The 60,948-nt window shown below is 36.6% G+C and overlaps 2 protein-coding genes across 5 annotated transcripts in view; one reads left to right on the top strand and one right to left on the bottom strand.

Moving 5' to 3' along the window:
- Positions 1–742: 742 nt before the first annotated feature.
- Positions 743–38,055, top strand: HCFC2 (host cell factor C2). The gene is made up of 15 exons (XM_090272591.1): positions 743–918; positions 2,359–2,507; positions 3,683–3,843; positions 12,108–12,316; positions 13,103–13,187; positions 15,640–15,746; positions 15,854–16,042; positions 21,325–21,492; positions 22,017–22,069; positions 27,957–28,116; positions 32,347–32,550; positions 33,175–33,248; positions 35,392–35,532; positions 36,932–37,117; positions 37,713–38,055. The coding sequence occupies exons 1-15, from the start codon at positions 756–758 to the stop codon at positions 38,025–38,027; spliced, it is 2,364 nt and encodes a 787-aa protein (XP_090128717.1). The 5' UTR covers positions 743–755; the 3' UTR covers positions 38,028–38,055.
- A 14,711-nt stretch (positions 38,056–52,766) lies between these two features.
- Positions 52,767–60,948, bottom strand: part of NFYB (nuclear transcription factor Y subunit beta) — a 14,609-nt gene continuing 6,427 nt past the window's right edge. For all 4 annotated transcript variants that reach the window (XM_090272589.1, XM_090272590.1, XM_090272587.1 and 1 more), the window contains 6 exons: positions 58,896–58,989; positions 57,351–57,481; positions 55,360–55,557; positions 54,258–54,339; positions 53,444–53,523; positions 52,767–52,868 (listed from right to left, as the gene is read on the bottom strand). In XM_090272589.1, the coding sequence (XP_090128715.1) occupies positions 52,836–52,868; positions 53,444–53,523; positions 54,258–54,339; positions 55,360–55,557; positions 57,351–57,481; positions 58,896–58,989 (618 nt within the window). In that variant the 3' untranslated portion in view covers positions 52,767–52,835. The remainder of the gene's footprint in view (positions 52,869–53,443; positions 53,524–54,257; positions 54,340–55,359; positions 55,558–57,350; positions 57,482–58,895; positions 58,990–60,948) is intronic.

Here is a 60,948-nt window from a genome sequence, read left to right as displayed (position 1 = left end):
CGCCTATCTATAACCTCTCCCTAGCTTACAGAAAACTGTTAAAACAAACAAAAAAACGTTCGCGGGTCGCCGTTTCTATATTTCTTGGCATGGCATCCCGCAAACCTGATGGGCCTGATTTGCCTTTGCAGGCTCAGCTCCGATCTTCCCTTGGGTGTTCTTAATCACAGCCAGCGCAGGGCTCCGGGCCGCCGGATCGTGGACCAGCCTCCCTCCCTCCAGCGTTCGCCGGCATCCTCCAAGCCTAGGTGCGCACGTCACCGCCTTCGAGAAGACACACTTTCCTCTCTCCTCCTCGCTTCCCGGAATTTCGAACTTTCACGCGAGCTTTTCTCCCGCGGTGTTGTAATTGTTTAAAGGTTCTGACTTGCCCGCACATCAAAGATGCTCAAAGTGGCCGTAAAGGAAAATGCTGTACCTTCTCTCGCAAATACAAAACGGGGGACTCTGAGTAAGGAGGGGAGACTTGGTCGTTAAGAAATATGCTTTCACCCAAGACCCGTTACCGAGGGTACCCGGGCCAGCCACGTCGCCCGGTTTTTGGGACAGGGATACCCTGCCAGGACCGCTCAGTTCCCCGCAGGTCTGCAGCCGTGTCCCGACCGACCGCGGTCACATGACAGCACCCCCCCCCCCCCCCCCGGTCCCCCCGCCAACCCCCGCTCACAGCTGGAGGCGGGTCCCCGCCTTCCCCCGGGAGCTTAGGCGCCGAGCGGGCGCGCTGCATTGTGGGCAGAGGGGCGGGGGTTGGGAAGATGGCGGCTCCCAGCCTCCTCAACTGGAGGAGGGTTACTTCTTTCACGGGGCCGGTCCCGCGTGCCCGGCACGGACACAGGGCCGTGGCCATCCGGGAGCTGATGATCATCTTTGGTGGGGGCAACGAGGGCATCGCAGACGAGCTGCACGTCTACAACACCGGTAGGCGCGGTGGCCGCTCTTCGGCCCCGCCTGTGGGAGCCGCGGAGGGGGGAGGGGAGACGAGGCGGCGGCCCCGGCCCTGACAGCTGTCACCGTGGGGTCAATGCCGCCTCCCGCGGGCGGCGAGGGGCGCGGCTCGACCAAGCGGCCCTGGTCCGGCAGTGTCCGGGGCGGCAGCTCTGTTTCCCCGGTGCCCGCGGGGCGGAACCGGACCCCGAGCGAGGCGCGCCGGCCCTCTAGCGAGCGGTCCCGAACCAACCCCCACCCCCGCCGGCCGCCGCCCGCCCCAACCCTGGCGGACGTCGGCGCGCGAGGGAGACTCTTTCCAACCGCCAGGGCCTCTTCCCGAGGTCTTGCCCACCCCGGGGCTCCGAGATCCCTCTCCTGTCAAAAAACCCAAACCAACTCCAAATCAGAGCTCCTCCGGACCTTCGCCGTCTGCCTCTTTTTCCTTCCTTAGGAGGAAGGGAGTCTAAGAGTTGGGGTGCCGAGGAAACACGAGAGGCCTCTGGTACTTGCACCCCAAATACAGGTCTCTGGCAGGTGGCAGTTTAGATTTTTTTACCCTCTTGGTAACCCTCCTAACTGTCGGGGAAGTGGTTGGCGGGTGAGACCTGCGCCCGTCCGTGCGTAGTTGGGTGTGTGCGCCGCAGCTCGGCCGCGCTGCGCTCGGAGAGAGGGCTGTCCGCCCGAGCGCCTCCGCACCGCACAGGTGCCCCTGGCCGGGCAGGCCCTGCCTCCGAGCGCCTCCGTGGTCGGCACGGGGGTTGTAACTGCGCCCGCCGTCGTCAGAAAGTTGTGTCCTTGGTGTAAGGTAAGGCTACTAGCTGAATTCTGGGTCTGTACCGTGAAAAGCTTTCTTGGACCCAACCACTCAGTCATAGCGGGCAAAGGTTAATAAAAGAGCGGAGTAGGGAAAATTTTATTTTTACACCCTCTCCTCGTCCTGGCACCCCAGCATATAAAGTTTAAAAGTTATTTCACAGTTGAGCATAGAGTCAAACCCTAGCTTCGGAATAAGTGAGACCTGGTTTGAGTTTTGCTCCGCCAGTTGCCCAGGATCAGTGCGAAGTGTCAGATTTTTCACTCGCGAAATGGAGATGATGATGTCAGTTAGAGGTTTTGTAAGCGCTAAATGAGATAGATCAGGGCCTTTCAACGGCAGCAGTATGGACATTTGAACCAGAGAATTCTTTGTTGAAGGGGGCTGCACCGCACTTAATGGTAAGTTTGACAGGATCCCGAGCCTCTACGCACTGGTAGGCAGGAGCACCAGCCCCCTCCCTCCAATTACAACAACTAAAAACGTTTAGTTTGCCCCCGGAGAGCAAAATCATCCCCAGTTAAGAACCACTGATATAGATGCTACATATAAAGTATGTACTCATAATTTGTGACAACTGTTTATTAAAATTGCTTTTAATTTCTTTCGGCAACCAGTCACAAATCAGTGGTTCCTACCAGCTGTTAGAGGAGACATCCCTCCAGGCTGTGCTGCCCATGGATTTGTCTGTGATGGTACCAGAATATTAGTATTTGGGGGCATGGTCGAATATGGAAGATACAGCAATGAGTTGTATGAGTTGCAAGTAAGTATATTTCAGATTCATTATTTCAGTCTGAAGCTGTAATAATGATAGTGCTCAAAATTCTTCGAAAGATTGCAAAATATTTCATTAACATATTTAAACTACAATAGTGTGAGCTTCACCTGTTATGGTTTAGAAGAAATTGTTTCCACTTCTCTAAAAAACTGGTTATTAATGTAAGGCTTTTCCTAATACACAGTGAAACACTTGTAACATTAAGGGATCTGTTACTTAGCGGCATGCTACATGTTATATGTTTAGGCTTTTGTACTTCAGTGCAGTTCTTCAGCTTCAGCCTGCAACAGAGGCACCTGGAGGGCTTGTGAAAAGACATAGCTGGGCCCTGCCTCCAGAGTTTCTAAATCAATATTGCCTGTCGTAGGGCCTCACTATTTGCATTCCTACGAAGTTCCCACGTGCTGCTGCTGGTCCCCAGACAATACTTTGAAAACTTCTGCCTTAGTTATAGAAATTGTTACCCTAACACTAATACTCTTTTTTTTTTTTTTTTTTCTGGCAATACATACAAAAGAGGAATAGCAGTTTTACATATCCTTTCTGAACTTGACTCTCTACGAAACCAGACTTGGAGCCCTTTGTGACAGCCCTAACTGACTTTTAGTCTTGAACTGTGGATATGTTCTCAGGGCCATGATCATGAGGGCACCTGGTAATTCACAGATGTAGATGGATTATACCTATTACAAGCAACTCATTTTAAAAACAGTTTTAGATAAAGAAAGCATCTATAGCCAGAGAATAAGTTTTGGAGTTCAGTTTGTTAAATGATCTTTATTCTTATTTCAAGGTTAAAATATATACCATTACTGAATTACCTAAGTAAGACTACATAAATTACATTTAATCTTAAAACTATATATAATCTGTACTTTTTTGTTTGGAAAATATTTTAAGACTGTTAATGTTTATTATTATTATTATAAGCTTAGTTTACCATTGTGGAAAGCTGTGAATATGGAAGACTAGACTGAATTTCTATTGGAACATTTTTTTAATCCCAGAAGTTATCTGCTTAATTGCTGTTTGTCCCAAAAGTACCTTTTTGGAACCTTCTGATTAGATTCAGATTTCAACGTATTAGTTTTGTGTTACATTATTTGCAATATAAGAATGCTCTCCTGATTGTGTCTGAGTGTATTTATGCTCTTTTTTAGGCAAGTCGTTGGTTATGGAAAAAAGTGAAGCCCCATCCCCCTTCTTCTGGTTTACCTCCTTGTCCTCGGCTTGGACATAGCTTTTCTTTGTTTGGTAACAAATGCTATTTGTTTGGTGGCCTAGCAAATGAAAGTGAAGATTCAAACAACAATGTTCCCAGGTATGTTGACCCCTTTTCAGACCAAATGCTTATTTTATATTTAGAGTAAGGACATTTAATTTCTTTCATTTTTCTTTACTAAAATGGGTGAAGCAAGGCCTTTTTTCTTTTAAACTTAACAGAGAACAGATTTGTGTGCACTTGTGTTTTCCTTCATCCCTGGAGTAAATGTTTTCAAAATTATGCCTTTTCTAATAAAAAATATTTATTAAATTGATATTAACATAACTGCTTATAGCAAAATATTTTTATCTTTTGAGCCTACTAATGTATTTTAATTGTCATAAGTGAGCCTGAAAAGTAGCAAATGGTTATTTTAAAATTCTGTGTCTCTGGGAATTTGGTGACAAAAATCTGACTATAAAATGAAGGCCCTGCCCTGACCAGTGTGGCTCAGTTGGTTGAGCATTGTCCTACAAAGTGAAAGGTCACAGATTTGGTACCAGTTCAGGCACATGACTGGGTTGTGGGTTCGGTACCCTGATGAGGTGTGTATGGGAGGCAACCGGTTGACGTTTTTCTCTCATATTGATGTTTCTATCTCTCTCATTCTCCCTCCTTTCCCCTATCTCTAAAAATAAGTAAATAAAATCTTTAAAAAAAAAAAAAAAAAAAGAAGAAGGCCCTCTGCCCTGGCTAGTGTGGCCCAGTGGATACCAGCCTGCAAACCAAAAGGTTGCTGATGATTCCCAGCCAGGGCACATGCCTGGTTTGTAGGCCGGGTCCCCAGTTGGGGGTGTGAGAGAGGCATCCACACATTGATGTTTCTCTCTATCTCTTTCTCTCTCCCTTCCCCTCTTTCTAAAAATAAATAAATTAAATATTTAAAAAAATTAGAAAGTATATAAAATTTTTTCTCACAGCATCACTCTCCCCCACATAAGTGAACACATAATTCAGTTTGATGTGGGACCCTTTTCATGTAACACATTGAGTCAGCTTTTCTTAGGTTATTATATATAACTGGCAAGCTTCTCAAGTTTCTGCTACTTGAGGGTGCAAATAGATCCATGCAATGCTTTTTAAAGCCTTTGATTAAAGCTAGTTCATTCATTTCTGTTGACATTCTATTGGTCTAAGCAAGCCATGAAGCCAACCCCTCAGTAATGATCCAGGGATGTGTGTTCTGCTTACTGGGAGAGAAGAGTTGGGAACATTAATCTGATCTTACATAGGCATGTATTTTCTTTTATAGAAGTAGGATCTTCTTTTTTTTTTTTGCTTTATGACTCAGGCATTTACTTGTTTGTTTTTGTTATTCTTTTCCTTTAAGAATACATATTGGAGCTCTTTTCATGGCAGTAGATATATATATTTTTTTAAGGCTGAAAAAATAGTCTGAATTACACTAATTATTTAACCATTCCTCTAGTGATGGACATTTAAATATTTTCATTTGTTTTGCTATTACAGTCTTGGCACATGTATAAATATTTTTGTAAGATTAATAATTGTAAGTGGAATTTGGGGGGATATCAAAGGGTATTTACACATAAGTTTGTTAGGTACTCCTGAATCAACTTCCAAAGACATGGCACCAATTATACTCCTAATAACAGTGTATGAGAGTGCCTACACCCTTGGCAGTCCTGATTTGTATCACTTCTTAGTTTTTGCCAAGCTAATAGAAGAATACATTTCATAGATCTCTTTTGATGTTTTTATTGATAACACTAGCAATGAGCTTGATTACCTGCTTATTGGACATTTGCAATTCCCATTTTGAAATTGTCTATCCATATCATTTATTTTTCTTTTTAAAAAAATTGAAGTATTGCACTGGCCAGATGGCTCAGTTGATTGGGGTGTCATCCTATACACCAAAAGGTTACGGGTTCGATTCCTGATCAGGGCACATACCTAGTTGTGGGTTCAATTCCTAGTCAGTGCATGTACTGGAGGCAACTGATGGATGTTTCTCTCTCACACATCGATGTTTCTCTTTCTCTCTCTCCTTTCCTCTCTCTAAAATCAATAAACATATCCTCTGGTAAGTATTAAATAAATTGAAATATAAATTACACGCCATAAAATTCAACCTTTTTATATGTACAATTCAATGATTTCTAGTAAATTTAGAGTGTTGTGTAACCATAACTACAATCTAGTTTTAGAATATTTCCATCACTTAGAAAAGAAATTTCTTATTCATTTGCGGTCAGTCCCCATTCCTATCCTGATCCCCAGGCAACCATTAATCTACTTTTCATGTCCACAGATTAGCCTTTTCTGGATATTTCATATAAGTGTGATTTTCTGCATTTATCTTCTTTCACTTAAAGTGTAATGTTTTTGAGGTTCAATCATGTTGTAGCATGTATCAAATAGTTCTTCCTTTTTATTGCTGAATAATTATTCCATTGCCTGGGTATACTACATTTGTTTATCCATTCATCAGTTAATGGACATTTGGATTGTTTCCAGTTTTTGGCTTTTATGAATGATGTTTCTATAAACATTTGCATATAAATCTTTGCATTCACATGTATTCATTTCTGTTGATTAGAAACCTAGCAGTAGAATTGCTGGGTCATACGGTAAATTTATGTGTAACTTTTTAAGAACTACCAGTGTTTTCCAAAGTGACTGTACCATTTTACATTCAGTATATGAAGGTCCTGTTTTCTTAACATCCTTGCTAACACTTGTTATTTTCTGTCTTTTTTTTTTTTTAAGAGAGTGGGAAGGGGGGAGAGAGAGACAGACAGAGACATTGATTTTTGGTCCCACTTAGGTTTGCATTCATTGGTTGATTTTTGTATGTGCCCTGACCAGGAATCGAATCCACACCCTTGGCATATCAGGATGACATTCTAACCAACTGAGTTACCCAGCCAGGGCTGTCTGTCTTTTTTATTGTAGCCGTTGAGGTGGTATCTCGTTGTGATTTTAATTTGCATTTTCCTAATGACCAATGATGTTGAGCATCCTTTCATGAGCTTTTTAGCCATTTGTATATCTTTGGTGAAATTTCTATTCAAATCTTTGCTGATATTTTTAAAAATTATTTTTTAATCCTCACTCAAAGGTATGTTTATTGATTTCAAAGTGAGAGGGAGGGGGTCAGGAGAGAGAGAGAGACAGACAGACAGACAGACAGACACTAATGTGAGAGAGAAACATCAGTTGGTTGTCTTTCTTATGCTCCCTGACTGGGGCTTGAACCTGCAACCTTGGTATGGGTCCTGACCAGGTGCCAAATCGGCAACATTTTTGGTGTAAGGAACAATGACCCTCTAAGCAACCAATCCACCAGCAGGGCTCTTTATTGACTTTTTAATTAATTTGTTTGTATTACTGTTATTGAATTGTAAGAGCTCTTTATATTCCTGGATGCAAGTTTTATTTTTAAAATAAAAAATGTGACTGGCAAATATTTTCTTACAGTCTGTAGCTTGTCTTTTCATTTTCTTAATAGTATCTTTTGAAGCACAAATTTTTTAGTTTGGTAAGTTCAACTTACCAATTTTTTCTTTTATGGATTATGCTTTTAATGTCATATTTAACAGCTCTCCCTATTTCTAGGTTATGAAGATTTGTTTCTCTATTTTCTTCTAAAAGTTTTATAGTGTTAGCTCTTACATGTATATCTATGATTTATTTTGAGTTAATTTTTATGCCTGGCATAAAATAAATGTCTAAATTAATCTTTTTACAAATTTTTGACACCATTTGTGGAAAAGACTTCTTTTTTTATTGTATTGCCTTGGCATCTTGATTGAAAATCTATTGACCCTAAGTGTAAGTGTTTATTTCTAGACTATCAGTTCTGTCCCATTGATCTATATGTCTAGGCTTATGCAGAACCACACTGTCATTTTCTTTTAAAGTATATTTTATTGATCATGCTATTACAGTTGTCCCAATTTATCTCCCTATGCATCTGTCCGCCCAGTAACCCCTTCCCTCCAGCAATTCCACCCCCTTAGCTCACGTCCATGGCTCATGCATATAAATTCTTTGGCTACCCCATTTCCTATACTGTTCTTAACATACCCCTGTCTATTTTGTATCTGCCAATTTGCACTTCTTAATCCCTGCACCTTTTCCCTTATTCTTCCCCTTCACCCTCCCACCAGATCACCCTCCAAATGATCTCCATATCTGTGATTCTGTTCCTCTTCTGCTTGTTTGCTTAGTTTGTATTTTTAGATCCAATTGTTAACAGTTATGAATTTATTGCCATTTTAATGTTCATAGTTTTGATTTTCTTTTTCTTATTTAATTCCCTTTAATATTTCATGTAATAATGGCTTGGTGATGAAGAACTCCTTTAGCTTCACCTTGTTTGGGAAGCACTTCATCTTCCCTTCCATTCTAAATGAGAGCTTTGCTGGATAGAGTAACCTAGGTTGTAGGTCCTTGCTTTTCATCACATTGAATACTTGTTGCCAGTCCCTTCTAGCCTGCAAAGTTTCTTTTGAGAAATCAGCTGACATTCTTTTGGGAACTCCTTTGTAGGTAACTCTCTGCTTTTCTCTTGCTGCTTTTAAGACTGTCTCTATCTTTAACCTTTGGCATTTAAATTATGATATATCTTGGTGTGGTCCTTTTTGGGTCCATCTTGTTTGGGACTCTATTCTTCCTGGACTAGTATCTGTAGCTTCTTCACCAAATTAAGAAAGCTTTCTTTTATTATTTTTTCAAATAAGTTTTCAATTTCCTGCTCTTCCTCTTCTCCTTCTGGCACCCCTATCATTTGGATGTTCGTACATTTGAAGAAATCCCAGAGGCTCCTTAGCCTATCCTCATTTTTTTTGGATTCTTTTTTCTTCTTGCTGTTTTGATGTAATGTTTTCTTTTTTCCCTTATGTTCCAAAGCATTGATTTGGTTCTCAGCTTCATCCCCTCCACTGTTGGTTCCCTATAGATTTTTCTTTATTTCACTTAGTGTAACCTTCATTTCTGCCTGGGCCTTCTTTGTGCTGTTGAAGTACCCAGTGAGTTCCTTAAACATCCTAATAACCAGTGTTTTGAACTCTGTATCTGATAGGTCGCTTATCTCCTTTTCTTTTAGTTCTTTTTCTGGGGTTCTGTTCTCTTCTTTCATTTGGGCCATATTTCCCTGTCTCCTCATTTTGGCAGCCTACCTGTGTTTGTTTCTGTGTATTCAGTAGAGCTACTTTGACTCCCTGTTTTAGTATCATGGATTGTTGTAGACAAGCACACTAATAAGTTGGATGGGGAGGAGACTTAGGTAATCACCAGGGTGGTCCAACCCATGTCATCCTACTCTGTGGCTCTGTGTTGGGGAGGGGTCCGAGAGGAGACAATGCTGCTGCTTGTCCTCTTGAGTTTTGCCTGGCAGGAAGTTATCTCCTGGCACTCACCCTGTTGCCAGGTCACCAGTTTCTCCCTGTATGCCACTGGTGCCCTTCCAGATATTGTTCTGATGCTGAATCCCAGAGGAGGTGCACCTGCAGAAGTCCTAAGTCCATCACTGGCCCTATAAAAGGAGTATCCTAAGAATCCCACAGTTTCTTCTGCTGCCCCAACCATCATTGGTTTTCACAGCCAGAAGTTATGAAGACTTATTTTCCTGGAGCTGGAACCCTGAGCTTGGTGGCCTGGCCTGGGGCTGGGATCCCTCTCTCCCAAGGTATCCCTCGTGATTTTATCCACCACAGATGGATGTGGGACCACCCCTTCTACATCTCTGCACCTCTCTACCTCTCAGTGCCTCTCCAGGAGTCTCTCCCCCTCTTACCAGTCTGGATGCATATGGCCTCTTTAAATCCTTGGTTGTTGGACTTCCATACAGCTCAGTTTTCAGAAAATTCTGGGTGATATTTGTTTTGTAGTCTAGTTGTGATATTTGCTGTAGTTGTATGAGGGGGTGAGGCATATTTACCTTCACCTCCATTATGCCTGGAAATCCTCACTGTCTTCATTGTAGTTTTGTAGTAAGTTTCGAAATCAGAAGATGTAAGTTCTCAACTTTTATTCTTTCTCAAGAGTGTGTTGGCTATTTTGGGTGCCTTGCATTTCTATGTAAATTTTAGGATCAGCTTGCCAATTTCTGCAAAAAGTTCTGCTGGGGTTTTGATGGGGATTGTATTAAATATATAGATTGCTAGCTTGTTAATATTGAGTTTTCCATTCCATGAACATGGAATGTCTGTCTATTTAGATCGTCTTTAATTTTTCTCAGCAATATTTTGAGATTTTCAGTGTACAAGTCTTGCTCTTATTTTGTTAAATTTATTTCTAATTTTTTATTCTTTTTGATGACATTGTGAATAGGTTTGGTTTCGTAATTTCATTTTTGGATTGCTCATTACTATTATATAGAAATACATTTAGATTCTGTATATTGGTCTGTCTTGTCACTTCACTGAATTCATTGTTTTTAATCGTATTGTTTTGACTATTTTAAGGCTTTTTACTTTTCTTCCTAATAGATTTCCAATGATCCCACCACCATTTATTAAATAAGCCATTTTTCTTGTTAATTTGAAGACTCACATTTTTGTCAATAAAGCTTTATTGGAATATAGCCATGCCCATGGATTTATGTATTATCTCTGACTACTTTCTATTAAAAGAGCAGAGTTGAGTGGTTTTGACATTTTATGATCTGTGAAGCCTAAAATATTTACTATCTGACCCTTTACAGAAAAAATTTGTCAACTCTTGTTCTAGACTATTATGTTTAATTAATACATTTACCTTTTGTTAAGTCTCCTTTTTTAAAAGATTTTATTTATTTATTTTTAGAGAGAGGTGAAGGGAGGGAAAAAGAGAGGGAGAGAAACACTGATATGTGAGAAAAACTTCAATTGCAACATCGATGGGTTTCTCATACGCACCCGGACCAGGGATCAAACCTGCAAGCCAGGCATGTGCCCTGGCCAGAAATTGCTTTGTGGGATTACACTCAACCAACTGAGCCACACCACTCAGGGCAATATAATTTCCCTTCTTCTCATTAATTGATGCAGGTTTCTAGTATATGTCTTTGATCAGTTTAAGGAAGTTTTCTTAAAAGTCATTTGGGAATAGATTGCTATCTTTACCTTTAGGCTTTTTTTTTTGCTTGTCCCCTTTCTCTATATGTTCCATATATTCTTGAATCTTATTTTAGATTACAGTAAATTTAAGAAATTAATTTTTTACTCAGTCTATTTCAGTAATTATTTAGATCTCACGGCCACAGTTATCAACACCAATTTAAATGGAATTATAAATTACTATATTCTCTGCACTACCATTTCTCTTATTCAATGTGTTTTTTCCTTGGATTTCTTTTTATTTTTCCTGAATTAAATCTAGACTCACTTTTCCCTCCAAACAATTATATGACTAAACTTTGAAGTTTTATTACTCTTAAATGTTTTAATTTTGCCTTTGATAGGAAATAGATTTCTATAAATGCCATTTTGCTGAAAACATTGAAAACACCCATGTCACAGATGAGAAGTTTATGCCAGCTTCTAGAATAAAAGAAGAAATGTAGGACATTGTTATGACATTATAGAGTGAAATTTTAAAAAAAGAATTTGTAAAACTGCATTTGTAGTATGCTTTATTTATACATATGTAGATATTCATAGGGATTTTTTTCTGATTACCTTGTACCATGGGATAAACATCCCCAAAAGTTAGTGATGCAAAATAACCATTTTATTATGCTCATGGATTCAGTGTCAGGACATAGTAGTGATGACTAGGCCCTCAGACAGGAATGCATGAATGGTCACTTGCATGTATGATTCCTCAACTGAAATGGCTGAAGAATGGACTCACCTGGGACTGTCACTCCATGTGCCTACATAAGCTTCTCTAGATGTTTGTTTTTTGATAGTTGGACTTATGGTTTAGGATTCCATATTGAAGCTGCATTGGCCTCCTGTGACTCAGCCTCAGAAATCACATAGTGTCACTTCATCAATACTCTGTTAGTTGAAGCAGTCACAAGTGTGCCCCAAATCAAGGGAGAGAACATAGACCCTTCTGGTGGGAAGAGTGTCAGAGAATTTATGGCTATGCTTTGAAACCATCATGGTTATTTTTATGGACAAGGACGTTGGTTAATTGATGGCAGAAATTTTTTAGATCTTTTCTGTTCTACTCCCAGAACAGTGCCTGATACGCAGTAGTACTGTATTTGATAAATATCTTGAATGAATGTAGTATGGGGTTTCTGCTCTCATAATGACTTTTGTACTATATGAATTTTTCATAGTAAGCATATATTTTCTTAATAGATAGAAACAAATAAAATGTATATATCATGCTAATTTTTTATTTCTTTTATATCTTAGATATTTAAATGATTTCTATGAGTTGGAGCTACAGCATGGTTCTGGTGTTGTGGGTTGGAGCATTCCAGTGACTAAAGGGATTGTACCTTCTCCAAGAGAATCCCATACAGCTGTTATATATTGCAAAAAAGATTCTGGAAGTCCTAAAATGTATGTTTTTGGTGGAATGTGTGGTGCTCGCCTGGATGACCTATGGCAACTTGACTTAGGTAAGCTTAACTTGATCCAGGCTCAGGAATTGGTTATGACTGATAAAGGCAAATACAAAAATTGCTTTGAGAAATACTTTTGATTAAAGTATTTATTGAGTTGCACTTGGATTTGTAATTAGCACTTGAAGCCATCACCAAGGGCAGCTGGGGTATGATATGAATGGTTGCTGATCAGTCAGGTTGAACAAATGAATGTTTATGACAGTAACTCTGCTGTGCTTCCTGTAAGTAGGATCACCATATATCCTGGTTTGCCTGTGATGGTCCTGGTTCATGCTTTTTGTCCCATGTAATTATCGGTAGTACCCACTTTCACTCTCTAAAGTGTCCCAGTTGGGGATGATTAAATTTATATGGTTACTCTATCTACAGGAAATGTAGCATTAGTAATGTTATTGCTGGTCAGTGAAAAACCCTTGGCTATCTCTTTTTAAAGAAATTGTAGGAATGAATAATTGGAGAGTAGGTGTGCCTCTAACTTTTGATTGTTTTCTGTACAGTGTACTCTTACTTAAAATGTTAAAATCCCTAATCTGGTTTCACTTCAAAATTGGTGGCACTCAAAGTACACCTCTTTATTACAAGTACTAACATACAAATATAGATTTCTGTGATTGTCAGTTTATGTCAATTGGAAATGTTTATTTTAAAATGAAATTCAAGTAACATTTTGAAACATTTTTGCTTTATTTTAGTAAGTCTTTTTTGGTTTTAATTTTTAAAATTCTGTAAGTTGAGGTAGTTTGCTGATCAAGTTGCTAATATACTTATTTTTACTTTTAGAAACTATGTCATGGTCAAAACCAGAAACTAAAGGAACAGTGCCACTTCCACGAAGCCTTCACACAGCCAGTGTTATAGGAAACAAGTATGGTGGTTTTGTTTTTACCTTTTTTTTAACCAACTTAAGAAAGATACACAAAGAAGAGTGATGTTAGAAGTTTCTTGGGAATATATTACTGACTTTAATGATGTTTGTGCTTACTGAAGCTAAAAAGATATACAGAAGCTAAAATACTTATTGTGTCATTTTTTAAATCATTCTACTTATACTTTTTTACATCTTTACAATGCCTTGCACAGAGTAGGTATTACATAATGGTAATGCAGAGTGTTGTCAAACTGATCTGTCTTCCATCGACAGGTTTGACACATCTCCCTGTTTCTTTTCTTTCTTTCTTTCCTTTTTTTTTAAAAATTTTTTTATCCTCACCTGAGGACATGCTTACTAATTTTTGAGAGAAGTGAAGGGAGGGAGAGAGAGGGGGAGAGAAACATCCCTGTGAGAGAGAAACATGGATTGGTTGCCTATTGTTCCCTGACCGAAAATCAAACCCATGACCTTATGGTTTGCAGGACGATGCTCCAACCCACTGAGCCACACAGGCCAGGGCCTCACTGTTTCTTTTTATGTATTTTTGGTAGTACTTTATTTGTACTCAGGTATGTACTCAGTATGAACACTCAGTGGTTAAACTTTTGATGGAGTTATGCTTAGACTACATATAGGCTCTTTAGCAAGATTTCCGAAATTCACGTCTCAGCTTTGCTGTTTGTCCTATATGACCTGAGGCAAGAAACCTTAACTTGTCCGTTCTCAATTTTCTCAATTATAAAATGACAATAATAATAAAATTTACTTCACAAGGTTGTCACAAGGATTAAATGGATTAATACATATAAAATGATTCAAACTGCCTGGTACACAGAGAGTACTCTTTACTGGTTAGCTATTACTGTCATCAACAAGTTCCCTTATTTGTGCAACACTGGACCAGAATTAGGAGTATTGTTTAAATATAATTTAATTAAGTATTTACTTGTGTGGGGTCTTTACCTTATAATTAATGTTTTAGGAAACAACTAGTTGTCATTTAGAACCTCATTAGTTCTTTTTTTATTATAAATTTTATTACATTTATTGGAGTGACACTAGTTCATAAAATTATATAGGTTTCACATAATTCTGTAATACATCATCTGTATATTACATTATGTGTTCACTACCCAAAGTCAAATGCCCTGGCTGGTTTAGCTCAGTGGATTGAGCGTCGGCCTGCGAGCTAAGTGTCGCTGGTTCGATCTTCCAGTCAGGGTACATCAGAGAAGGAAAACTCTGACTCCAAAAAACCTCCGCTGCCTTGCGGCATACCTCTTCAGGGGAAAGGCTAAGGGAGTAAACCCCGACAGAAAATCCGGAGCCGGAGTCCCTAAGGCGGTTTGACGTTGTAGTCAACACCGGCAACTCCTGCGGCGCACCTGAACCCAAGCTGTATCGACTCCGTCTTTCCCTTGGACCCTTCAGCTGCGAAGAGAGGTGGGGTCTGCTGCATGGGCAACAGCAGACCCTCCATATTACCCTGCCCAGGCTCTGTAGCTTCAGCGTCATCGCAAGATGTCGATTCAACACGGGAGGAGACGGATGCCGTGTTACTCCCGAGTCGGACTGCGCGGCCATTCTCGGCGGTGCAGATGGACTCTTGGGAAGCTACACCATCGTCTCTCGAGACGGACGGCTGCCGACGACCCAAAGTCAAGTCTCCTTCTGTCACCATATTAGTTCTTTTTAAAAAAATAGATAAACAAAATATAATGTTTTAGGAAACAACTAGCTGTGATTTAGGACCTCATTAGTTGTTTCTAAAAAATAGACAAACAGAATAGACATTTTTTAAAACAGCAGAACTCTTTTATAAAATGCAGCTTTTCATTGGATCTCTAACATATAAGAGATTAAAAATGGAGTTTCTCTGGTTGGCGGGAGGTCACCAGAGAAGGGGCCCTAAACTCTGCAGGATGAGCCTTTCTCCTGCAGTAGTCATTAGGCATGTCTCAAGGACCCCTAGGGCCCTAAGGAACGTAGTTTAAAGTTTATTATTTGAGTGATATTAGTGACGAGTTATATGAAACTTAATCCTTTTTGGTTAACTATATGCATACAATTCTAAATTTGACTTTGAATGTCATGGATCATTTGAGCATCTTTCTGACAGAGATACCCTTAGTATACATGTAATATTAATTTTCAAAAGTATAATAATTGAAATATTCCTTACTTTGAATAACTTGCCAGAGAGAAATAATTTTTATTCTTTATTGCTTCATAAAATTATAAACTCTTGAAAGAAGAACACTTCATCTGATTCATTATCTTAACTTCCATTACTGTGACATTGGCAAGTGAATAAATAGTTCTGTAGATTGGTGTCAACACATAAGACATTTAAGTCTATTATTAACATTTTTAATCTAAAAAATAAAATTAAAGCCTTAGGAAAAAATCAGCTACTGTATATTTTGTTTGTTTGTTTGTTTTTTAGGATGTACATTTTTGGAGGATGGGTTCCACATAAGGGGGAAAATATTGAGACTTCACCTCATGATAGTGAATGGAAATGTACCAGTTCATTTTCTTACCTAAATCTGGGTGAGTCTTTTAATAGTTATTTATTGAAGTAAAACTTATTAACAAAAGAATTTTTGTTTTGTTGTTTAAGAATAGTAGGTTAGTCATGGATATTGCTATCCTTTTAGATACAGCAGAGTGGACCACCCTAGTATCAGATTCTCAGGAAGATAAAAAAAATTCAAGACCAAGACCAAGAGCTGGGCACTGTGCTGTTGCAATTGGCACCCGATTGTATTTTTGGAGTGGACGAGATGGCTACAGAAAAGCACTAAATAGTCAGGTGTGCTGCAAGGATCTTTGGTATCTTGATACTGGTAGGTAAGAGTATTTAACAGATACAATTTTTCCTTTAGGTAAATAAGTATTCAATTAATGTCTTTCTTTTGAGACTTACTATAAATGCCAATGCCTATCTTTTCCATAATTAAATTTCCCTCTCCTTAAAGGTAGACTGGATTTAGTGACTTCTTCTAAAAAACAGAGTATGGAGAGGGAAAAAAAACAGCTTTACAGTGGAGAAACCTGGGAAGCAGCACCTTAATCAACTAATCAACGTTAATATCACTAGTGATCAGTCATTTTGATATCTTTTACCCCTGCCTCTCATATCATGTAATAAGAAGAAATTTCACCTTTGTGATACTTTTCCCAAAAATCCATTACCCCACTCTAACTATGAGAACATATAAGGCAAACCCAAATTGAAAGACATTCTACAAATTATGTGAACACAACTGTTCAAATTTTCAAAGTGATGGTAAACAAGGAAAGACTGAGAAATAGTCGTAAATTGGAGGAGACTAAGGAGACATGATGACTAAATGCAAGCTGGTACCCTCCTGGAACAAAAAAGACATTACTTGAAAACCTGGTGGAATCTGAATTGTCTATTTTTAATTAACTTCTTAGTTTTAACAAATGTGTTAGCATTAGAGGGAATAAAGGGAATTCTTTACAACTTTTCTATATGTAAAATTATTCCAAAATAAAAGATTTTTTAAAAAGTATTACAACAAAAATTTTTTAAAATATGGAACTCACATCTACTTTTTCAATAAACATTTGTTGATTGACAGCTATATATCAGGAATTGTTCCAAATGTTGAAAATACAGCAGTGAATGAGACAATGTTCTTACTGTCAAAGAACTTACATTCTAAGAGAGTGTGAGGGCAGGGAGATGAGGGACAATAATCAAATTAACAAAATAAGTTCAATTTCTGGTCCGCATGTGAAGACAGTAAGGGAACAAAGAGATAGTAGTGGGGGTACTGGGAATGAAGGGGGAGTGGCTACTTCAGAATGGGCAGCTAGAAAAGGATGAGATGGCGTTTGGGATGTAATCCAAATGGCGAGAAGATGCTGTTTATGTAAAAAGCTGGAGCGAAACTGCAAGAGGAGTGAATGACTGCAAGGACAAGGGTCCTGAGATGGGCGTACTTGGCGTGCTCGGGGACAGCTTTGAGCAGAGGAAAAGAGGGGAGGGCAGGGATGGAGGTCAGCGAGGTGACCGTAGGACAGGTCATGTAAGACCTCCAACATTGTAGAAAAATTTAAATTGTTTTTAAAGTACAAGGTAAGTTATTTATTGGTTTGAAGGAGAGACCTGCCATGATCTGTTGAATGTTTTGGGACAGTCACTGCAGTTGTATGGAAAATATAGCATAGGAGTCAAAAGGGCTCACGTGGGACACGAGTCAGGAGGCTTCTGCAAGTAGACAAGAAGGTGACTATAGTGGTGACAGAGAGGAGGAGCAAGGGAGGAATTCAGAATATATTTTGCAGTTGTTATTGAAGGAACATGCTGATGAATTGGCTGTGGCAGGTGGCAGAAAGAGGAGAGGAGGGTAGAGTTTTTTTGTTTTTTGTTTTAAACTCTCGCTTGAGGATATGCTTCGTTGAGAGGAAGGGGGAGATACGCACGCACGCACGCACGCACGCACGCACGCACGCACGTGCGCGCGCATGCGCAAGAGAGACATCCGTCCGTTGGCGCCTATATACGCTCTGACCAGGGACTAAACCCGCAACCTGGGGACGTGCCCTGACTGGAAATTGAACCTGCAACCTTCTGGTGGACAGAATGTTGCTCAAACGAAGTGAGCCGCTTGGCCGGGGTGAGGATGAAGTTTCTAGCCTGAAAAATTTGGTGGTATTTTCATTTACTGAGATGGGGAAGACTGATAAGAAAACAGGCTTGTGGGGAAAATGGAGTTCCATGCTAAGGCCATGAACTAACGAGATCAAGTGAATGAAGAAGTTGGGAGGCCAGGAGAGAAATCAGATCTGGAGATGATGTAATATGTGATGTTATATGAGAAAAGCAGGTGATAAAACATACCCATGGTTCCAGGTTTTTTTAAATGTATAAACTGAAAAATCTTGAAGGATGCACTGTGTACCAAAGTATTATCTGCGGGGTGAAATTATACATTTTCTTAGACGGTTTTCTCTTATATTTTCTACAATAGCATGCATTACTCTCGTAATGTAAAAACAGTTTAATTTTTAAATTCAGAATTGAAAAATAATGAGAACAAAGTTAGAGGCTATGAAAGAAGCATATACTAGAAAGCAGGAAAAAAAAATCCAACTTACTGATTCATCTCTGAAAGTGGGAATTATTAACTGAAGTCCAAGAGTAAACTTCATTTTCTGAGATTGGAAGAAAAATGTGCAAAATATAAATTTTTTTCAGTAGCAAATATGTCACTAAGGGATCTGTGAGTTTTAAAAGGATGAGAGTCATTAGCTCTGATTGGCCAGGTTTTTTTCATAAATCTTTCTGTAGACGGCATTAGACATGAATATTTATCTAAAAATAATCATAGCCACTATCATAAGGGCCATTTCACTTTTGATAAGTTAGCATCAAGTTTTGTGGGTGGGGAATGAGGGCTCTTCATCTTGCTTTTTTCATTTTTAAACTTTGTGTATTTAGTAATATTTAAAAGAGTAATATAAATCCATAATATGATTAGTGGTCTTTTGCTCCCACTCTCCTTCCTTGCTTCACACGCATCTGTTTTTAACTCTGTTAAACCTTTTTTGTTTGTGTGTGTGTTTACTTTCGTATCTACATATAATATGAATATATTGTTACTCTGATTTTTTTTTTTTTTATAGTTTAGGCATAATATGCTTACTTCCTACTATGGAAGTTAAGGATTTATCTCTTCCCACCATTCCCCACCTCCTATTCCCTCAGTATAACTACATCATTGTTTTGTTAGATGACTATTCAGTGTTTACATCATGACTATATAAACACTGTTGACAGGTGAGCCATATAGAACATTGTGAATACCTTCTTTGTACCATTTTTAATTTGCCATAGATTAATAATTGTCACATTTGTTTGTTTAGATTTATATGTATTTACCACTAATTCAATCCATACTCTGTTATCTGCTTAAATTTTCTCTAATTATTGTTAGATGCATCAGATGTTCTGTCAGATTTCATGATCTTGAAGAGATTTCTTCTGCTCCAATCTAGGATGATTGCCCTCCACAAACTGAGCACAACGATTATCTTGGAGTCTCCCTCACCATCTTCCTGGGGAAGTGTTTTGCCTCTCACTTGTGCCAGATTCACTGTTTTCTGGATCCCATATTTTCCCTTATCTTAGTTCGCTTCCTTTTTTATGAAACACATCCCAAGAAAAGGGTGCATAGGTGACCAACTTATTTTGAAATCTTGCATTGTTTGAAAATATGTTTAATCTTAATTGGTGGTTTTCATGGAAATAGAATTCTGCATTAGAAGTCATTGCCCTTAAGAATTTTGAGAAGGTTGTTATATTGTATTCACACGTCTAGTGTTTTTGTTGAGAAATCCAAACTACAGTGTTCCCTCACTGATCGCGTGTATTATGTTCTAGATCCATCCCCCAGCCTCCCCGCGATAGGTGAAAATCCACGAAGTAGGAGCCTTACATTTACTTTAGTATTTATATATATTTTAAGGCTTTATAAACCCTTCCCACACACTTATAAACCATTCCCAGTCCCTTATTAACCTTTCCCACTCCCTTATTAACCTTTTCCACACTTTTATAAACATTACTTATGTTCTTAAACATATTCTACACTCTTAAACCTACGTAACTTTAACAACATATGTATACAGTACCGCAAAATCCCGCGATAAGTGAAAAATCCGCGATAAATAATTAAATATAATATTTTTAAAAACCCCGCAATACAGTGAGGCCGTGATAAGTGAACCGCAATATAGAGAGGGACTACTGTACTTGTGATTTTTGGTTCTTTTAAATGTGACTCTTTCCCTCACTCCTGATAGCTTTTAGGATTTTTTTCTTCATCCCCTTGTTCTTAACTTTCAGATGATGGGCCTGCTGTGTGTCTATTTTTAATCTATTGTGTTGAGTACTCAGTAGACCTTTTCAGTCTGGAAACTCATGTTCTTCATTTCTTGGAATTTTCTTGATTTATTTCATTGATTTTCACCCTATTGTTTTCTCTATTCTCTCTTCCTGTAACTTCTGTTATGTGGATGAAGTACCTCCTGGACTTGTCTTCGTTTTGTCTGCTTTTGTTCGGGTGTGGGTTGCCTTACTTGGAGTAACGTAAATAAACTGGATTGTGAATAGGATTATGGAGGAATTTACATGAGACTAGTTGAAGCAACTAGGCTTGATTTTCCTCTAAAATAGGCCTATCACATTTTTTTCTGTGGAGGCACAGGTAGTAAATATTTTAGGCTTTGAAGGCCCTTAGGTCTCTATTATAGCTACTCAGTTCTGTTGTAGCATGAAAGCAGTCATAGACAATATATAAATAAGCATACCTTTGTTTCAATAAAATTCTATTTACAAAAACAGGCACATGAGCCCTGCTCTAAAGATACAGAGATAGATATTAGACATACTCTACAAGGATCAAATTATTGTTTATAGATTTCAGTTCATTAAAAGAATAAATTTTCCAGATGTACTACCTCTGGAATTGTGAGTTCCGTCATTTGGCAGGTAAAATAAAAGAGGAAAAGGATATAATAGAAATAATCTCAGGTCCTTTTTCCTCATTCTAAGAGTCTATAATTATTTGTTTTGGAAATGTTCGTAATGTTTTATACCAACGTAATTACCTGTTTTGGGAAGTACAACTTTTTGATAAGGGGGAATTAACCTCAAAGAAGTTACATTTTTCCAAAATGTCATTCAAATCACCTAGCATTAACTGTATTTCTAACATGTATACTGTTGGCTAAGAAGTGGCTCATAAAATTAAAAACTTAGAGAAAATTATGTAGCTATAACTATATAATACTTGGTTCCTTCCTCCCACTTCTAGAATTAAGTATTTTTTTCTGAATCTGATGACTCAAATAGCTTGGAACTAGATTATTTATACATTTATTTGTATAAGAAATTAAATTAATAAGTAGAAGCATAACACCAAACTGTTTTCACTTGACCTACCATAGCTATGTTTATTTGAGTAAAATTTCTTCCTCTTGGTAATCAGATGAAATATTCATTGCTGACATTTGCAGAGCTCCAGGTCCACACAAACTTTATAGACAAACTACTGATACATTTTAAGTTTATAATATCAATATCGTTCTTTAGAGAAACCACCGGCGCCATCACAAGTACAACTGATCAAAGCCACTACCAACTCTTTTCATGTCAAATGGGATGAAGTGCCTACGGTTGAGGGCTATCTTTTGCAATTGAATACTGAACTGCCGTACCAAGTTACATTATCAGATTCTTCAGCAGCACCAAATATACAAGGTAACATAATTGTCACACTTAAAACATGTATACTTGTATATTTCTTGAAAAGATACTGGAGAAAAGCCTGTGAATAGGCCTGGTTTAAGAAATTTTATATGATGTTTACTGCCTAGTAAATCAAATGTGTTGTGTTTCAACTCTAAAACTTGACTATTTCACAATTATGATATAGTATAACTCACATATATGTACGGTAGGTTGTTTCTTCTACAGTTCATTTGGATGGACTTTCTTAATTTGACAAACTACTTCAGAGCTGTAGCTTTCGTAAATATTTTGCCTTTTTTCCAAAAATATTTTTAATTAATAGGCATTTGGAAAATAAAAGCAAATGTAATTGCATGTTTTCTTGTAGAAAGAATTTCAGTCAATTATTAAGCAAACTATTAAGGAAACAGAAAAACTGTGATAAAGATACTATTTTTTAACCTTTAACATGTAATTCAAAAATTTCTTTGATTGTATATATTTTATGGAAGCTAATTTAGAACATATCAATCTGAACTTTCTCCTTCTTACAGGAGTCAGGATGGATGCTCACAGACAAGGCATTAATAACATCATTCCTAACAGCGTAAGTTAACAAATATTTAGGATGGTAAATGAATGTTTATGGTTATAGTCCAATTTTTATTAATATTGTTAGCGTACTATGTTAGGACAGAGAAGGAAAACTCTGACTCCAAAAAACCTCCGCTGCCTTGCGGCATACCTCTTCAGGGGAAAGGCTAAGGGAGTAAACCCCGACAGAAAATCCGGAGCCGGAGTCCCTAAGGCGGTTTGACGTTGTAGTCAACACCGGCAACTCCTGCGGCGCACCTGAAGCCAAGCTGTATTGACTCCGTCTTTCCCTTGGATCCTTCAGCTGCGAAGAGAGGGGGGGTCTGCTGCATGGGCAACAGCAGACCCTCCATATCACCCTGCCCAGGCTCTGTAGCTTCAGCTCCACTGGAGAGGACACTCCAGCGTCATCGCAAGATGTCGATTCAACACGGGAGGAGACAGATACCGTGTCACTCCCGAGTCGGACTGCACAGCCATTCTCGGTGGTGCAGATAGACTCTTAAGAAGCTACACCATCGTCTCTCGAGACGGACAGCTGCCGAACGAACGAACGAACTATGTTAGGACAGGAGTTTTCAAACCTGGTTGCACCTCAGAATCACCTCTGAAATTACAAAACAAATAACACAGGTTCCCAAGCCTTTCCCCAGATTTAGTAGTAGCAGAATCTTAAGGATGATGCCCAGGTAGCTCTGTTTTTAAAGAAAGCTCCATAGATCATTGTGACAGTAGCCTGAATTAAAGCCCCCTGGCCAGGCATCAGAGGCTAATCTATTATTTTTACTTACAGTACTTTAAAATCTGTATTTTGACTTTTCTAAATATCATGCATATTTTAAATTTCAAAGGTGTACTTTCAAAGTATATATGAAATATATTTCTTTACTATGTATTTTGTTTACCAAAGAATATGAGTTGCTAAGTTGAACACCTGTGTTTATGAGGTTATTTCTTGTTTATGAAGTGCTTCACAGTAGGTATTTGTGGAGACTAATGGGTAAGCTTACTAGGATTGACATTGTTTTTGTTTTTGTTTTTAGATTTTATTTATTTTTAGAGAGGGGAAGGGAGGGAGAAAGAGAGAGAGAAACATCGATGTGAGAGAGAAACATCAATTGGTTGCCTCTCATAGGCACCGCATGCAGGGACTGAACCCAAAACCCAGGCATGTGCTCTCACCGGGCATCGAACTGGTGACTTTTTGCTTTGTGGGACAATACCCAACCAACTCAGCCTCATTGGTCAGGGCCTCACTGTTTTTATCTGGTAAACTGTGGTTTATATTCACAGAAGACTCTTTTCAAGGGAAATGATGTAGGTATAGGCCCATGTGTTCTGAACATGGCAGAGGACCTGAAATAAACAGAAGAGGCTTATTTATGTCAAGAAGGGTATGTAACAAGCAAAGCCCATACAGTTGTTTCTGAGGAGCCCATATTAATAGACTACGCACAGAGTAGTCCTTGCTTATCTGGGTTGGGGGGTACATTTCAAGACCCCCAGTGGATGCCTGAAACTGTGGATAATACTGAACACTATATGTTCTACATTTTTTCCTATACATATATACCTGTGATACAGTTTAATTTATACATTAGGCACAATAAGAGATTAACAGCAGTAGTTAATAATAAACTAGAACAATTGTAACCATATCCTGTAATAAAGGTTATGTGAACGTGGTCACTTGTTTCAGGGGATTCCTTGCTGAAGTCTTCATATAGGCTAAGTGCATTCTGACAACATGTCATCAATTGGAACACTTTTCTGTTCATGTCTTTCTCTTACAAGTTCAATGTCTTTTCCATCTTAATTAACACTTATCACCCACTGTGGCTGTAACATTTTCAGTTTTAGGCGCAGCAGTAAAACTAGCATGAATTTTTTTTTCCTTCATGATTTCACAGGTAGAAGATTTTTTCTCACCATAGATCTTAGCAACCTCAGCATGTGATTTTTAAGTTTCCTTGTTGAGAACTTTCACCCTTTCACTTAAATGAAACACTTTATAGCTTCTCTTTGGCATATCCAAATTGCCAACATTACAACTTGTGCACTTTGGAGCCATTGTTAAGTAAAATAAGGGTTATTTGAACACAAGCACTGTGATACCACAACAGTCCATCTGATAACAGACGCTACTGAGTGACTGATGGGTCGGTAGTGTATGCAGCATGGGTATGCTGGACAAAGGGTTGGTTCTCATCCAGGCGGGATGGGGTGGGTTAGCAAGAGATTTCATCATGCTACTCAGAGCAGCACACAATGTGGAACTTATGAATTATTTATTAGTTGTTTATTTCTAGAATTTTCCATTTAAAATTTTTGGCCCATGGTTGACTGCAGGTAACTGAAACCACAAAAAAAACCATGGCTAAGGGGGTGTTCTATACACATATGTTTTTATGTTGATTATATATTTCATATATTATATACATATATCGTCGTCGGCAGCCGTCCGTCTCGAGAGACGATGGTGTAGCTTCTTAAGAGTCTATCTGCACCGCCGAGAATGGCTGTGCAGTCCGACTCGGGAGTGACACGGTATCTGTCTCCTCCCGTGTTGAATCGACATCTTGCGATGACGCTGGAGTGTCCTCTCCAGTGAAGCTGAAGCTACAGAGCCTGGGCAGGGTGATATGGAGGGTCTGCTGTTGCCCATGCAGCAGACCCCCCCTCTCTTCGCAGCTGAAGGGTCCAAGGGAAAGACGGAGTCAATACAGCTTGGCTTCAGGTGCGCTGCAGGAGTTGCCGGTGTTGACTACAACGTCAAACCGCCTTACAAATTTAGATAGTATTACAAGGTTTATAATGAAGAGCAATAGTTTCCTACTCTATCCCTCCCTGCTGTTGATTATCGTCGGCAGCCGTCCATCTCGAGAGACGATGGTGTAGCTTCTTAAGAGTCTATCTGCACCGCCGAGAATGGCTGTGCAGTCCGACTCGGGAGTGACACGGTATCTGTCTCCTCCCGTATTGAATCGACATCTTGCGATGACGCTGGAGTGTCCTCTCCAGTGGAGCTGAAGCTACAGAGCCTGGGCAGGGTGATATGGAGGGTCTGCTGTTGCCCATGCAGCAGACCCCCCCTCTCTTCGCAGCTGAAGGATCCAAGGGAAAGACGGAGTCAATACAGCTTGGCTTCAGGTGCGCTGCAGGAGTTGCCGGTGTTGACTACAACGTCAAACTGCCTTAGGGACTCCGGCTCCGGATTTTCTGTCGGGGTTTACTCCCTTAGCCTTTCCCCTGAAGAGGTATGCCGCAAGGCAGCGGAGGTTTTTTGGAATCAGAGTTTTCCTTCTCTGATGTGCCCTGACTGGAAGATCGAACCAGCGACACTTAGCTCGCAGGCCGACGCTCAATCCACTGAGCCAAACCAGCCAGGGTCTAGAAACAACTACTTTCAGCGTTTTTGGCTTTCTTCTGATACCTACCTTTGTGCTTTTAAATAAAATCCATGTGCTGCCACTTCTTGATTTTCTAGTTTTAGATACATGCTTTCAGCAACAGAAGATGAAGACTTGATAATCATCTGTCAACATAATGCCATTTCCTCCCCTTCCTCTTTCCACATCCTTTAAATGTTTTTAGATGAATTATTATTTAATGTTTACATTATAATGATGACATAGTCACAGCTGAGCCATGTAATATGCTATGAGCATTATTTTTTTTTTCACATAACTTTTTGTTTTTCCTGGCATTGTTAACTGCCTCAACTTTTCATTTTCTTAGTTTTCTTCTTGCCTGTCATTAATCAAACTCAAATTCTCCAACAAAATTATAAAACTCCTCTCAAAATATCAAACATATAAAGTAGTTTTTCTTTCCTTCTTTTTTCCCGCATTGAAGTCATCCTTCCTGAGCCCTCTGTCTCGATGCTCTAATCTTGCTGGCTCTTTAGGCCTGCTACATGGCTGTCATCTTAGAGCTCCATTTGTTTCAGATTAGGAATTGCTTCTGTCCTTTCCTGTGTTAGAGCCCATGTTTCTTGATCTCATTTTTTCCTTTTTCTTGGTGGTTTCCCTTGTATTGTTGTAATACTTCCTCTACTAGTTTTCTGAGAAAGGGTTTATGAAAGGTAAACATTTGAGAATTTACATGTCTGAAAATGCTGTTGTCTGTTCACATCTGATTGGTAGTTTGGCTGGGTTATAGAATTCTATATTAGAAACTTTCCTCAGAAATTTTAAAGGCATTTTCTTATTGTCTTTTAGCATTCAGTGTTGCTGTTGGAAAGTCTGATGCTACTTGGATTCCTGATCACTTATATGTGACCTAAGTTTTTCTTTTTATTCCAGTATTCTGAAATTTCAACAGTGATGTGCCTATGACTTCATTCATTGTGCTGTGCACTCAGTGGACCCCATCATTCTGGAAACTCATGGCTTTTATTACTGATTTTTTCTTTCCTCTATTTTCTCTCTTATTTTTTTAAACTCCTGTTAATTATTTAACGATGATAGTCCTCTGATTTTACATTTTATTTACTATTTTCTACATTTCTGTCCTGATTTATGAAAAATTTCTTCACTTACATTATAAATCTATTCAATTTCTTAGTATATTCAACCACATACTTAATTTCTAAAAACTTGTTGTTCTCTACTTCTTCTATAGCATCTTATTCTTTATAAATATAGTATCTTTCCTTATGTCTTTGAGAATTATGCTATTATTGGCTCCCTGACTATGGGTAGATTATTTAAGCTCTCTGAGTCTCATTTTTTCTCTGTATAATAGGGGTCATATTATCCATCTTATAAAATTCCTGTGAAGGTTAACTGGAATACAGACTTATAAATATGTATTATAATGCCTGTCACATGGTATAATGCTCCCTAATGGTTGTGGCTATCATCATCATTTATTCACAATAGCACCATCACTATCAATTAGAAGCGAAGTACAGGGCAGATTATGGACAGGCCTCCTTAGAGCCATGAGAAATTATAGCAGCAGCAATATTGGGGTATTTGAATGAAGTCAGATTATTTTTATGGTTTAGTAAATCTATAGGTATTGCAGTATAATAACTTATATTCACACTGATGACTTGAAATAGCAAAAAGTTTAAATGTGTTCTTTATAGTATGTTTAAGAAGACAAAGAAAATGCAATTAAGATGATTCCTATCTAAAATGTTTAATGGTAAAGCATACTATGTCTTTGTATTAAATCTTGCTGTCTATATGGAAAACTTAGTTGTACAGAATAACTCGTTTTCTTGAAGGTTCCATGTCACTGACATTTTCCTTTTAGGGGCCATCATATCAGTAGTATACATTTCTGACCTTGTTAAGAAAATTTGACCAGAATGTTAAACTCAGTAGCTGTGGTGTTGTCTCCTATGTATCATACATATTTACTTGAATACTAATTATACCTTATAAAAATGTAGATTATTTCCCCTCGGCATATATCCTCCCTTTCCCTTTAAGAACTAGCCTTTTGAGACTGGAGATTAAGTGAAAAGAAATTGCTTTCTTAAACTATTATTTTATTTTTTTATATATTTTTAAGATTTTATTTATTTATTTTTAAAGAGAGGGAAAGGGAGGAAGTAAGAGAGGGAGAGAAACATCAATGTGTGGTTGCCTCTCAGGCGCCCCCAACTGGGGATCTGGCTGGCAACCCAGGCATGCGCCCTGACTGGGAATCGATCCGGTGACCCTATTTTAAAATAATAGTTTAAGCCCTGGCTTAAACTATTATTATTTTTCAAAACTACTACAAAATTTAAAAAATAATCCTATACAAATTAAGAATATAATTTAAACTTTTTAATATTTTGGTTAATATATTTTAAAAATCATTAATTTGTAAATTATTTTGCTTTTTAACATATATTTCTATGTAATTGAACATTGCTACAATAAACTTTTTATTTCTTATAGATCAAAAATACAATGAACAGTGCAACAAAAGGAACTTCAGTGGGAAACAAACCAGATCTCAAAGCATCAACTGACTCTAATGCCATTTTACATTCATCTTTGACAACTAATGCTTCTAATCATAATAGTTGTGTGGTGGATATGCTAAGGAAAAATGAAGGTATAAAGATAGTATTTTAAGTAAAGCTAAAGCTTTTAATATTAATGATAGGGAATTTTAGAGTCTTTGAAGAAGTAAATGTTATGTTGTTTTGATCCATTTTCAAAATAATAATAGTATACCTACCATATTGACCCTAGTTAGAATGATGTGTGATGTCAAGATACCAAGCAAGCACTTGCCTGAATAGTCATGAGTAGTTACGAACGATGGAATTTAAATGAGGAAGCTCTTGTATGACATTTGCAGTTGACCAGTGTGTTCAGTGTCACTGTCCCATTACTCTATTTTCTTAGTATTTATAAGTGTTTGATATTACTTATTTTAGGCAGGGATTTTGTCTGTCTTGTTCACCTTCTATTTTTTCAGCACCCAGATTCATGTCTGGTAAATAGTAGTCACTGAGTAAATATTTGTTTAGCTTGCAAGTAACTGGATTAACCCAGAAATAGTTTATTTATGAAAACTGTTGATTAGCCAGTTGCATTCATGGGAAAGCTTGTAATTTGGTGACCTTATATTTAAAATAAGTTCATTTGAATATACTGAAGCCATGAGATATATTAAGCATTGCCTGTGATTTTAATATCTAAAATCATTTTCTAAATCTCATTCTGATATATCCCTGACATAGGAGCATCACTTTATTTTTTTTAATTTAATCTTTATTGTATTTTTTTTTCCATTACCATTTAGTCCCCTTATACCTCCCACCCGCAAGCAATCACCACACTGTTGTCTGTTTCCATGAGTCCTTTTCCCTTTTTGCTCAATCCCTCCACCCCTTCACCTCCCACCCCCATTAGCTGTCATCTGCTCTCCATCTATGAGTCTGTCTCTGTTTTGCTTGTTAGTTCAGTTTGTTCATTGGAGTCCACATATGAGTGAAATCATATGGTATTTGTCTCTGTGACTGGCTTTCTTCACTTAGCATAATGTTCTCCAGGTCCATCCATACCATTGCAAAGGGTAACATTTTCTTCTTTTTTATGGCCTAGTAGAATTCCATTGTGTAAATGTCCCATAGTTCTTTTATCCACTCAAATACTTACAGACACTTGAACTGCTTCCATATCTTGGCAATTATAAATAATGCTGCAATGAACATAGGGGTGCTTATGTTCTTTTGAATTAGTGTTTTGGGTTCTCTGGATATATTCCCAGAAGTGGGATTGCTCAGTCAAAGGGTAGATCCATTTTTAATTTTTTGAGGTATCTCCACACTGTTTTCCACAGTGGCTGCACCAGTCTGCATTCCCACCAACAGTGCACGAGGGTTCTCCTTTCTCCACATCCTCGTTAGCACTTGTTGTTTGATTTATTGATGACAGCCATTCTGACAGGTGTAAGATGGTATCTCATTGTGGTTTTAATTTGAATTTCTCTGATGATCAGTGACATTGAGCATCTTTTTATGTGTCTGTTGGCCATTTGTATGTCTTCTTTGGAGAAGTGTCTATTCAGGAAACAAAAGAAAAAATAAACAAATGGGACTACATCAAACTAAAAAGTTTTTGCACAGCAAAGGAAAACATCAACAAAATAAAAAGACAGTCCACAGAATGGGAGAACATATTTGCTGATACATCTGATAAGGGGTTAATATCCAAAATTTATGAAGTACTTACAAAACTCAACACCAAAAAAAAAAAAAAGCCTAATGACTTTATTTTTAATTTGAAGAAATCATGACAGCTGATACAACTTTAATTACTCTTCAATGATTCAAACTTAGCAAGAGGAATATCCTTTTTATTTGCATTTTTCTTTATGTTGATGATAGATAAAAATATTTAAGGAAAATAATTTCCTGTAATTTTTGTCATTTCATTACTTATGGAGAGGAGAGTGCTTTTGTTTTACTGATTTTCTTTTTTTTTAATTTATTTTTAGAGAGATGGGGAGGGAGAGAGAAAGAGAGGGAGAGCAACATCATTGTGTGATAGGTACAGTTCCCTCTCTCATGCCCTCAACTGGGGACCTGACCTGAAATCCAGGCATGTGCCCTGATGGAATCGAACCTGTGACCTTTTGGTTTGCAGGCCAGCACTCAATCCACTGAGCCATACCAGCTAGGGCTGTTTTACTGATTTTATTATGTAAGGGAATCATTTGGTCAGAATTACAGAATCTTGGTCCTTGACCTCAACTTAAATTTCTTTCTTACAGCGATTTTCTCTGTCTGTCTTATGAAGACCTTTATAGTCTTGAAAAACAAATAAGAACTTCGAGATTTCAAAATCTTAATGCACTGTACATTCTACATTGTAAGGCACTTTGGATAAAATGAATACTAAGCAAATAGGAAAACCAGAGTAGTAATACAGTTGTAGTATTTGGCACCTCATAGACACTCAAGTGCGTGAATGAATGGCTACCCAACCTCAGGTTAATGTGAGGAGACTGGGCTTCTTCTCAGCAGTTGGGAGTAGCAGGTTATTTTTCAAGAGTGGAAAGTGACATAATCAGGTTCCTTTTTTTGGGAAACACCACTCTAATCTCACCATCAGGAAGAACTATGATAGGAAATGAGTGGGAGCCTTGATAGGGGGCTCTTTTAGGACTCCGAGAGAAGCATAGAGACTAAAGCAGTGGGTGGGATGGAGAGGAGGGAATATTGTCATTTCAGAGACTTTTAGGAAGTAGCATCTGTTAGACTCGGAAACTGGTTGTGTATGCGAAATAGAAGCGAGTTGAACATGACTCCCAGTTTTTGGGTTGGGCATTCACTGGGTGATAATACTACTCATCAAGATTAGAAATGTAGGAGAAGGGATAAATTTGGGGAAAAGACAGGTTCAACCTGAACTTACTGTTTTTGAAGCACTTGAGGAACACCCTTGGTAAAGATTTCTAATGGGCAGTTGAATACTTAGGTCTGGAGTCTAGGAAGCGCTTCTTGTCTGGAATATAACTTTAGAAGTTAAGGGAATTAAAATGTAAGCTCTACAGAGCAGGGACTCTGTCTGACATATTCATTGCTGGACACCCAGCAACTGGCACAGTGCCCGCAGCATGTATTTGAGAGACGTGTGATCGTGAATGGTAGTTAAAGCACAGGGAAAACACGTAAAGGAAGAACAGAAGAGGTTTAGGGGTGCCTGCATTTAAAGAGTCATTTGAAGAAGAGAATCTAGCTAAAGAGATTGAAAAGGGGTTCCTAGCATGTTAGGAAAAGAACCAAAAAGATGGCTCTTGTTTTTTTTCCCTCTATCGTTGGCACCATAGTTCATGACTAGTGTATGCATGCATGTCTGTCGCTACCACACAACTCTAAGTTCACGAGGTGCACTCCATGCCTGCTTTGTCCCACCCTGGGAGAAACAAGCACAAAGTCTGATAGGTAGTGAGTCTTCACTGTGGTGGAATGAATGGGAAGAGACGACCTGCAAAAGGAGCATGTGGCCAGCAGAGTGTGTGTTGCAAAAGGTGAGGTAGATGAAAATTGAAAAGTATTCCTTAGAAGTCATTGCAGCTTGCCAGCCATTTTATTAAAGTCTGCAGTGTTTTAGAAACAACATTTGGAGAGGACAAGGAAGGAGAAACTGCTCTGGAGGGAGTTAGTGAGGAGAGAGAGTAACTTGGAGAAGACTTGAGGGGTCAAAGAAGATGAGAGCTTGTTTGCTTCATAGCATTGGTGATGTTATGGACTGAAGGCCAAAAACTACTCAAGAAAAATAATCGTAAATTCTAAAGAGAGAGAAATGATTGATGAGAGGGTCCCAAGGTATAGAAGGGAGGAGTGGGAGGAGGAGTGGGACCAACAGCACAGGAGGAGTCATTATACTTCCTTAGGAGAGAGGTCAGCTCATCCTCAAAATGGAAAGAGAAGACAGAGAGGATGGGCACAGCTATAAACACCTTTCTAGTTTAGGGCAGGAGAAGGCACAAAATTGAGGCATTTATGCCTGATGATCTCTTTTCTTTTTTACCCCCCTAAGATGGGAGGCGAGGCCATGTGATGTATAACTTAGTAGTTTGAGCACAGTGATTCAGTGTTCAGAATGGAAGCGGGAGCTGAGAAGTTGGACATCCATTATGGAGATAATACTCTCTACTTTTCTAAATATTTTAGAAACTAGTGATTAATTCATATAAATGACATTTGTGGTGCTCATGGTTATGGTTTTAAAACTGAAAAATACCAAGAATTGTATGACAAAAACTATAAGATACAACAATTATCTGCAGGTATTATGTTAATAATTGATCTCTTCCCTTTAATTTTAGGTCCTCACTCTTCAGCAAATATAGGTGTTCTAAATAGTTGCCTGGACTTAAGAACAGTAGTTCCTGAAACTTCTGTATCCAGTACTGTTTGCCGCGCACAAACTATGGTAACCCAGCAGGCCATTAAAACTGAGTCATCCGGTACAAATGGGGCGGTTGTTAAAGCTGAAACTTCACTAGCAGCTCTCAGTCCCAAAGCTGAAGGTTTGAAATGTGTTTCACATACTGTATTTTGAAACATTTTTGTATGTAAATTCATCAAATTTATTTGTTTTGAATGGGAAATGAAATGTGTTTCACATACTGTATTTTGAACCTTTATTTGTATGTAAATTCATCAGACTTGTTTTGTTTTAGATAAGAGTTGCATTTCACCTTGGATTAAATCATATATAAACATATAAAGCATTTCGGTTAAAATCATTATTAATATACCCTCTGCTGCTTTGTATAAAATATTTAAATCAGTGCACACTGAAAAACAATAACGTGAATATAGTCAGCAAATGTTTTTTCCTTAGAAAAGATTAGTTCTAGACTGTGGAGTAACAATTCTCCAAGCTTGATTGATTCCTGACTTTGTAAATTCTCATTTTTTTTGCAGTAGGAATTTGTTTCATCTTTAGTAAACGTTCTCTGAAGTTCTAGCTGGTTATCAAACTGTGAAAAAATCAACTTTGCGAATTAGTTTGAGTTAGAGGCTACATATTTCTAATTATTGTGATTTTTATCCCTCTGATATTTTTGTATATTTATAAATTATATTTTAATGTGTCTGTTTGATTAGTGATTATGTAAGTCTTATCTGATGAATTGCTTAACTTTTAGTTGATGAAACATGTGCACTACCTGCAACTAAGATCAGCCGTGTGGAGGCACATGCTACAGTGATGCCATTTTCTGTAAGTAACCTAGAGATGGTGTGTGTTTACAGGTGGCTAAATGTGCTCTAAACGCTGACAAAATCACAAAAATATTTCTGGGTGTCCTCTAGTAATGATTTGACGTAAATTGAAAAATGAAGGGTTGAGTAGGAAAAATGTTCAGAGTAATGTTAAGTGAAAAGAGCTGGATAAAGAATTATACACACACACACAGATACATGCACACTGTGGTCCCAGTTTTATTAAAAAATATAACTAGCCTTGGCCAGGTTTTTCAGTGGGTTAGAACGTCCTCCTGGTAAGTCAAGGTTGTGGGTTTGATCTCTGGTCGGGGCACATTCAAGAAGTAACCAATGACTGCATAAATAAGTGGAACAACAAACTGATGTCTCTCTCTCTCTCTCCTCCTCTCCCTCTCCTGCTTCTTCTCTCTCAAAACAATTTTTAAAATAATACAGAACATTTAAAAAATATATACCCAACACATACATTCATATTTCACCTGAGTCCACACACATCCACACTGCAATGCTAGATTAATTTTTCCAGGTTGTGGGGCCACAGATAATTTTTACTTTCTTCTTTATGCTTTTAATATTTTTCTGTAATGAAATGTGTTACTTTCATAATCAGAAACGGGTATATGCATATATATATGTAAATTACGTTAATGGTTTTAAGAGTAAAAAATATGTTATTGAACATAAAACGAATGGCTCTATCACTAGCTTCTTAATAGAACAACAGAATATTGCAGTATTGGATTAGACATACCTATAGGGTAGCCCAATATTGCCTGACATCGGATCGTTTTTTGGAAGGCTAGAATTGGTCTGCATGGCACCAAACTTAAAATGCTAAGAATATGCCTCACAAATAAACCAAGATTATCTTCTTTAGCTAAATATAAGGACAGTACATGGTTGAGTGCATGTGTATCTATATATTTTTATTTTTAAATTACCAGTCATTTCAACTTTACTGCTATGAGCAGGAGTTTTTATTTGACCTAATATTTACTATTTAGAGTCTTCAAGAAGTATCTATAGTTTTAGTTTTTTTTCAATCATGATTTTATGGATTTTGATCATATATTTACCTTCACCAGCTTTTACCTTTACAGAATGTTAAGTCCTTGTATTCTTAGACTCTTCTCAGAGAAGAATTATTAAAATGAACTTTTCTCTTAAATCTATTTCATGATGCATCAGAATGGTATTAATATTTGTTATTTCAGTTGGAGCCAGTTGTTTTATAAAAGTTGTTGAATTTCTACAACTTAAAAAATGAAAACAGGTCAAAGCTATTTCTTTCTTTAAAAATAAACCTTAAAGACTCTTAGTTAGCTCACTTTGTCATGTATGATAGCCTAAATAAATAATTTGAACTATAAACATGTACCTCTACTGTTATATATTTAAGACAGGAATAAATAACTGAAGTGCACATTTTTTTTGAGCTTCTGGAAACAGTGTCTCATTTATAAAGAAGATGGCTTAAAAAGGTTAGTTCTAGGCATAAGTATAATTCGCTTATCACTAAAAGTAGCTTAAGGCAGAGAAAGCTTATTTGTTTTAAAGAAAGGTAAAAAATGTAAAACTGTTTAATCAGCTCCTCTAAAGTACATAGACTAAAATATATTCAAATTGCATTTTAGTTTTGAACATTTTTTCTCCTTCTAGGTTTGGAGAATCACAGGTATTTCAAGTACAAAGATCACTGAAATTCTGCTAATTGTTTTTGAATCTAGAAATAAGTCACCTTGGAATGATTTTTTTTTTTCTTATTAGCTCCTTTTGGAGCAAGTTGTAATGTCACACTAAAGGGATTACATTTTCTGGGAGTCTCTGAAATGACAGTGTTCTATAAAACAGCTGGCATTATAACATGTCACTGATTGGAAAGCATGCTAACTCCAGCTCGGTTGACAGTACAGAGCTACTGACCTGGAGATTGCCTGTCACTCCCTATGTTTGAACTGGTATCCCTGTTTCACTGTCAATTGACCTAATCTGTTATGGGTGTATTTACTTATGAACTATTAATGTTGTGGTGTTTACCCATATACCTACTTGTAGATCACTGCATGGATTTATTAAATCTTGAAATTTATTACATGCTCAATAAGAGTCTTCATTAATTTTTCTTTCTCTGAAATTAGAAAGAGACATCTTCAAATCCAGTGGCCACAATGAAAGCAGGAGGAGAACGACAGTGGTGTGATGTGGGAATTTTTAAAAATAATACAGCTTTGGTGAGCCAGTTTTATTTGCTGCCAAAAGGGAAGCAAAACATCTCAAAGGTAGCTATTGATATATTTTCTATACTGTGAGCTATAAGCCTCAAGAATGAGATTTTTTTTCAATACTTTGAAGTCATTTGAATGTGTGAAATTGGAATCTCACAATCTATAATCGAGAATTATATAATACATAGTTATCTTGTATTTTTTAAGGATCTTTTTATAGAATATATCACAAGCAGGTCATTTAAAAAATCTCACACAATCACTGGATTTTGAGTCATAAATAATATAGTCTGGCCAGTAAGATAAGGATTTTTTAAAATATGTTGTGTGTGTGTTTAGAAAATAGATTTTTTTTTTACTCTGAACTTTATTTCTGATTTCGCAATTTAAAAAATTTAAAAGCCCCCGTAGGCTAACAAATACAATTTAATTTTTTCTTGATTTTGAAATCTTATAAAGAGGAATATGAATATGACATTAAATCTCTTAAGAATTGTGAGATAACAGCCTCAAAGCAGACTGAACTTTTTTCTTTTTTTAAATTTGGAATGGGGAATTTCAGAGAGAGAATTGCCGAGGAACTAGATATTCAGTTTGAATCTCCCAAAGATCTACATAATGGAGAATATATCATTTATCACTATATTTTAGTTTTTTAAAAATATTACTTCTGATGTCCCTCTTTTTCATATTCTTCCAATTCTTGGAAAAAAATAGAAAAATAGAAATCTTAGTTAATAATTTGTTAGTATTATGCCTAATGAAATTTCTGGCTGCAGTTTGATTTCGTATATAAGGAAATATCCAAATACAGTCCTAGCAGCTACCTGTTTTTCCCAAAAGGTAAAAAAGAGTTTAAGATTAAGAACCAGTAAAGTTGGGTTTGAATGATTAGTTCCAGCCAGCACTCAACAGTGTGACCTTAGACAAGTCACTCATTTAAGTTCTCTGAAAGTCAGTTTCCTCCTCTATAAAATGGAGATGATAAACTCCCTTAAAATGGGATGATACAGTGGTGCTACATGTTTCACAGATGTTTTCTAAGCATTAGGGAGAATATGTAAAAAATGTTTTAAAGTTGTAAATGTTATAATCTTCCTACCCAGAGTATGAAACCCAATTATTTTATTTATCATTCATTCAGCATAGAGATGAATGAGAGTTATTCCTTTGTTTATAGTGGTTGTTAATTTTTACTACCTATATGCTCTTCATATACAGAATACCCTTACATTTCTTATAATCAGTGATTCTCAACTGGAAAGGGCACTTTTCCTCTGAATAAGAATCATCAACTTATGGCTCAGTTGTTTTGTATTGGAGGGCTCATCCAGTTGTGAAAAGAGGGAAATAAATAAATGTGAACTAGAAACTTAAAACATAATTCAATCTTTAAAAGTTTTGTTTAATTAAAAATAATTAATTGCACCTTTTCTTTACCATTACATTTCAGATAGGAAATGCAGACGTACCTGACTACAATTTACTTAAGAAGCAAGATCTTGTTCCAGGAACAGGATACAGATTCCGGGTTGCTGCTATCAATGGTTGTGGAATAGGCCCTTTCAGCAAAATCAGTGAATTTAAAACTTGTATTCCCGGTTTTCCTGGAGCCCCTTCTGCAGTCAGAATTTCAAAGGTGAGATGTCAGGTCAAGACTTGGTGACTTAAATTATTGAAACTTTCAGTTTAGAGATTCTTGTTAGTGTCTCATGAAATGAGAGATATTTAAAATGGGTAGGTTAAAAGTTTTAAAAATATTTTTTTGCTAATCACTCACAATATTTTTAAAGACCAAATTTCAAGCAGAATTACAGCATCCAAATTACAGAAATTCAGGGAAATCTGGTATGCTTCTGAATATTGATTGTGATTGTTTGTGGAACCAAAAAGTTTGTGTCGGAAAATTTTAATAAAATACATGAAACTGGATTATATTTTATCCTGAAGTCCTGCCCCTCCTTAGAGAAAAAAAGGTCTGCTTTCAAGCAAGAAAAATCCTTTTCTTGGGATAGTACAGGCAGACATTTAAGCCTAGGTATGTTTTTGAAAAGTGGGTATAAAGTAAACATTGCAGATCCAATTAAGGTAGGTTTTAAAAACTCAATAATAAAAGTTCTAACATCTAATTACCTTAGCAAAAAGCAGCATTTTGTGTTCTAAAGAATCAACATAAGTGACAGTAGAGAAAACTTTAGAACCTTGACCTGGTTTTTTTCCCTCCTCTCTTCAAGAATGTTGAGGGTATCCATCTTTCCTGGGAACCTCCAACTTCGCCTTCTGGAAATATTTTGGAATATTCAGCCTACTTGGCGATCCGCACAGCACAAATACAAGATAATCCAAGTCAGCTTGTGTTCATGAGGATTTATTGTGGTCTTAAGACATCATGTATAGTAACTGCTGGGCAACTTTCAAATGCACATATTGATTATACATCCAGACCTGCCATTGTGTTCAGGATATCAGCCAAGAATGAAAAGGGATATGGACCAGCTACACAAGTTCGATGGCTTCAAGGTAACAGTAAAAAAGCACCTTTAAACTGAATTTTTTTACTAAAGCTATTGTGATTATGATTATGATTATTTATTAGTAACTGGTGATGAAGTTTTGTCATTTAAAAGGGTATTCTTTGTATTTTTAGCAATTATGAATTTGAATTTGTAAGTTCTTAAAATGTATTTGCTCAGTTCTAGATCCAAATAAAAACAGAAAAGAAGCAAAGACTCTCTGAGAATTAGTATCTGGGTTCTTCGTTACAGTTATAGTTCTTTAACAAAGGAAAATAGTAAAATTAAGATAAAAGCTAGAAGGTTTTATTACCTCAGTATATTTTATAAAGGCCATGTAACTCAGTCATCTTAGAGTTATTGAGGTGATTCTAGTAACTGGCTGTTGTACAATGTGCTATCTTACGTAGTAAATGTGCTCTGTATTGTAAAGACCCAGTCTTTGAGTACTTCCTCTAACTTTATTGTGTATGAGCAGTGTTCCTCTAACAGCTGTCTTCTACTGGATAATACGATATTTGTGATACTAATTTTAGCAGCTCTTTGATTTCTTTGTTTATCTATAGTTAGCCCAGAGCTTAAGAAAGTAAAAAGGAAAGAGGCAAGTTCAGAAACTCTGCTTTTGAATTTTTATTATTTTCCAAGAATTATTGCAAAATATAGTCGGTTTTCTTGACTCATGCCAGGGTGATATAGTGGAATATATTTTTGGCCAAAGCACTTAATTTTTGGCCCTTAATTTCTTCATTAATAGATGAGGGAGTTTAAAAAATTTACCTTTAAGTTTCCTTCTAGCGCTTAAATTCTGTATTTTCATCAGAAGAGAAGTATTTCCCTGAACAATTTAACATCTGTTTTCATGAAATTAAAACATTTGTAATTTAAGATCAAAATTAAAGTACATATGCCCCTTATTGCAGAAAGAAATAAGCACCTTAAAAGGACACAAATTTTGAAATCGTGTTTTAAGCATTTGTAAGATTTTTGTAAATGCTCTAAATGTTTTATTTTTGCATTGTTTTTACCTCGAAATTGTATAAACATTTTTATAACTGAAATATAAGCATTAGATAGCTCACTCAGGTTCCATTACAACCCTAAAGATGCAGATAGGCATTATGGATACTCTGCTACAGGTAACCTGTTTTAAACCTTCTAGAAATTTCATGGTTTCACTGCCAATTTAAATCGGGAATCAACATACAGAGCAATAATTGCAGAAAAGATTTCAAACTAAGAGCTGCAGTAACTGCAGGGGCACAGGTCTATCTTTTTTATACCGTGTAACCTTATGCCAGTGTGGGTTGACTGAGTAGCTGTGTGTCCTCCAACTTCATGTATAATACTCCCAGAAAAGATAGGTTTAATAAATGTGCAGAATTGATATATATGTATGTTCCAGTTACTAATTTAAAGTGTATAGAATATTTTAATATATAATTTTTGTAAAGAACTGGGATTTTTATACTACAGTATTTGTAATTAATGTGTTTCACTAATTAAATTTCTCTTGAAGAAAATATGCAAATTGTTAGATGCATAATGAGTGATTTTCAAACTCTAAAGGTAAAATAAATGCACTACTATGGTGTTGTTAGAATACCCTTTATTTTTATTTTATTTTATTTTTTTTGTGGCTGTATGAATTCTTAATCTCTAACTGTGTACTTTACAAACAATGTTTACAAGGAGCTTCTCTGGTTTGTTATCCCAGCACCTTCCTTGGTGAGAGCTTCATTCTGCATTTGTTTAACTCATATGCTTTGCTTTTAGCATATGCTTGCTTTTTGCACTAGTAGAATTTTAACTTACCTCATTATTATGTTTGTTATCATTTGTATAGCTTCCATAATGTTCTGATACAGGCTAAACAAATACTTAACCAAAGTTAAAATAAACGGTAAGCAGTTTTGCACATATTAAATGCTAGGGTTTGTTGTGTATGTGTGCGCGTTTAGTTATAAAAGAGTAAGAATGGGAAGTTATAGTAAGTATATGTTTCAAGCCCAGTTATTTTAAAGATCTGTTTGCTTTATTAGAAAAAGGTCTGGCTTTTAATCCCTTATTCTCTGCATTAACAGTTTGCATCTTGAAGCACTTCTCTTAATGATAAGGAATAAGCTGACTTTAAGCAAAGAACGGAGTATTTGTTTGAGTGTGCACATTTATACCTATGTTGTATTTGGTTTAGTTTACTTTGCTTAAATGCCTCTACTGTTGTAAACCAGGAGGTAAATATGTACCTTTGGTTCTAACATCTATCTTATTTTCTAGAGAAAAAGGCATTTTTTCTCTACCAGGGGATTTGTTAGAGTAACTAATGTTTTTACTTTGAGAATTAGCCCAGAATCTGTTAATCATTTTTTTAGCATTTGTACATTAAGTACTAGTCACATGTATTTCTCAGATAAGTGATTGGTCACTGAAAGATGCCACTGAGAAATCTCTGTGGCTTTTATGTTAACAGTTAATAGGAGATCTTTGACCTGTGTGTTCATGACTAGAATGGATTGGGCTAAATGATAAGAGAAGTGCATATAGGTGTTTACAATTGTCACGTTTCTAAGTGAAAATCCCTTTGAGTAGCAGTAGGCTATATTATGCAGATATCATAAGAGGATTTACAATGGGTTAAATTAGTTTCTTTACTTCTCCCAGCTGAGTAAGCAATTCAGATGTACAAGTCTTTGTGCTACATTTCTCTTCCTGGGCTCTGCATCCTTTGTTCACATATGTAATAAGATTTTGATGTTGCATGCTCTTAGAATTATGTTTTCTAAAATATTGTATTGGTTTCATTTTAGTTTAGTAAACTTTTGGCAATTTAACTAGAAATAGGGTATTATAAACTCACTTATATCTGCATTTTTTTAAAACAGAAATAATCTGATTGCATATATAAGGCCCCCTTGCCCTATCACTGAATTACATAAATATAATCAACTATAAGAAGGTGAAACTGTTGATCCATTATTTCAAAGACTTGTAGACTAGCAAAGATTTGTTCTGCTTAGAGATATGGTCTACTATAACTGAAGATATTTTTATTTTTAATATTGCAGCACTAGTAGTATAAAAATCATTTGTAACATTGGATATGAAGAGATTATTAGTATTTAAAATTGTTGTAGTCATCTGGTCATAATGAAGTAGGTTGCAAAATAGACTTGGTCTTTGGCCATTTAAGGTATAACTGACTGTTATGTTTTCCAAGACTGATTTTAGGCAGTTTTATGTATTGTATACCAATGATATGTACAATAAAGCACCTTTTCTACTATAATCAATTACAGGTGTAATTTATTTTGAACTATATAAAAGAAAAATTAGTGATGGCAGAGTTAACCTGTACAAATGTGGATTTATATATTAGTCACTTAAAATAAGATAGGCAGGCTCAGAAAGAATGGATTGTGTCTGAAAACTTGTTTTTAAGTTAGTGGATTGTGTTTGGGAGTTATTTTTTAATAGAAATGTAAATCCTAACCCCAATTGTAGCTGAGCTAGTATGCTTGGAAGTTAAAAAGCAAATGGCTCAAAACAACAGTCTAAACTTGTTGTTACCTCTTTTTTGTCTTCTCTTTACTCTTTAAATGTTTTTTATTTAAGTATAGTTGGCATACAATATTACATTAGTTCCAGGTGTACAACATAGTGACTCGATACTTATATACCTTATAATATGATCACCATGATAAGTCTAGTACCTATCACCGTGCAAAGTTATTCTGACATAATTGACCTCCCTGTGCTGTGTACTATACATACCCACGGCTTATTGACTTATAACTGGAATTCTGTACCTCATTCCTGCTCACCTTTTTACCCACCTCCATGGCCCCCCTCTGGCAACCGTCAGTTTGTTCTCTGTTATCTGTGAGTCTCTCTGTTTTGTTGTGTTTCTTCATTTTAGTTTTTTAGCTTCCAGACATAAGTGAAGTCTATTTGATCTTAATTTTTTTCCCTTATACTTTTCACCCATTTTTAACTCCCATGGCTTTGGCAAAGGTCAGGGATAACTTCTCATTTCCCGAATCCAGTGGATTCTTTGATACCGTGCTCTACCTTTCTTTCTGCACCTTGTGCCCCTCTTCCACTCCCACTGGTCTCTCCTTGTTTTTCAAGATTCAGGTCAAATACTACCAACCTCATCAAGCCTTTCCTGACGTACTCCATTTCCAGGTAGATTTGACCCCTTCTTGTATCCCCGATGTCCTCTGTTGTATCTTCTTCATAACAGTCTGTATACTGTTTGCCCTTATTTGTTAGAAGTGTTTCCCTCTGCCAGGTAGTAGGTCATTGATGCAGAGACGGGGTCTTTATACTTCTTCCATATTACCCATTTAGCTGGTACTTAAATATTTTAACAAATTATTGAAAAAAATTGTTACCTTTACATCTCTCCATACTCTCACTCCTCCTCAAATTGGGGTAAAAAGGGGAGGGAGGCTTTGAAAGGAAAAGAGGTTTTAGCAGATTTAATAAGGCTTTGGAAGAAATACAAACTCCAGCTTTGTCTTTCTCTATCCTGCTATTAAATTCCTAAGAGAAGTTCTGTGATAAATAAGGGATATGCCACATATTTACTAGGCTAAAAGGGATTTAATATAGGTATGTATAGATCTCAAGAGGAAGTCTTTGGTCTAAAAAGACCTGAGCATTTAGTGAAATCAGTGGGCATTGCTGGATTATGACTTAACATTGGATGATCAGGAGAATGAGCTAAAAATATTTTCAAATTTAATCTCTCCAATTTCCATATAGGAAAGCCGTGGGTAATTGTTTAGCATTAGAGAGAAGGTATCTATTTTTAATATTTAAGCACAGGGAACTGCTGGAGGACACGAACACCAGCATTAGAACCACACTGGGTTCCATTATATATCAAGTCAGGTCGCTCTTGTCACCTCTGAGCTTATGGGACAAAGGATTTTTACACTACTGCAAAACAGGATAACATTGGCACACCTTCCTTCCAGGTTTCCCAGTTATAGTTGGGAATCCCTATACTTGTATATCTCTATGGCTCAGGAAAAGACTTTTTTATCATGCATGGAAAAACATGAACTACAACATTCTGGAGAGAAACAATAAATTCTATAAACTGAATGAAGAAAGAAAAGGCTATAAAATCCAAGGATACTTCTTGTTCAAACTAGATTTCTTGCTCGTAATAGTATCCATTTGCTTCTTCTCTGACCTCTGCAGACCTAGAATCAGGAAAATGTCCACTTGTGAGACTTATTACTCTCAGCAAGTGAGTGTGGTGAGGGTCTTTTGTTTTGTACATCTGGTGTCTTAGATAACTTGAATTGAGCAAGAATCTGGTAGTTAAAGCTCATCAAGTTCACATCTGCCACTCATGCCAGTACCTCACATTCAAATGTCTTGAGAATACAGTTATGAAGCCTTTGGCCTTGGGTAGAGAAGGCTTGGAAGTCATAGGTATGAGGCTGTGGAGGCGAAAGAAGGATTTCCTGTTTCCTGATTTGATTTGTTGGTTCAGCAAAGAGTCTTGGCAGAGTACTCAGAGATGTCAGGGTGTTTACATATAACCTCTGAAGATAAAAAAGCAAGAAGTATGAATTGGCGGCATGTCAGATATGAAAGCTGTTAACAGAGAAGGAAATGGTCCCTCATCCTACCCACTCCCCCGTCCTGGTCTCCTTACCACCCAGAGACAAGAAGCTAAAGGAGACATCATTCATTCCTCAGCGTGAGAATTGAGGAAGGTACAAAGAGAACCCTCTGTGTCTGAGCATAAGTTAAAAATAAAAGGTAGCAGCTGGTATTTGCTTTTGAACATAGAGTTAATTCTCTCCTCTAGTAAATCATGGTTCAGCAGATGTCCATCTCTGACCAAGAGTTATTTGTTCTTTCTCCTATCTGGGGAAATACAGTAGAAGTTCCCTAAGAATTTAGGAAAGGCTCTCTCCTACTTTCTCTGTTTCTTATGGGAGAGGGAAGGAAAAGCTACAGGTGTGGCAATCACCATCCCATATAACAAAGGTGTGCGGGTACCGCTGTGGCAGCATAGCATGCAAGAAAGTGGGCAGAGTGCTGACGCCCGACTGCTTGATCCAAAATCAATTTGCTATCAGTTGCCACGTAGCGCCCCCTGGTGGCAATTGCCCATTCCAGCTTAAGTATGGGTAAGATTTGGGTCTTATGGCCACCTCAGACTTTTAAAATAGTTCAGCAATGTCTGGAGCTTCCTGATGAGTTGGCACCCTTGCATTAGACCCAGGTGGGAAGGCTAGACCTGGGGAATCTACTTTCTGCTTCCCCATTTCCCGGCAGTGGTTTGCCAGGCATTTTCTGCTGGGCTTAGTCTACCTCTTGGACCAGCTCCCAAACTCAAGATAATAACTTTAGCCTGCCCTGCTTGGGTACAGGGAATAGATCAAATGGTTCAAGATCTCTCTGTGTTTGTTTTTTTCAAATTTTTAAATTTGTACCAAAACTGATAGCTAATACCCTGAATCAGGAGAAATTGCACCTTAACTGTGTCTTGTTTAATCTGCAAAGTGTCACTGCCAGTGATGACCTTGGCAAAGATGTGATCGCAAAATTGTCTATAACATTTGTGTGACCAACCTGACACCTGTGACTGATCAATGTGGTGAAACAGCCAATAGCTACCCGCTTTCCGCATTTTTTGATTACTTAGTACATAAATGTACCATTAGAAGAATGTGCCAAAGGGAATTTGTACTTTTGAAAGGCAACAAAATTCAGTAAAGAGGCGGTGTCCTTGTCAGTTTATTTTGGAATTTGCATCCTCTATCATTTCATTCTCGCTTCATACAAATAACTACACCCAGAGAATGAAGTAACCAGTTCACTAGAATTATGTCAGTGACTCTGAGCCTGCTTGGCGGAGTAGTACTCTCACACTGCTTATAATATAATCTCGTTGGATCCTGACCCTAAGGGAACCTAGTTAACTTCTGTGAGGAGTAGCCCATACTCATCCCATTTTTCATATTATCATGTACTTCTTCCCCTCCAGTTAACAATAACTGACTGATTTGCAGTGCATGACAGTGGCCAAAATATTGGGGAGTGTTCCCTCTCTTTGTTGATGAAATTATGTATTATATAACCTTATAGCTTTTTTCTTTTATAATATTTGTTGTGAAGTAAATGATTATACATATCCTTAACCATCAGCTTAAGAACTAGAACATTTTCAGATATCTAGAATCCCCCATTTGTCTTCCCTTCACACACACCACAAGAAGTAAACATTATTCTGGAGGGTTTTTTTTGTTAATAATTCCCATGTTTTTATTTATATCTATCATCTATGTATGTATCCCTTATAAGCTGTTTAAATTTACCTGTTTCTGAACTGTTATATAAGTGGTATATGCTGTATTCTTTTGTGACTTTTTTTCTAACAGTTGTTTTTGAGATTCCCATTCATGTTTATGCATGTAACTGTATTTCATTTGTTTTCACTGCTGTATAGTATTCTATTATATGACTATACCACAATTCTATCTGTTCTTCTGTTCATAGAGATTTGGGTTGTTTCCAGTTTTGGGTTTCTAAGGAACAATGCTGCTATGTACATCTGCCAGTTACAATGTAAGCTCCGTGCGGGCAGGGATTTTTTCTATTTTGTTGGATTTTGTCTATTTAGACATTCACAATGTCTAGAAGAATGCCTTGCACATGGTAGATGCTCCACATATATTGGAAGAATGAATGAACTCTTGTGCATGTACCCTGGTGGCATATGCTCAAGAGTTGCTCTAGGGCAGTTCTTTTCAGGGGGTCTGTGCAGACAAAACTATTTTCATAAAAACACTAAGACATTGTTTGTCCTTTTCACTCTCATTCTTCATGAGTTTAAATGTTTTCTGGGTATATGATGACATCACACTGACAGCTAATCAAGCATGTACTTCTGTTTTTTTGTGTTTTGAAAATGTCTTTAAATTTCTGATACGACAAATGTTAATAAACATAACCCACATGAACAACAGCAATTTGAGATCCTTAATAATTTTTAAGGATGTAAAGAGGTCCTAAAACCAAGCATTTGAGAACCACTACTCTAAGAAATAGGTTTTACCTGGTCATGCTGAACTGTTTTCTAAAGAATTTGTATCAGTTTACACTCACACTGGCAGTGGCTGAGAGTCCTCGCTCCGCATCTCAGCAAACACTTGGTCTTGACTGTCTTTTGTGAGTGTTGTCGGACGACTACTATAGTACGTTGTGTCTTAATGTGGGTTTAATTTGCATTTTCCTGATTACTGATGAAATTGAAGTTTTTCTCATGGATAAAAATATTTCCTCTTCTGTGAAATACCTATTCGTGTCTTTTGCCCATTTTTCTATTTGGTGTGTCTTTTTTTCACTGATTCGCATGATTTCTTTATATATTTTGGATACCAAGTCTTGTCATTTAAACATGTTGCATATATCTTCTCCCAGTTTGTGTATTATCTTTTGTAATTGTATTGAATCTGTTGACCAACTTAGAGAAAATTGGTATCTTTTCAATAGAGTCTTCCTAGCCTAAAACATTGTATGTCTTTTCATTTATTTGGTCTTAATATCTCTCAATAAACTTTAATAATTTTTCTTCATAAAGGCCTTCATGTCTTATATTAGATTTCTCCCTTAGGTGTTTTATATTTTTTAATGCTGTGGTAAGTTTTTTTTTTATTATACTTTCCTGTCTAACTGGTTGTTGCTGATTGTAGATATATTGGTGCTATGCATTGAATTTGGATCCAGCAATCATGCTAAACTTTTATTAGTTTTAATAATACATCTAGATGTTATTTTGAATTTTTTATATAATCCATATCATCTGCAAATAGGAAAGTTTTCTTCTTTTTGATCTTTACACCTATAAAAAAGTCTTTTCTACATTTCTGCACTGGCTATGACCTTAGTACAGTTGAAAACTGATAATGATCATCCTTATCTTAGCCCTGATTTAGAGGGAATACTTTCAACATTTCAGTACCAGCATTCCCTCACTTGTCATGGGACACCCCCGCCAAGTAGGAACCTTACATTTATTCTGCGCGCTTAAACCTACATAACTTTAACAACATATGTATACAGTACCGCAAAATCCCGCGATATAGCGAAAAATCCGCGATAAATACAATATTCTTAAAAATCCCGCGATACAGTGAGGCCGCGATAAGTGAACCACGATATAGAGAGGGACTATTGCATTTTTCCCCCACAAATGGCTTTTATGGTGTTAAGGTAATTCTCTTCTAATTCTAGTTTGCTAATAGTTTTATTATGAGTGGATGTTGAATGTATTGCTTATCTATTTAAATGGTGGAATTGTTTTCTTTTGAATGTTAATGTATAAAATTATGATAGTTGCCTTTTTAGTGCTGAACCAACCTTTAATTCCTGGGCGAAGTCCAACGTGGTCATGGATATGTGTACATGTGTACACTGTTAACACATTGCTGGACTCAATTTGCCAATGTTTTGTTTAGGATATTTGCTCATGTGTTTGTGAGTGAAATCAGCCTATAATATTACTTTCATGTCTGGTTGTTATATCAAGGTTAGACTAGCCTCATGAAACGAGTTTTTCAATTGTCTGGAAGAGTTTCTTATTGGACTTTGTCTTTAACGGCATTTGTCATTAAGAGAAGAATTTTAACTATTGCTTCCATTTCTTTAGGGGTTATAGGATCCTTAGGATTTTATATTATTCAGTTTTGTGTATGTGCAGCCAAAGTGAGCATGTCAGTTTTGATTAATATTTTTTTCTAGATTCCTTCGTTTTATCTTAGTTTCAGTTTTTTTGATATAGTTAGCCATATTATCTTTATCGTTTTAGTTTCCACATCTGTAGTTATGACCCTTTTTTGTTCCTATTAGTTTATGTACCCATTTTTTTAAAAAAATTAGTCCTTCCAGAACTTTGAATATTTAACCCATTAGTTGTTTTTTAAAGTTATTTCCAAATGCCAGGGGTGTGTTATCTGTTTTTTGGTGGTGATGTTGGGGACTGAAGTGTTATAGTTATTTTAATCTTTATTATCATTTTGTCAGGGAATATGAGCTATAAGATTTTGGTTTTCTGAAATTGGAGAACTGTTTTATGATTTCTCATGTGATTGGTTTTCATACATGTTCCACATATACGTGAAAAGAATGATGTATTCCCCATTTGTGGAGTATAGTGTCCGTTAGCCCAGACTTGGTAGTTGTGCTTTCCAGATATTCTCTTTATTGATTTACCTTATAAGTGTTTTATTTCCTGAAGTCTCAAGATCTCATTATGATAGATTTCAGTGTCTCTTGAGGTTGTCATTATTTGCTTTCTCTTTTGGCTTTATTATTAGATACATACTAATTTAGGATTCTTCTGTCTTCCCTGGTGAATTGAACCCCTTAGAATTATGCAGTGACTTTATGTACGGTTGTTGCCTTTGCTTTGTTCTTGTTACTATAGCAATGTTTTGGTTAGTCTTTATCAGAATATCTTAGATTTTTCTTTGGTTTTATATTGATATTTTAAGTTTGCAGGAGACACTTAAAAGACCAAAGAAAATCTGTCCTTTTAACTGGATAGTTTTCTACATTTATATTTATTGTGATTACAAATATAAGTTGGATTTACTTCTAGATCCTCATTATAAATTGTCTTTTTTTTCTTTTTCTTTTTTCTTCTTTTGGTCTACTCTCCCCTTCTTGCCTTGTCTCTCCCCCCCCCACCCCCACCCCCACGCATTTGTTGGGTTTTTATTTTCAGTTATATTTTTCTCCTATGAGTTCCATTTGGTTTATAAATCTCCTTGTTCTCTTTTGCTCATTATTCGTATTTCCATGCTTCTGTTCCTTTACATATCATTACTTTTCCTGTAGAGTCCTTGAGGGTGATTCCACTGTTGCGTAACTTTTTTTTTTTTTCACTCGTGGTGCCATCTTCCCTTGAGTTTAATGATATTTTAAACTTATTCTCCTTGGAAAATAGGAATTATTTGAAGTTTGGACTGAAATTGAAATCTTTGAGAGGATTTCTCTGCTTGACATGGTTTGGCTACCAACATGAAAACATTTTATCGGCTTGAAGGTTCCGTGATTTCAGATCACAAAGCCTGTATGAATTTGAGGGTGCTGGTGATTTATCTTCCTCCACCCAGCACCAAAATTGAGACCGGCAGATTCCCTCGCTGCCCAGTTCTGTGGTGGCCCTCGTCAACTCCAGTGAGCCTTAGGCTTCATGTCCAGTCCCCCCACAGCTGACTCACGGTGTCGGGGTCAGCAGAATCCTCAGGGCAAAGCAGGCTTGGTGCTGGTTTACCTAACAGGTTTCCTATACTCACTTCATTTTTGGAGTTTTGCAGATCACTTTTATTTCAACTCAGTGATATGTTTTAAATATTGTGTATTATTTAATATTGCTTTATATTGTTGCTTATATTTTATCCATTATTTGGTTTTGTAAACCGGGAGTTATTGAGGGTTATCTAGACTGCCTTACAATTGGAAATGAAGTCTAAAATTAAAATGTGCTTTGCTTTGCTTTGCCCTTGATGTCAACAGGAAATGTGGAAGTTTGTAGTCTATACAGAATTACAGGATGCCTAGTCCTCTCCTTTGCACTGTCCTACAGGACAGCACTTTTATGAGACTCCTACTTGAAAGTTGACAAAGGAATGGCTCTGCCATTTCTTTTAAGTGGCTGTTAGCCCAAATATTACCTTTTGTGTTCTTGATTAGTCATTGTTTTGGTTTGAAAAAAGGATTTGGGTTCGGTTTCTTGTAAATGGACCATTAGGGATTATATATGCATGAATAAGCTTTCTTGGCATACCTGTCCTGGCTTAAAGGCACCCTCTTATGACTTGTCTTTGCCCAGCAACTTGTTTTCAATCATTTACCCACTGTTTATGGTTTGGAAATACCTTTCATTCACATGTATGCTGAAACTGAACTCTGGGCAACAGGTGCGAAAGATACAAAGGTGTTATTATTTGTTTTAGTGGACCCTCAAAGACCTAAATTGTACTTTAAAGAGGCAAAAGTTTATAGTATAGTGTCAGAATTTTTTAAATCTTAGGTTGGAAGATGGAGGAATTACCTATCAATTTAGAACTTCCACCCCTAAAACTAATACAGAGCCATCAGGTTACTACAGACAGAGCCAGCCACACATTTTACTGACTTTTTTTGGCACGCTTGCTGGCATTAACTTTAGCATAAGAATTACTGTAATGCACTGCTTTGCACAAGTTATCTACTAAATAATGCAGTGCAAAAGGCAATTGTTTCTGGAAGTAAAGTCACAGGCATGTTTCTGAAGAAAGGAAAATACTGAATAGATATTACACTGTAGGAGGAAAAGAAATACAGATAGCTTAAAACATCATCATACCCAAGTATATGACATGAGGACCCAAGTATATGACATGAGGAAGGTAAAATTCTCTCTGGAGCAAAACAGCTCCATTAAAATGAGGTAGTGAGGGGATAGATAGAAGCTACTAAAGTCTCTTCTTCTATGACTTAGTCTCTGAAGCCCATTTCTCTCTTAGATACTCATAAAAGCAGTATGTACAGAGTTTAAAAAAAAAAACAAAAATCTTTTAGGTTAATGTAGGGACCTAAATACTTACAAAGTTCTGGAGGGGAAGGAAGAAAACATGACATTCGGTTCAATGCAACAGAAGCCAAGAATGAAGCTATCATGACCTCTTATATGTGTAAAAGGGAGATTTACGTACTTGACGGGTGCAGAATGGTAATGGTCTTTCAGAGTATGCAGGCCATATAACCCAAAGCTGACCTGATTTTACCTACTTTAAAGCTTTTAGTATGACTAGCAAATTATAAAATTTAGAAATTTGTTTTGGTATATATTGATATAAATTTTAAAGTCATCTTTTATCTTGATTCTTAAACATAACCCAATCTTTAATTTTAGAGAAAGAATCTGATAACCAAAGACCAAGTGCTTTTTATCAGTTATATAGTGACATACTGCCTGGATGAAATGGAAGGTATTTCAAAACTATACTTATATGTAAGTATCAAAAGCCTAAAATTTTGCATATCTGTTAACCCAGCAATTCTAAGAAGTTATTTTAAGAAAAATCATGGGTGTACACAAAATTCAGTGAAATATTGTTTACAACTGTGAAAAAATCTATATAGTCAAAGTGTCCTACAGAGGATTAAATAAATTTGGTTCAGCCATATGATAGAATAATAGAAGAATAAAAAATAGAAGACTAATAACCTGGAAAAGATGTTCACAATATATTCAGTGAAAGAAGCAGGTTATGAAACAGTATGCAAGTAAATATAGGCCTATTTTTATAAAAATATACATATTTAGCAAAGTAAAAGGAAAAAGAGTATTTACCAAAAATCACTGGTTATTCCAACACAGTAGTAGGATGATGGTTGATTGTTTAATTACTCCTCCCCTTTTGTTTTGCTTACTTGAATTCTCTGTGTTGAAGATTATTTTTTTAAATGGGAGGGGTACTAAGGGAGTTACTAACCTCAGATTAGCTCAAATATGTCCCCAAAGGTGCCTTCTGGCAAAATAAATGTGTCTCTTCAGCCTGCATCAGGGAAACTGCTTCTACCTTATCAATATGTCCTTCTAAGGTTCACTCAGACTCTGTCCCTAAGGGCAGACTATACAGGAGCAATTATTGAAATACATATATAAAAGAACAACACTCCAGTTAATTGAAAAAATACAAATCCTCACTTAAAAAACAAAAAACCCAAGCACATACTAAATTATACAAAGTTACATTATCTAAGTTTAGTTTATTGCAAATATCAAGACAGCACACTAGAAGTTTCACACCATTCACAGCACTCACTCGAGTCTTCATTCACTCACCCATGCAGAAACATGTCGGTATACATACAATAATGTCTGATGTTTCTTGGTTTCCAAAGTATAATAGGAAACTTGACATTTCAATTTAAAAAGGCAAAATGAGGACATTTATCATCAGACTATAAAATTCCTCTTCTGGAAGAGAGATACTATGGTGTTTGAAGATACGTTCTGGAAAAATCATATGCAAAGTGAAAGGGGCACCATTTCAAGAGCAGTAGGACTACATTAAACTTCAATGAATTCCAACAGTCATAATAAACAAATCTAGTCTTAACAAAAGTTCCAATAAGCTAAAATTATCTTGACAGGCACAATGAACAGTGTAAACACTGTTAATGGGCACCAAGTTTAATAGGGCAGACAATAATTGCTTCTGCATTCACACTTATTTTTTCAGTTACAGTTTTTTAAAAATGGTGCTGCTTAAGCTATGAATGTTTTACAAAAAAAATTAGTTTTAATAAATATGGCAAATGCTAAAAACCTAGCTAGGTTATCATGCAAGATATTATATAACCAAGACAAACTCAAATTTATAATAAAGGCAACTTGCATTCAAAATGAACTCTACCCTTATATTTTATTAAAAGGGCAAACATCATGAATTAACCCAGCTGCTTACTTGAATTACAAAAGTAACATGATTCAATATGAAAATAAGAAACTGTCTACAAATCTGACAGTAATAAATTGCAATATACAATGCATACAGGAGTCATACAGAGCAACAAACTCTCGTACAAAACAAAAATATTTTAATACCTTTAAAATCCAAATTTTTCTTTAAAATCATTCATGAAAAAGATTCTCAAGTCAGAATGAACACCTCAATTAGTCAAGCATCAGGAAGCGACATTACAGCTATTGAATATACAAAGAGACACCCTCTCCCCAGTCCTCTCCTCCTCACGCCTCTGCCTCAGAATCACACGGACTCTCCCGCTTCTCTGTACTTTCCATGCCTTCATTTCTTCCCATCATGAAAACTGAATTTGTTGAACACCAGAAATCTAAATTTTTAGAAAATGTAAAAGGACAAGAATTGAAGAAAAATTAGTTTTAAATAACATACATGTTATAAACATTCAATGAATAAAAAACAAGACAATTAAAAAAACAACAGATGGTGAAAAATAAGTATGTCTCACCCCAAATCTCCATTCTCTCTACCAAAGGGAGCTACTTTGTTAATTTCTTGTGTATTGTTTTAGAAATCTTCTATGCAAATACAAACATGTATATATTTTTAACCATCTGAGAATACCAAACAGTTATATATACACATATATATTTTTAATTCTCACCTGAGGATATGTTTATTGATTTTAGAGAAGCAGTGGAGAGCAGCGGAGAGAAAGAGAAACACTGATCAGTTGCCTCCCGTACATGCCCCAAGCAGGGATCGAACCCACAACCTTTTGGAGTACACTCTTAACAAACTGAGCCACCCAGGCAGGGCAACAATACTTAGCCTTTTTATCAGGTTAATAATAATAATAATGTGTTGAAGTTAACCACTTGTAATCAAAATCAATATATATAATCAATTTTTAATATAATTTAAAATACAAAAAAGGTACTCTACCTGTTGATATGATGTTGTGTAAACCATAACATTTTGTTGTTGACCGTCCGCAGTTATTAAGCCAGCTGGTAACTGGTTGGCTAAAAGACAAAAGAAAAGTTAGTGAGAAAAGAACTGCATCTACATTCTTGGCCTGAATCATAAAATTGTGCCATTAATGTCTCACTACAATTCATCAATGAAATCTTTGGCCAAATCATAAACCCCCAAATTTTCCACTTTAAAAAAGTTCCCTAAAAAGCCCATTTCTTCTATAGCATTTTTTATTTTCTGAATCTTCATTTCTCTGCAGTGTACTTTAGCTAACTATCCATGTGTACAAATCTGCAGAAATGAGTTTCTGATTCACGGGTAGACCTACAACATGAGGGCTGGCTGGAAGCAACACTTACATGACTTAAGCAGCATATATTTTACATATGAGAAATATAAAATAATGAAGTTTATGAGAAATATAACCACTACAGACCTTTTATTTCACCATATGACAAATATGATACTCATTTTTTTAAAAACGTTCAAATTTATTTAAATCACAAGATTTTATATTGAAATACAATTCTCAACATTCTTACCTCACGTGAATCCTAAGCCGAAAACTAGGGGCTAGGGAAATCGGTCAGAACTATTGGTGAGAGGTTATTACGTCTGCAGAATTTAAATTTTACACTTAGTCCCCACTGACTTCAAATATATGGGCATGAACTAAGAACAATTCAAGACAGTGCTGTGTCCAGCTATTCAGTGCTGTTTCCCGAAAGTACCACTACAGACATGAAATGTAGCTGCATCAATGGATCCCAACGCTGCTTACTAAATGCCTCCTCTGTTAGCTCTTCACTTAGTCCATCTGCGGCTGTGACTGCACCGCCGATTCCTTTCTCTCCTTTCATTGCCTGGGGAAGGAAGACCAAAAAGTAACCACTGCTATTCAAAAGAAACTTTTCTAAATGAGAATGCTTACTTATTTCCTAAAATTAGGAGCTTCTCTTTTTATAAACACTACACAGAGTATTTATTAACACTTCTGGTTAATTACAGATGAAGAGGCCCTTCAAAATGCTAACGTTTTATTTAAGTAGTAATCTCACAAGACAGTCTTAACAATGATCTAGAAAATCTAAAATATTTATGGGTAGAATTAAAGAAATTATTCTAACTCCACACTACATCTAAAGGAAAATACAACTCTACTTAGAGATAAAATAGTCTGTAAAATACTATAAATATTCAGCTTATTGAATCTACTACAAATGATCCAAGTTATCAATTACATATACAGTTCTCAGCCAACTGGGTAGCACTGTAACAGCATGTCTGGAGTTTAAAATTTATTTTTTCTTTTTTTTACACTAAAGATACTAAGATAATATTTCGAAAGCAAAGTGAATCTTACACCCAAGTTGCAGTGAGGAAATGTAGAAGAATTCAATCAATAATAAGAAAGGAATATGGTTATAATTCCCTCCTTATCTAAAAGGCCCCAAGGTTTGAGATACTACCTAGTAGCAATAACAGCATACACCTCACATTACTGAGCACTCGTGCCAAGCTAAGTGCAGTACATACATTGTCCTACTTAGTACTCAGTAATGATGGCAGGTAGGTACTATTACTAGCCTCACTTTACAGACCAGGAAACCAAGGCCTAAAGTACTTAAATAACCTGCCTAGGGCCACAGAGTTCATGTGATGGAGCTGGGATTCACCTTCCAGAGTCCATGTTCTTAATCATTATATAACTATGCTATCATTATTAATAATTACAAAGGAAAAAGACTTACAGTAACATAAGTGATTACACATGTCTGAGAAATGTTATATATTTTGCTGAGTTTTTAAACAAATAATACATTTTAAAAGTTAATGAATAGATCTTATTTTCGTAAAAGCATAATGGAAGACATTTTACTTACCTCTCTGAATTTCTGAAGGTATAATTTTAGAGGTTCTACGTAACTGTCAAATCCTAAGGTGGACATGGCGAAAAGAATATCTTCTCCATTGATTGTCTTCCGTTTCTCCTGATGGCATCTTTCACTTGCTTCAGATGTTATAAAGCTGATGAACTCACTGACACATTCTTGGACACATTCTTTGGCATCTTTTGCAATCTGAAGAGAAAAATTCTAGGTAAATTAGCAGGGAATATAATCATCACCTCCCTAACAACCTGAAAATAAAAGGCTATTCAGAAGAATACAAACTTCAGTTTATGACTGGTTAACCTTTAATCTTTGAAATATATGCTAATAACATTTAACACAATTTGTGCTATTAAAATTCCAATCCTCAGAGGGAGAATTAAAAACCTGAATACAAGGCTTCTGCCTTGACAACTATTCACAGAAGACAGATATAATTTAGGTATAAAAGCAACCACTGGATGTCCCCACCACCCCACCACCCCACAATGGAAACTCTTACTAACCAAGTGTCCAAATAAAATCAGTCAGGTTATGTATGTAGTTAACATACTGTGGGCTACAGACTTAGGTACCACCAAAACTAAAAAACAAACAAACAATGACTTCACGTAAGGCTTACAAGGAAATGAAATGACACGCGGTGATGTTTTTCCTACTGAAGATGCAGTGTCAAGTTTCTGAGTTTTCTAAAAAGCCTACCTAAAGAAGCACACACCTGCCACCTCATAAAAACAGTTCTTCTCTTAAGGGCCTGGGGTTTGAAAGTAAAGCTCTAATGGACTAAATCACGCCATTCCAAGGCCACTTCTAACAGGAGTGACACTCAAAATCTTCGCTGAAACATAGTGTCTTTCATCTCCATGCCTATATTACATCCTGGAGAAAAGTACACAGGAGCTGGATAAATGCAGTCAAGCAGGACAATTATGTTTTATTTAACCCAGTAAACCTAAAATACTATTTAAACACAGGATCAATTTAAAAATTGAGATATTTTAATTGTTTTTTTTTTCCATACAAGTCTTAAATCTGGTGTATGTTTTACATTTCCAAGCACATCTCAATTCATTAACTCAAGTGCTTGATAATCATGTGGTTAGCTTTTTTCCTTAAAACATAAAGAGGACCTTTCAAACTGGACCTTCTAGGCTGAGTGATGTATTTTAATAATATATTCATGTACAAGCTCTATTGCTTTCACATGTACTTTATAAGCTACAATAAAATGACAGATGTTTCTCTCCCTCTCTCTCTAAAAATAAATAAAATCTTTTTTTTAAAAAAAAAGCCCTAGCTGGTGTGGCTCAGTGGATTGAGCAACGGCCTGTGAACTGAAAGGTCACTGGTTCGATTCCCAGTCAGGGCACATGCCTGGGTTGCAGGCCAGGTCCCCGTTTTGGGGCGTGGGAGAGGCAACCAATTGATGTTCCTCTCCCTCTTTTCCCCTCTCTCTAAAAGTAAATAAATAAAATCTTCTTAAAAAACAATAGAAAAGTTTATTATGCAACAAAATATAAAAAGCATAAATTTTACTTAAGTACAGTGAAAAGTGAGTTTTTAAAATTGTTCTAACAAAGCTACTTTAAAAAAATACCAGTTGAATTTAAATATATGTTAATATCTGTAATTTTCTTAAAAATTGTTTCCAAATAAAAGTATTTTTTAAAAATCCATATCAGTCCAGTATGACCCAATTTTGCTGCAACACTGCAGAAGTTACATCATATGCTCAAACCTGATAATTCTGACCATGCGCCTATTTTTTTTTAAATTCTTATATTTCACCTGCTTCCCATAGGTGGGGGAGGGGCACATTTTGGGGACATGACAGAACTAAAAATGGAACATCGTTTGGTAACTAAGCATTAGAATCAAAAGAAATATTTGATTTGCTAAAAGACTGTACTCAATAGCTAACTGCAGCCATGAAGTTTTACACCCCCGCAAGAAAACCTAGTTAAGTTTTCCCTCTGTATTACCTTTCCCGTTTGAGGTATGGCATTTTTCATTATCCTTGCCACATTTGCAATTGGAAGATATATATCTTGTTCTCTGAAACTTTCTTTTGAACCATTTGTGTCTTCATGATCATTCATGCTGTCCTCAGTATCTAAAGAAAAATAATTTAGGTTTAAAGCTTCTCATAATTTTTTCCTCAAGATAGAAGAAAGGCTATCTACAATGATCTACGATAAGAACCGTTTTGGTTCATTTCATAATCCTTTGCAGAGGTCAGGATGGTAGTTCTTTTCACCACTCTCAGGACCAGGACTAAACCTGCTCACCGATTCCAGCCCATTGTCTGGAACACTTTCCATCCTCAGTTCTGCCCGTTCAAACCCTACCTGCCCATTCCCCAAATGCTCCTAACACCTCCCCAGCACTTCCAGAAGTAACCTCTCCTTTCACAAAATATCACAAGTGCCTCTCTGCATCTTTTCTGACACACTTTGTAATTATTTTTATTTCTGATTCCCTCTATTAGATTTTTTTTCTACTTGAGACCAGGGATCAGCTTTCTGTCCTTCCTAGGAATTGGGAGCACCTTCCACAGAAGAATCGTTCATAAATATGTCACATGAGTCAGCTATAAAACTTAAAGACCTTGACCGATAATGATGCACAATACTAGATTAAGAGCTAATATGTTTATCCAAAGCCAAATTTATATAGAAAGGAAAAACTGGACTTGAATATTACTGACCCAATTGGGTTATTACTAATGTAGTAATAGTTTTTAAACAAAGCTACAGCAGTGACCCAGCATTCTTAGAAAAAGTGAATTTTCAAATTAAGTAGATTAAGATAAAACCAAAGCTTTCACAGTACCAATAATATCCTTTTATCATTAAATGCATTAATCTGTAAGTAAACCTACCACTCTTTATGTTAATTAAACAGGAAAGGCACTTAAGCTGAGTCAATATACATTTTTATGTGTTTAAAGTGATGTTATCAAAATTAACTTGTTCTGAGTATGTTTAGGATGACGTAACTAATTGCTCTCCTCTAATTGCCTACTATAAAAATATATCTTAACGCTTTTAATCTCGTAAGTCAGAATGCTACAAAACTAAGTTATTTATGAAAGGTCAACATAATACCACCCATTCTAAAACCGGCATAATTCAAACTTAATGTTGAATGGAAAACAAAAATAATTCTGTTCAGAAGTACTAGATAATAATAGCTAGCAACTCACCCTCTAAAGAATCATTTTATTTACTGTACCAATTAAGAATTTTTCATATTTAATTCTCACGCAGGAAATCAGTAACAAAAATTTAAAGAAACTTTAAAAAGGCATAATTCTATGGAATTCTTTTCTAGAAGTCATCACTCATTGAAGATTATTTCTCATTAAAATAGTACAGTATTCCTTTTTAGATTTTTCACTGAATTGTGGCACAAGATTGCTAATTTTCCTGTAAAGACAAAAGTAAACTAGAACATCATATTAATAAAATTTTCACTTCCTAATTTGTTTCTGCTTGTGAACTTGTTTCTAATTGTGGCCTCCTTACCATCATGAGGCTGTATAACATAATGACTTCCTCCAATGTAGTCTGCAGAAATTCCTAGCTGGGAAGCATCTGTTGTAGAACTGTCACCATCCATCTATGAGGAAAAAGAGTTGTTCAATATTCTTCAATAAAACTTGTCTTAAGAAACATAACAGATTCAGTGCTCGTGAAATGTCACAGGATAGGGCCATTACGTTTTTCATAGCTTAAGTTTACTGAGAGAAAACATTTCTTTATCTGGAAACCGTTTGATAATTTGGCAACGGCCCAAGAGTCCCCCTATCCGTCCTCCGTAAGGGACAAGCATAAAAACAACAGGGAAACAAAATAAGGAAATGAATCTAACACAAACTTCTTTCTTTTCAACTGCACAATCCTCCAGTGAAGGGTAGGCAACCCTGATTTACAACCTAGCTTAGCCCTGGATCAACAAGCAAAACCAAAATGAGCAGCCCCCTGAAATCAGCTGCACGCGTCACTTTCCGTTCCCCCCTAGAGCCCGATGTTCCTAGACAGACCCTTCTGCTCCTGCTGAAGACGCTCTCTGTGGTCTCAGACTTCCACGATGGACAATGTCTCGGTTCAGACCATTTTTTGAATCACAGCATATGGATTCCTGCACAGTTTGTACCCATGTAACCAAACATGCACCCACATTTTGAATGAGCCCATCAACCTCTAATTCTTAAAAAAGAAAAGGAGGGGGCAAGGAGATCAGAGATCTGCATATAAGGACAGGAAAACTATTTCCATTTAACCACAAACAAGAGTTACTACTTGGAAAAAAATGCCTGGTTAATTAATTTTGCTTAGGGCTAAAAGAATTCTAAGAGGGAAAACCTGGGGAAAAAAAAAAGAAAGAGAGCCATTAGCTTTAAACTGGCTACATTCCATTTCACCAACATGGCAAATCCTGGAAGTCTTTCTGCTTTGCAAATAAGTCTAAAAAAAAAAAAAAACGGGGCTGGGAGGGGTCGAGGAACTGGCTATTGTGCATGGAAAAGTTTTTACTGCATTATCTAAATAAACAGTAGCAAAATTTAAGTGTGATTTATGCATGCTTTCAGGCCAAATCAAGAGACACTTGGTCCTAAATATTCATCAAGGCCCAGGACCCGGCACAAACTTGATGTTATTAATTGCAGTATTTGAGTCCTTGCATAACACATGTCTTACTTTTCATCTTTGTTGAGTTTTTATCTAATACTAACATACCAGGCTAGTTTCCAAGTTTTTAATGACATGACATTTCTTTGATGCATCTCTAATTGTAGGTAATAAAGATACATTTCCATAATTTATAGCTGTTTTAAGGGAGCAGAGAACAGAATTCACCTAACCTTTAGTAATCTGAAAGTACAGGGTACCTATGTACTGATACTTCTTATTGGCCTCTAAGAGGTGATCAGCAGTCAGTGAACTCTGACTCTGACTTTCCTACTGATCCCTGAAAAACAGCATCTCTACTGGCTAAATGTATTTCTATGTAAGATGGAAATAACAATATCGCTTTCCCCATCTTAAACAGCTAATACAAATGAATGTGAAACATTACTCAGATAGGAAGTGCTATACTAATCCTAAAATGCAAACAAGATACTAGGAGAGTAGTCTCTAATACACAGACATGATGATGGATTTATCGGCTGTAAAGAAAGCTCAATTAGCATAGCTGTGAACTGACTAGTTTTTACAATGCCCTACGTGAGATCAAGGTGCTGGAGACAGGGCCAGTGTTGTTTCAGAACATACAACTGAAACCAAATCTTTTTTAAGGGGGGAGGAAAAAACGGTCACAGATTCTTTCTAAAACGAATGTCCACAGGATATCATGAGTCTTTTAAGATTACCTGATAAGAAGGACACTGTGCAAATAATCAGGATCTGGGAGATTAATATATAAATACAACACAAAGTATTAAAGGCAAAAAGTTTGAGTCACATTATCTTGTCATGCACTGGAATTAGCAGCAAGATTATCATTTGGATTAACAGAATTAATCTCTAAATCTCAGTGCTCTAAAAAATACTTCTGAAACTATTTCAGAGTTGT

This window comes from Furipterus horrens, unplaced genomic scaffold (genome assembly GCF_987537825.1).
Source record: "Furipterus horrens unplaced genomic scaffold, mFurHor1.1.pri manual_scaffold_4, whole genome shotgun sequence".
NCBI classification, from domain to species: domain Eukaryota; kingdom Metazoa; phylum Chordata; class Mammalia; order Chiroptera; family Furipteridae; genus Furipterus; species Furipterus horrens.
This window is presented reverse-complemented; position numbering and strand designations above follow the sequence as displayed.

Bases quoted from the DNA above. Each gene is read 5' to 3' on its own strand.
- HCFC2 (XM_090272591.1), top strand. From the start codon at position 756: ATGGCGGCTCCCAGCCTCCTCAACTGGAGGAGGGTTACTTCTTTCACG. The intron at 3,844-12,107 runs GTATGTTGACCC...TTTATATCTTAG, and splicing joins TCAAACAACAATGTTCCCAG to ATATTTAAATGATTTCTATG. The intron at 28,117-32,346 runs GTATAAAGATAG...CTTTAATTTTAG, and splicing joins TATGCTAAGGAAAAATGAAG to GTCCTCACTCTTCAGCAAAT.